The sequence below is a fragment of the Triticum aestivum genome, chromosome 3A (assembly GCF_018294505.1).
Source record: "Triticum aestivum cultivar Chinese Spring chromosome 3A, IWGSC CS RefSeq v2.1, whole genome shotgun sequence".
Classification (NCBI taxonomy): Eukaryota; Viridiplantae; Streptophyta; class Magnoliopsida; order Poales; family Poaceae; genus Triticum; species Triticum aestivum.
Genome location: NC_057800.1, coordinates 463,818,223 through 463,890,311, shown reverse-complemented (window position 1 = coordinate 463,890,311; position 72,089 = coordinate 463,818,223). Strand labels below are relative to the sequence as shown.

Sequence of the window (72,089 nt, the reverse complement as noted above, 5' to 3'; positions counted from 1 at the left end):
TCGCACGCTTAACGTTAGATGAAGATTTGTATTATGAGTTTCATGTTTTGATGAACCGAAGTTTGTTCGGAGTCCCGGATGAGATCACGGACATGACGAGGAGTCTCGAAATGGTCGAGACATAAAGATTCATATATTGGAAGGCTACATTCGGACACCGGAATGGTTCGGTCGTTTCGGATAAGTTTCGAAGTACCGGGGGTTACCGGAACCCCCCCCCCCTCGGGAGGTTAATGGGCCACCATGGGCCTTACTGGAGAAGAGAGAGGGCCGGCCAGGAGGTGGCGCGCGCCCCCCTTTCCCAGTCCGAATTGGACAAGGGGTGGGGGCGGAGCCCCCCTCCTTCCTTCTCTCCTCTTCCTCCTTCCCTTCTTCTTCTACTTGGAATAGGAAAGGGGGACCGAATCCTACTTGGACCATGAGTCCAAGTAGGACTCCCCCCATGGCGCACCCCCCTAGGGTCGGACACCTCTCCTCCCCCTTTATATACGTGGGAGGGGGCACCCCAAACACACACCAAGTCTTCTCTTAGCCGTGTGCGGTGCCCCCCTCCACAGTTACACACCTCGGTCATATCGTCGTAGTGCTTATGCAAAGCCTTGCGCCAGTAACTTCATCATCACCGTCATCACACCATCATGCTAACGGAACTCTCCCTCGTCCTCAACTGGATCAAGAGATCGAGGGACATCATCGAGCTGAACGTGTGCTGAACGCGGAGGTGTCGTACGTTCGCTGCTTGGATCGGTTGGATCGCGAAGAAGTTCGATTACATCAACCGCGTTACTAAACGCTTCCACTTTCGGTCTACGAGGTTACGTGGACACACTCTCCCCTCTCGTTTCTATGCATCTCCTAGATAGATCTTGCGTGATCGTAGGAATTTTTTTGAAATACTGCGTTCCCCAACAACGCTTGCGTTCCCTCTTTGGGATGTGTGTAACATATATCATGTTCACTATTTTCACCTCGGGGGGAAACTTCTTCTGTCCCCCTATGTTCGGAGGGCACGGCTCATCATCGTCCTTGCTTTGAGGCCCTTTCCCCTTGTGTTCGGTATTTAATTTACTGGCATGTTTAAAAACCCAGCAATTTTTGTTGGAGTGGTTGGCAGGCTTGTCAGGGGTGCCATGAATCTGGCAAGGCCTATCTAGTATTTTGTCCAAGTTAGATGGACCGTCTCTATTTACGTTGAATGGCTTCTTCCACTGACCGGGTTTGGAACCACTGAATCCAGCGTTTACCGCTGTATCCTCGGTTTCTTTGTTATTATTCCGACGCTTGTTTTTGTTATGTCGTGGCCTTCCATTGCCATCCCTGGCCTCAGAGGTGTCGGGGTCGCTGGTGCTATTGCTTCTACAAACCAACCAGTTGTCTTCACCCGTGCAAAAGCGGATCATAAGTTCAGTAAGAGCTGCCATAGGTTTTGGCTTTTCCTGACCGAGGTGTCGAGTGAGCTATTCATCTCGGACGATGTGCTTAAAGGCCTCTAAGGCTTCTGCATCCGAACAGTCAATAATTTGGTTCTTTCTAATTAAGAACCGAGTCCAGAGTTTGCAGGCTAACTCTCCGGGTTGCTGGACTATTTGACTGAGGTCGTAGCGTCCGGTGGCCGGACATAGGTGCCTTGAAAGTTATCTCGAAAAGCATCCTCCAAGTCCTCCAAACTACCAATGGAGTTCTCTGTGAGGCTATTCAGCCAGTGTCGTGCTGGTCCTTTTAATTTTAGGGGAAGGTATTTGATGGCGTGGAGATCATTACCACGAGCCATATGAATGTGGAGAAGAAAATCTTCAATCCATACGGCGGGATCTGTAGTTCCATCATATGCCTCGATGTTTACGGGTTTAAACCCTTCTGGGAATTGGTGCTGCATTACCTCATCAGTAAAGCACATGGGGTGTGCGGCGCCTCTATAGCGGGCCACATCACGATGGAGTTCGGATGATGTCTGTATTCGGTTCTCGGCCCGAACTTGGTTATGATTGTCGCGCCAGGCTTGATGGTCGTTGTCTCATGTCGGAGCACGTCCCCTTGATCTGTAGATTGATCTGGTATGGCCGGCTCTATTGTCCAGGTCCTGATGTAAGTCATATGTGTAACCCGGAGCCGATGCCTCTTTGCCTCTACGGCGGGGTGGCATGGGCTGGTATTCGGCATAATTAGCTGTTTTGTCCCGTCCACGTGGTGGTCGTCCTGGTTCATCTGCATTGTGGTATCGTGACGGATTTGGCTCAAGGGCCACGTTGTCGAATTGTGGTAGTAGCCTACGTTTTGGGTAGCTCTTTGCTGGGCGCTCAAGGTCGTATTCTTCGGCGGCTAGGACCTTGGTCCATCTGTCGTTGAGCGTACCCTGTTCGGCTTGAAGTTGTTGGTGTTTCTTTTTTAGGCTCCTTGAAGTGGTGATAAGTTGTCGCTTGAGGCATTCTTGTTTGAGGGGTTCCTCTGGCATGATGAAATCTTCGTTACCGAGGCTAACGTCCTCCTGGGAGGCCGGTAGATGATTGCTATCTTCTGAATCCTCATGATCAGCAAGTTTGTCGGGGTTAACTTGTCCCTCCTCCCACTCATCCTGCTCGGACGCAGGCTCGACGGGGTGGTCGGGGTGTTCGGCATCATCCGGGGTGTTGTTATCTCCGGTGCCAGTATTGCTATCCTTTTCACGACAAGATCGTGAGCAGCGCCGCTGACGTCGGTGTTTAGGTGGCGCCTCGACGGGCTTGTCCTTAATCGGATCTTGAGTGCCATCATCGTCCTTCTTTTCGGGCATATCCACCATGTACACATCGTAAGTAGAAGTGGCCGTCCAATGCCCGGTGATGGGCGGGTTTTGGCCTTGTTCGGCTCCAGCATTGTCGTCCATACCGTCAATGTCTTCGGAGGCGTAGTATAGCATGTCGGTTAGGTCCTCGACAGTGGCTATTAAGTGGGTGGTGGGTGGGACGTAAAATTCCCCGCTCTCAGCCCCTAGTTTAGGCTAGGCGTAGTTCGAAAGAGACGCCTCCGTAATGGTGAGAGATCGCATTAGGTCCAGAGCCTTGTTTAGGAGCGAAAGCTGGACAGGTGGTTGAGGATCTGCGGAGCTGGGTCCGGTAATCCCCTCTTGGCTGAGCTCGGTTGACGCAGACCTCAAGAGTTTGGAGTTGACATCCAGAGATGAGTCCGGCTTCCCGATGACAAGGAGAGTCATGTTGGACTCAGGGCCCGCTGACAGCATGATCACATCTAGGTCTCCGGCATGTAAGTCCATAAAAGGGGAGAGTCCGGCGGGGTCTATGCTCCCCTCTTCAGACAGGGTGGCCCGCTTTGGGTTTAAGGCCAGGGCGGGTATGATGGTCGATCCCTGAGCGGACTCTGATGGTGGATCTGATGGGCTTCCTTCATGTAGATGAGGAGCGGCGGCCGAGGATGAGAATCCTTCAAAGATCAAGTCTCCTTAGATATCAACGATGTAATTCAGGTTTCCAAACCTGAACTGGTGACCAGGGCGTAGCTGTCAATCTTCTCAAGGTGACCAGTTGAATTGGCACGCGGAGAGAAGCCGCCAAATATGAAAAGTTGACCAGGGAGAAAGGTCTCCCCGGAAACAACATCATTTCTAGTGACAGGATGAGCCCTCGATCCTTCTGTCGACGACGTAGTGGATCTCTCAATGAAAGCACCAATGTCAGTGTCAAAACCGGCCAATCTCGGGTAGGGGGTCCCGAACTATGCATCTGAAGATCGGGGGTAACAAAGGACAAGGGAGACACAATGGTTACCCAGGTTCGGGCCCTCTTAATGGAGGTAAACCCCTACGTCCTGCTTGATTGTATTTGATGAGTATATGGGTTACAAGAGTTGATCTGCCTTGAGATCATAATGGCTAAACCCTAGCTGTCTGGCCTATGAGGATTCTGATGGCCTCTATGGACTAAACCTCCAGTTTATATACACACCGGAGGGGCCTAGGGTTGTACAGACTCGGTTTGTGGGGGATGTAAATAACATATCCGGACACTAATCTTGCCATACACGCATAGGGGAGTCCTATGCACACATGGGCGAAAGTCTTCTGCTTGTATCTTCACGGCCCATCAGTCCGGCCCATATCCAATAGTCCGGGCACCCGAGGACCCCCTAATCCAGGACTCCCTCAATGATCTCTTTGTAGAAAGAGCAGGTTGGAGACCTTTCGAAGCTTTTTCCCCAATGGAGTCACCAAAAAGTGTGTCAGCACACAAACACGTCATCATGTACCCTCGACGCCGGGGGTCATGCACCACAGTGATACGTCTCCGTCGTATCTACTTTTCCAAACACTTTTTCCCTTGTTTTGGACTCTAACTTGCATGATTTGAATGGAACTAACCCGGACTGACGCTGTTTTCAGCAGAATTACCATGGTGTTATTTATGTGCAAAAACAAATGTTCTCGAAATGACCTGAAACTTCACGGAGCAACTTTTTGGAAAATATAAAAAATACCTGCAAAAGATGAAGGCCAGGGGGCCCACCACCTGTCCACGAGGGTGGGGGCGCTCCTGCCCCCCTAGGGCGCGCCTCTACCTCGTGGGCCCCCTGGAGCTCCTCCGACTCCAACTCCAACTATATATATTGTGTTTCGGGGAGAAAAAATCAGAGAGAAGAATTCATCACATTTTACGATACGGAGCCGCCGCCAAGCCCTAAAACCTCTTGGGAGGGCTGATCTGGAGTCCGTTCGGGGCTCCAAAGAGGGGAATTCGTCGCCATCGTCATCATCAACCATCCTCCATCACCAATTTTATGATGCTCACCGCCGTGCGCGAGTAATTCCATCGTAGGCTTGCTGGACGGTGATGGGTTGGATGGGATCTATCATGTAATCGAGTTAGTTTTGTTAGGGTTTGATCCCTAGTATCCACTATGTTCTGAGATTGATGTTGCTATGACTTTGCTATGCTTAATGCTTGTCACTAGGGCCCGAGTGCCATGATTTCAGATCTGAACCTATTATGTTTTCATCAATATATGAGAGTTCTTGATCCTATCTTGCAAGTCTATAGTCACCTATTATGTGTTATGATCCGTTAACCCCGAAGTGACAATAATCGGGATACTTACCGGTGATGACCGTAGTTTGAGGAGTTCATGTATTCACTATGTGTTAATGCTTTGTTCCGGTACTCTATTAAAAGGAGGCCTTAATATCCCTTAGTTTCCGTAAGGACCCCGCTGCCACGGGAGGGTAGGACAAAAGATGTCATGCAAGTTCTTTTCCATAAGCACGTATGACTATATTCGGAATACATGCCTACATTACATCAATGAACTGGAGCTAGTTCTGTGTCACCCTAGGTTATGACTGTTACATGATGAACCGCATCCGGCATAATTCTCCATCACTGATCCATTGCCTACGAGCTTTCCATATATTGTTCTTCGCTTATTTACTTTCCGTTGCTATTGCTATCATCACTACAAAATACCAAAAACATTACTTTTACTACTGTTACCTTTTGCTACCGTTACCACTACTATCATATTACTTTGCTACTAAACACTTTGCTGCAGATATTAAGTTTCCAGGTGTGGTTGAATTGACAACTCAGCTGCTAATACTTGAGAGTATTCCTTGGCTCCCCTTGTGTCGAATCAATAAATTTGGGTTGAATACTTTACCCTCGAAAACTGTTGCGATCCCCTATACTTGTGGGTTATCAAGACTATTTTCTGGCGCCGTTGCCGGGGAGCATAGCTCTATTCTTTGAGTCACTTGGGATTTATATCTGCTTATCATTATGAAGAACTTGAAAGATCCAAGAACCAAGATTTATCCCTCAACTACGAGGGGAGGTAAGGAACTGCCATCTAGCTCTGCACTTGATTCACCCTCTGTTTTGAGTAAGCTTGCGACACCTAAACCTGCTTATGCTATTCGTTCTGATATGTCGCATGTTATTGATGATGCCACTTCTGCTATACATGATACTTATGATGAAACTACTTCTATGCTTGATACTACTGTGCCACTTGGTGAATTTCTTGATGAACAACTTGCTAGGGCTAGAGAGATTGAAAATATTGAATCTGATAATACTGATGAAATTGATGATGAAGACTTGCCTGTTATTCCTGAGGGTTATGTTTTTGATAAAGAAGCTTCTTTAGCTATTTTAGCTTGCAAGGATAGACACGAACTTAAGAGGTTATTAGCTAAATGGAATAAGCAATCTCTAAATGCTAGGATGAAACCTGACCCTGCTTTTGCTACTTCGCCTATCTGTGTTACCGATAAGGATTATGAATTCTCTGTTGATCTTGATATAATTACTTTGGTTGAATCTGATCCTTTTCATGGCTATGAATCTGAATCTGTTGTGGCACATCTTACTAAATTAAATGATATAGCCACCCTGTTCACTATTGATGAGAGAACTCGTTACTTTTATATCCTTAAAATATTTCTGTTCTCATTAAAGGGTGATGCTAAGATATGGTTTAATTCTCTTGATCCTGATTGTGTGTGTAGTCCCCAGGATATGATTTATTACTTCTCTGCGTAAATATTTCCCTGCTCATAAGAAACAAGCTGCTTTAAGGGATATATATAATTTTGTGCAAATTGAAGAAGAGAGTCTCCCACAAGCTTGGGGGAGGCTTCTCCAATTACTTAATGCTTTGCCTGATCATCCTCTTAAGAAAAATGAAATACTTGATATCTTTTATAATGCACTAACCGATGCTTCCAGAGATTACCTGGATAGTTGTGTTGGTTCTGTTTTCAGGGAAAGAACACCGGATGAAGCTGAAATTCTATTGAATAATATGTTGACAAATGAAAATAATTGGACACCTCCAGAGCCAATTCCTGAGCCTATTCCTAAACCAACTCCGAAGAAGAGGGGTATTCTATTTCTCAGTCCTGAAGATATGCAAGAGGCAAAGAAATCTATGAAAGAAAAAGGTATTAAAGCTGAAGATGTTAAGAATTTACCTCCTATTGAAGAAATACATGGTCTTAATTTACCGCCTGTTGAAGAAACATATGATCTTAATCCATTACCTATTGAAGAAACTCATGGTCTTGATAACCCGACACAGGTAGTAAAGGTAAATTCTCTCTATAGATATGATAAAGCTGAAATCCCATTTACTAAGTTTGCTAGCCCATGCTTAGATGAGTTTGATAAATTTATGGCTAAGCAAGAAGATTTTAATGCTTATTTTGGTAGACAATTGAAATACAATTCAAATATGCTTGAACACTTGGGTGATTATATGGCTAATGTCAAAGGTGAACTTAAACTTATTAGTAAACATGCTTCTATGGTTACCACTCAAGTAGAACAAGTACTTAAAGCTCAAAATGATTTGCTCAATGAATTGAATAGTAAGAATAATGATAATGTTGTTAGAGTGGCTACTAGAACTGGTAGAATGACTCAGGAACCTTTGTATCCTGAAGGCCACCCTAAGAGAATTGAGCAAGATTCTCAGAGAAATAATGTAGATGCACCTAGTCCTTCTAAAAGGAAGAAAAAGAAAAATGATAGGACTTTGCATGCTTCTAGTGAACCTATTACTGAAACACCTGAGAATCCAAATGATATTTCTATCTCTGATGCTGAAACACAATCTGGTAATGAACCTGAAACTAGTGATAATGTTAATGATAATGTTCATGATGATGTTCAACCTAGTAATGATAATGATATAGAAATTGAACCTGCTGTTGATCTTGATAACCCACAATCAAAGAATCAACGTTATGATAAGAAAGACTTTGTTGCTAGGAAACATGGTAAAGAAAGAGAACCATGGGTTCAGAAACCCATGCCTTTTCCTCCCAAACCATCCAAGAAAAAGGATGATGAGGATTTTGAGCGCTTTGCTGAAATGATTAGACCTATCTTTTTGCGTATGCGATTAACTGATATGCTCAAAATGAATCCTTATGCTAAGTATATGAAAGATATTGTTACAAATAAAGAAAGATACCGGAAGCTGAAATTTCCACCATGCTTGCTAATTATACTTTTAAGGGTGGAATACCAAAGAAACTTGGAGATCCAGGAGTACCCACTATACCATGCTCCATTAAAAGAAACTATGTTAAAACTGCTTTATGTGATCTTGGAGCCGGTGTTAGTGTTATGCCTCTCTCTTTATATCGTAGACTTGATTTGAATAAGTTGACACCTACTGAAATATCTTTGCAAATGGCTGATAAATCAACTGCTATACCTGTCGGTATTTGTGAGGATGTGCCTGTTGTAGTTGCAAACGTTACTATTTTAACGGACTTTGTTATTCTTGATATTCCCGAGGACGATAGTATGTCTATTATTCTTGGAAGACCCTTTTTGAATACTGCAGGGGCTGTTATTGATTGCACTAAAGGCAATGTCACTTTTCATGTTAATGGTAATGAGCATACGGTACACTTTCCGAGGAAACAACCTCAAGTTCATAGTATCAACTCTATTGGAAAAATTCCATCGATTATATTTGGAGGTTTTGAATTTCCTCTTCCTACTGTCAAGAAGAAATATGATATTCTTATTATTGGGGATGTGCATATCCCCGTTGAGGTAACATAGTGTTATTCGAAATTTCTCCGGTTCCATGTTATTCGGAATGAGTTCGTTAACAAGACTTGATCAACCTTGTTAGTGGATTCCTTTTGATGATCATGAGATGGATGAAACTAGAAGGCACAACCTTCTGTACCCCACTTTTACTTTCTGTTATTTATATTAAATAAAATAAAAATAGTATTTTTCTTTCTGTTATCTGATTATCCGTGCAATATAAAAATACCCCGAAAATAAAAGTTCTCCAAATGCCCAGAAATTTAAATATGATTTTTTCTAGAATATTGAGAATATTTGGCACTGAAAACACAGCAGGGGGGTCATCCACCTGCCCACGAGGGTGGAGGGCGCGCCCTACCCCCTGGGCGCGCCCCCTGCCTCGTGGGCCCATGGTGGCCCTCCTCCACTTATCCTTTCACCCACACACTCCTTCTTCCTCCCCCAAACACGAATATCCAGCTCAAACCCGAGTCCAAGCTCATTTTGCTGCCATTTTCGATCTCCTTGCTCAAAGCACCTCTCACAAAACTGCTTGGGGAGATTGTTCCTTGGTATGTGACTCCTCCATTGGTCCAATTAGTTTTTGTTCTAGTGCTTTATTCATTGCAAATTTTTGCTGCTTAGGTGACCCTGTTCTTGAGCTTGCATGTCAAATTTATATGGTCAAAAGTAGTTTTGATGCATGATATAGGCCCTAGGCACTTGTAGGAGTAGTTGCTATCAATATTATTGAGTTTGGTTTACTTTTATTTTGAAGATACTAAAAATTTCAGAATTTTTCAGAAAATGATGAAGAGACTTTTGAGGGGCTCATCGAGTCGAAGCTCGAAGGAAAAGGCACCGAAGCCCAAGTATAATCTGCCTCGCACCACGGAGGTTCGGGCGTGTGAATGGCCTTCCAATGATTTCTTGAGAGCAGCCGGGATTTATGAAGATTTTCATGAATTGTCTAAGAATGCAGGCCTCGCCGCTTTCCTCCACGACCAATGCGATCAGTATCTCTTACTCACAAATATCTTTGTGCAAAACTTTCATTTCCATTCTAGGAGCTCACCACCTACGGTGGAGTTTTATTTATATGATGAGCATAAGGAGATGTCACTTTATGATTTTTTCGGGTTTGTTTGGTCCCTTTCGAGGGCAAGACAGAGGAACCACATCGCGAGGATGTGGACGGGTTTATTGATACTATCACTGTAGGGGAAACAAGGAAGGTTTCCGATGCACGAATCACTAGCATACATTTCCCTGTTTTACGCTATTTTGCATTATTTGCTAGTCGTTGTTTAATTGGTTGCGGAAACTGTGGAAACCTTAGTATCCCTGATATTATTATTTTGCTCCACGGTTTATACAGTGATAACTCTGTTAGTATGGGCGGCATTATTGCTAAACGGTTAAGTCTGAACCGCACCAAAGGCCCCATCTTTGGAGGCATCTATGCTTCACGCCTAGCTGCACATTTTAACATACCTATTAGGCATTATGAGAAGGAAGAAAAGGTGCTGCCTCGTGTTTATTTAGATTATAAAAGTATGGTAGCACATGATTTTATTGTTAAGAATAGGGAAGGAGAGCTTAAATACAAATTGTTCTTTGATAAACATCATCCTGAGACTATTACTCTGCCTGCTCCTTCTTTGTTTGATTTATCTACAGGCCAGTACCTTGTTCCGTTGAAGGCTATTCACGCCTACCAGAACCCTGCACCAGCCATGGAGCCAGAGCCGGAACCACAAGTTGATCCTTCATGACAGTCTAATTACCAGTGGGATCCGGAGATGATCGCCAGCCAGTGGCAATCGGAGTCTTCTTCTTCTTCTTCTCAGTATGACCCCAACTATTATTATGGATATCCGCCAGGCTAGCCGTGGCCATAGACCAACTTAGGCCAAAAGCCTAAGCTTGGGGAAGTACGTATTTCCCACCGACATTACATTTATGTTCACACACTCATTGCTAGATGTCGGTGCTCATACTTTTTCATTTGTATCATCCATGCTAGTTTATTTCCTTTTTATGCTTTCTTCTTGTGTGTTTAATAAACCTTAAGAAAAACCAAAAAAATTAGTTGTAGCTTTTAGCTAGTTTTAATTTCCATGCTTGTAGTAGTAATTAAAAAGAAAACCCAAAAATATTTCCTGTTCTTCTTTTGCTTGTTGGGAGCTTTCGCGTGTAAATAGTTTTATTTCTTTTCTTTCCTTTGGGGGTCGATAGGAGAAGACCATAATTAAATTGTTGAAGTGGCTCTTATATACATTATTGTTGATCTGACAAAAGAGCCCATATTGCCTTGTCTTCTCCTGTTTATTGAATGCTTGCAGATTCCAGCTTAGTCCAATGCACATGCACTATTATTATTATTCACATCGTTCGGTCGTGCAAGTGAAAGGAAATTATGACGATATATGATGGACTGACTGAGATGAGAAAAGCTGGTATGAACTCGACCTCTTTTGTTTTTGTAAATATGATTAGTTCATCGTTCCTGATTCAGCCTATTATGAATAAACATGTTTGCAATGACAACTAGAGATCATAGTTTCTTGTGCCATGCTTGATTAGCTATGAGTTATAATGGTTTACCTTGCGCGCCAACATGCTATTAAAATGGTTGTGATGTGGTATGATAGGGTGGTATCCTCCTCTGAATGATTTAAGTGACTTGACTTGGCGCATGTTCACGCATGTAGTTGAAACAAAATCAACATAGCCTTCATGATATTTATGTTCATGGTGGATTATGTCCTACTCATGCTTGCATTCGGTGTTGATTAATTTTAATGCATGTTCATGACTGTTGTCGCTCTCTATCTGGTCGCTTCCCAGTCTTTTGCTAGCCTTCACCTGTACTAAGCGGGAATACTGCTTGTGCATCCAATCCCTTAAACCCCAAAGTTATTCCATATGAGTCCACTATACCTACCCATATACGGTATCTACATGCCGTTCCAAGTAAATTTGTATGTGCCAAAATCTAAACCTTCAAATAAATATCCTATTTTGTATGCTCGAATAGCTCATGTATCAACTAGGGTTGTCTGTATGTTTCATGTTAGGCGGGTTATTCTCAAGAGGAGTGGACTCCGCTCCTCACTCACAAGAAAGTGGCTGGTCACCGGGATGCCCAGTCCCATGCTTTATGCAAACTAAATCAAAATAATTGCAAACAAAACTCCCCCTGGGACTCTTGTTAGTTGGAGGCACTCGTTGTTTCGAGCAAGCCATGGATTGATGCTTGTTGGTGGAAGGGAGAGCATAAACTTTACCATTCTGTTTGGGAACCGCCTATAATGTGTGTAGAATGGAAGATATCGCCATCTCTTGGTTGTTATGTTGACAATGAAAGTATACCGCTCAAGATATTATTCATCTCTATTTCAAAACCGAGCTCTGGCACCTCTACAAATCCCTGCTTCCCTCTGCGAAGGGCTTATCTATTTACTTTTATGCTGAGTCATCATCTTCTTATTAAAAAGCACCAGTTGGAGAGCACCGCTGTCATTTGCATTCATTACTGTTAGTTTACTGTAGCGACCTGACCCGAATGGATCAAGTCTCTGTGCTTAAGTGTCATCCCTGGATTGGTATGCTGACACACACAGTACTCGAAGGATTTATAACAGAGGTAAATCACATGTATAAAGTAACGTAAATACTATTACCTCAATCCATATAGCAGAAGCAACAAGGTTGTGGATTCCCATCAACACCAACGGCAAAGTTGAGTGTAGAAATCGTAACCCTAACGTATCACTTACTCGTCGTAAGATAATCCTGCAACATGAGACGTTGCAGCCCGAAAGGGGTCAGTACATTGAATGTACTGGCAAATTCACACCATAGAGAATGATGAATAAAGACTATCACTACATGCATATTTGGCTGGTGGAAAATCTCTATGGTTATAAGGTTTTTGCGTAAAGCCAATTTTTCCCTACTGCAAAGGAATACATTTTAATTAACTATCATGGTGGTTGTTGAACATTGAGAATGGTTGACAGCATTCTCAATCCCAATTATGTAACATCATTAAACCCAACAATATTCATTTAAAGTAACATGATGAGATCAACAGGATAATCCAAGAACTAGATACTCAAGATGTCCATAACCGAGGACACGGCTAATCATGATTAGTTTATACACTCTGCAGAGGTTTGCGCACTTTTCCCTACAAGACTCGATCGCCTCCGTTTGTTTCTCGCACTACATGGTGTTTGAGAAGACGGATGACCAAGACACAGTCTTTCAGAAGCGCTAGCACCTTACGATCGGGTAGACCGTACCACCTACATCCCCTACATCTGCTAGTCTACCACTGTAAGAGTTCGCACAACTTAGTCAACTATGCCAAAGCCCATAATGGCTTGTGGCTGCACACGGAAGTTTCTAGTATGAATAATCACATGATCCCTTTGGGCCTGGGTGGCGGTCCAAATAAAAACAGGCAAGTCCTGGTAACCCCAGGTGCCTCAATCCACCCAGATGTGTGTTAGGTTGCCACCTTAGATAAACCTTTAATTATAAAATCTCACATCTGTCATGGATATCACTCACCCAATCCACGTCTACTGGCATAGCATGGCATAATAAGCAAACGTAGAAGTAACTCCCAAAGGTTTGGTAATAAACAGGTAATAGGTACTACCTCATCTACTTCCCATCCCACGATTTAATTAGATTCTAGTCATGCAATGTGTGAGGATTGATCTAATGCAATAAAACTGGGTTGTAAAAAAGGTATGATCAAAGTGTGAACTTACCTGCAATGTTGATGAAGATGATTCGCACTCAAAACTCTTGATAGCTCTACTCGTCACACTCCGGTCAATCTATCGTAAGCAAGCAATAGTAACCACACATAAGCAATCACTCAAAAGATCAGAAAGAACGAAGAAAACAATTCGGAAAACATCGAAACCAAGCAAATGACTCTTGCAACATAAAACAATTTCTAACAGTACCAAAATTATGTGAATTTGGCCTTATCAGAATGTTTAGGTCAAGTGCTTTGATTTGCAAAAAGAATCAACTAAATCAGAGATACGAAACTCAAGTTATGATCAAACGAAGTTTGAATTCAAATCTGATCTAATTCAAGTTTTAAACTTTTGAAAAACATGTTTCAGTTGGATTACTGGATAGAGGAGATCATAACGAAGACGTGGGCGTTGGTTTCGTTGGATTTGGACTAACGAATAAAAAGTTATAGTCGTTTGAAGTACAGGGACTATTCTATAAATAAAGTATTCACATCTAGGTCCCTGACCGAAATTACTGAAATAGAAAAAAAACTAAAAGGTGAACGTTCGTTTTCTATACCTAACCAGCGAACGTTCTCTAAATAGATCAATCTAAAAAAACTAAACCTTTTTTTAAACGAAAACCGAAATAAAAGAAAATAAACCGGACCGGGGCGGTTTTATACCGGTTCGGGGCGGTTCTTCGGTGAGGAACCGGCGGCGGATCTCCGGCGAGGGTGGCGCGGCTCCGGCGAGGGCAGCGCGCTCCGGCGCGGCGGCGGCAGCGGCGCAGGGCGGCGGAGGCAGCAGCTACGCGGGGCGGCGAGGGGCTAGGCGAGGCGCGGCTGCGGCGGAGGGGCGGAGTGCGGTGCGCGGGGTGAAGGCGCGGTGGTGGCGGGGTGCGGCGGAGCAGCGGCTTCGACGGCGGCGTTCGTCGGCGGCGGCGGCGGCTTCGCGATGCGGGCGGCGACGCGAGAGGAGAGAGAGAGGGGCGGCGGGGCCGGCGCATTTATAGGAGGCGGGGCCTCGGGTGCGTGGAGGAGGGGGCAGGAGGAGCCCGGCCTCGGCACAGACGCCAAGGTCGGCGGTGGCATCATGGCGGCTCGGGACTGCGTCCCGAGCTCGGGGACGAGCGGTGGCTGGGCTGGCGCTGGCGCTGGGCTGGGTCGGCCCAGTTCGGCAGAAGGGAAAGAAGTTTTTTTTATAAAGATTTTTGAGACAGTAGAAAAATAAACAAAAGAAAATAAATAAAAATGTTATATAGGCATATAACATACCAAAAATTTCAGAAAAAGATTTTCTACACGGTGAACATTTTCCTAGCATTAAATAAAATTCACACAAATTCAGATAATTCAAAGAGTGCTTCTGCTCTAATAAAATCCAGTAAAAATCATTTTAAAAATACCAAAATGATTTCAAATTAATTTTTCTCCAATTTTCTGTTGTAGGGAATCATGTTACCCTAATTTTCGTATATTTTATTTTTGGAGAAAAATAATTTGAATAAAACTCAAATAAATCCAAATTGAAAATTAAATTCAAAAGAACTTTGAATTTAATTCTTTGAAACTCCCAACTCATATTTCATATAATTTGAAGAAGTCATTTTATCTTCTCTCATGAAAATCATTGAGTTGCATAAAGTTTTAGAATTGGAAATATTTTCAAATCAAATTCAAATATTTTCAACACCCCTTGTCATTTAAATAAATGGAAGAAGTCATGTCATCTTCTCTCCGGGGTTTTGTGTTTGAAAAGAATTTGAATTCATGGAAATCAGAAAGCAAATATGAAAGTTTGGGAAAGTCCTTTTATTCCCTCTCATTTAACTTTCAAAGAGTTTCGAATTCACTCACTTTCAGTCAATCAATCAAACAATCAATCAAATCTATCTATTTATTATAACATTCCAAAATTTAGAATTTTAGGATGTTACAAACCTACCACCCTTAAAATGAATCTCGTCCTCGAGATTCGGAGAGGCTAGCAAGAAAAAGTTAGGGTTTGGGGGTCTCCTCAAAATCCATCAATCACCACAGGGGTCTGGGGTGCTACCACCCTTAGAAGCATGGTTACAGCTCCATCGAAACTCATATACTTCATCCATATTGTTAACAGTGTCGGTCTTCTCAAATCCTCGGAAAATTCCTTCTCTGGCTCTTCCGGTAGTGGCATAACCTTTTCCTCAATTCTTCTGTCCTTTCCTCTTGGTAAGGTTATTCCGAGATTGGGTCTTCTTAGCTGATGGGTCGGGCGCCAAAACTAAACAACTATCGATATCTCATGGTGGTCAACAATTTATGGTTTCTCCTGCAGGAAATGGGTCTGGGTTGATCCTCACCGTATAACCTTTGGTTGGCAAAAGCTGCCGTGTACAAGGGAGAAATTCTTATACCATTCTAAGGTTTAACAAGGTTTAATATCATCGTCTCTCTACTATAGGCAAGTCACTCAGATTTACCATCCCATATAGCAAGGCGAATAATAAGAGTAAGTCGGTATGGTGATCAATCCATCCCGCACCCAAATCATTACCTTGTATATGGTTTAGCGAATCTCGCATTGTAACACTCGGTCATCCTCACAAGCATTGCAGAATTTCTCTCGTCGACGAACCAAGTTCGGAATAATCCATTGATTCTGCAAGCCAGACAAACATCTATCGTTCCTTCACAACTCTCAGGTTTTGCGTAAACTCCTATAAAATCGTCTGTCGACAAAGGTATATCCTCTTCCAGGGTTCTTCCATCAGCAAGAATGTGCTTGCTTCTTGGCAGGTCCTGGGGCCTGTGGGTTATGGCCCATCTCATCACTTGTAGTCCTTGAACTTATCATCGGGCAACTGATCATTGTTCCAACTTCCAACTTCCTAACATCCTTAAAATTCATCCAATTGTACTATCTTCCTTCCTTCTATTGGCACCAAACTAGGACATGATTACTCAGACTCATCATGGAGTTTCCATTGATCCATATTTCCGACATCATACCTCCTTTATATCCAATAGTAATTCATCTCTTCATCCTCGTGGGATATCCCTCATACCGAGATAAAAACTTATACTTATGAAGTCCATATTCCACTTCATGGAACATCATTATCCTTTTTGCGGTCAAGCGTCCTTACAGGGGAATATTGGCCATCTCTGCATGGCACTTCTTCAACTGGGAAACATGAAACACATCATGAACTCCTGACAGTCCTTCGGGTAACTCAAACTTGTAGGCCACTTCTCCCATACGCTCCAAAACTCAGTATTGTCCTACAAATCTCGGGGATAACTTTCCCTTAACTCCAATCCGTTTAACTCCTCGCATAGGGGACATGCGAAGACATGTTCTATCTCCAATTTCATAGACTACCTCCTTGCATTTTTCTTTTTGAGTCTGCATAACTCTTCTGCCTGGACTAAGCTACTTTTAGTCTATCTTGAATCAACTTAACATTCTCTTCCGACTCCTTGATCACATTTGGTCCAACAACTAACGATCTCCAACTTTATCCAACATACTCTTGGGGGATCACACATATCGAGACAAAACTCGTATTCATTTTGTCCGAAATCCACTCAGTGGAGTATCCTTATCTTTTCCAGGGGTCAACGGTTGTCTACAGGGTACTACCTGTTGGAAATATGCCCTAGAGGCAATAATAAAAGTATTATTATATTTCATTGTTCATGATAATTGTCTTTTATTCATGCTATAACTGTATTATCCGGAAATCGTAATACACGTGTGAATACTTAGACCACACTATGTCCCTGGTAAGCCTCTAGTTGACCAGCTCGTTGTGATCAACAGATAGTCATGGTTTCCTGACTATGGACATTGGATGTCGTTGATAACGGGATCACATCATTAGGAGAATGATGTGATGGACAAGACCCAATCCTAAGCATAGCATAAAAGATCGTGTAGTTCGTTTTGCTAGAGCTTTGCAAGTGTCAAGTATCTCTTCCTTCGACCATGAGATCGTGTAACTCCCGGATACCGTAAGAGTGCCTTGGGTGTATCAAACGTCACAACGTAACTGGGTGACTATAAAGGTGCATTACAGGTATCTCCGAAAGTAGCTGTTGGGTTGACACGGATCGAGACTGGGATTTGTCACTCCGTATGACGGAGAGGTATCTCTGGGCCCACTCGATAATGCATCATCATATTGAGCTCAATGTGACCAAGGTGTTGGACACGGGATCATGCATTACGGTACGAGTAAAGTGACTTGCCGGTAACGATACTGAACAAGGTATTGGGATACCGACGATCGAGTCTCGGGCAAGTAACGTACCGATTGACAAAGGGAATTGCATACAGGGTTTGATCGAATCCTCGACATAGTGGTTCATCCGATGACAACATCGAGGAGCATGTGGGAGCCATCATGGGTATCCAGATCCCCCTGATGGTTATTGACTAAGAGCGTCTCGGTCATGTCTGCATGTCTCCCGAACCCGTAGGGTCTACACACTTAAGGTTCGGTGACGCTAGGGTTGTGAAGATATGTATATGCAGAAACCCAAATGTTGTTCGGAGTCCCGGATGAGATCCCGGACGTCACAAGGAGTTCCGGAATGGTCCGGAGGTAAAGAATTATATATAGGAAGTGCTATTTCGGGCATCGGGACAAGTTTCGGGGTTATCGGTATTGTACCGGGACCACCGGAAGGGTCCCGGGGGTCCACCGGGTGGGGCCACCTGTCCCGGGGGGCCACATGGGCTGTAGGGGGTGCGCCTTGGCCATCATGGGCCAAGGGCACCAGCCCCTATAGGCCCATGCGCCTAGGGTTTCCCCCTAGGAGGAGTCCTAGTGGTGGAAGGCACCCCTACGTGCCTTGGGGGGGAGGGAAACCTCCCCTAGGCCGCCGCCCCCCTAGTAGATCTCATCTACTAGGGCCGGCGCCCCCCCTTGGCACCCCTATATATAGTGGGGGAGAGGAGGGACTTCATACACCAGCCCCTGGCGCCTCCACCTCCCCCCCGTTACGTCTCTCCCTCGTAGTCTCGGCGAAGCCCTGCTGCTGTGACGCCCTGCATCCACCACCACGCCGTCGTGCTGCTGGATCTTCATCAACCTCTCCTTTCCCCTTGCTGGATCAAGAAGGAGGAGACATCTCCCGTCCCGTACATGTGTTGAACACGAAGGTGCCGTCCGTTCGGCGCTGGTCATCGGTGATTTGGATCACGTCGAGTACGACTACATCATCACCTTGCAAGCTTCCGCACGCGATCTACAAGTGGTATGTAGATGCAAACTCTCTCCCTAGACTCGTTGCTTAGATGATCTCATAGATGGATCTTGGTGAAACCGTAGGAAAATTTTTAATTTTCTGCAACGTTCCCCAACAGTGGCATCATGAGCTAGGTCTATGCGTAGTTCTCTTTGCACGAGTAGAACACAACTTTGTTGTGGGCGTGGATTTTGTCATCTTACTTGCCTCTACTAGTCTTTTCTTGCTCAACGGTATTGTGGGATGAAGCGGCCCGAACCAACCTTACACGTACACTTACGTGAGACCGGTTCCACCGACTGACATGCACAAGTTGCATAAGGTGGCTGGCGGGTGTCTGTCTCTCCCACCTTAGTTGGAGCGGAATCGATGAACAGGGCCCTTATGAAGGGTAAATAGAAGTTGACAAAATCACGTTGTGGTGATTCGTAGGTAAGAAAACGTTCTTGCTAGAACCCAATTGCAGCCACGTAAAAGATGCAACAACAATTAGAGGACGTCTAACTTGTTTTTGCAGCGATTGATCATGTGATGTGATATGGCCAGAAGTTGTGATGAATGATGAATTGTGATGTATGAGATCATGTTCTTTGTAATAGGATTCACGACTTGCATGTCGATGAGTATGACAACCGGCAGGAGCCATAGGAGTTGTCATTATTTTTTGTATGACCTGCGTGTCATTGAATAACGTCATGTAAACTACTTTACTTTATTGCTAAACGTTAGTCATAGAAGTAGAAGTAGTCGTTGGCGTGACAACTTCATGAAGACACGATGATGGAGATCATGATGATGGAGATCATGGTGTCAAGCCGGTGACAAGATGATCATGGAGCCCCGAAGATGAAGATCAATGGAGCTATATGATATTGGCCATATCATGTCACAACTATATAATTGCATGTGATGTTTATTATGTATTATGCATCTTGTTTACTTAGGACGACGGTAGTAAATAAGATGATCCCTTATAAAATTTCAAGAAGTGTTCTCCCCTAACTGTGCACCGTTGCTACAGTTCGTCGTTTCTAAGCACCACGTGATGATCGGGTGTGATGGATTCTTACGTTCACATACAACGGGTGTAAGACAGTTTTACACAGCGAAAACACTTAGGGTTAACTTGACGAGCCTAGCATGTGCAGACATGGCCTCGGAACACGGAGACCGAAAGGTCGAACACGAGTCGTATGGAAGATACGATCAACATGAAAATGTTCACCGACGATGACTAGTCCGTCTCACGTGATGATCGGACACGGGCTAGTCGACTCGGATCGTGTAACACTTAGATGACTAAAGGGATGTCTAATCTAAGTGGGAGTTCATAATTTGATTAGAACTTTATTATCATGAACTTAGTCTAAAACCTTTGCAAATATGTCTTGTAGATCAATGGCCAACGCTAATGTCAACATGAACTTCAACGCGTTCCTAGAGAAAACCAAGCTGAAAGATGATGGCAGCAACTATACGGACTGGGTCCGGAACCTGAGGATCATCCTCATAGCTGCCAGGAAACAATATGTCCTAGAAGGACCGCTAGGTGACGCTCCCGTCCCAGAGAACCAAGACATTATGAATGCTTGGCAGTCTCGCGCTGATGATTACTCCCTCGTTCAGTGCGGCATGCTTTACAGCTTAGAACCGGGGCTCCAAAAGCGTTTTGAGCATCACGGAGCATATGAGATGTTCGAAGAGCTGAAACTAGTTTTTCAAGCTCATGCCCGGGTCGAGAGATATGATGTCTCCGACAAGTTCTACAGTTGTAAGATGGAGGAAAACAGTTCTGTCAGTGAGCACATCCTGAAGATGTCTGGATTGCACAACCGTATGACCCAGCTGAACATTAACCTCCTAGATGAGGCGGTCATTGACAGAATCCTCCAGTCGCTCCCACCAAGCTACAAGAGCTTTCTGATGAACTACAACATGCAGGGGATGGAAAAGACCATTCCTGAAGTGTTCTCGATGCTGAAGTCAGCAGAGGCTGAAATCAAGAAAGAACATCAAGTGTTGATGGTCAATAAGACCACTAAGTTCAAGAAGGGCAAGGGTAAGAAGAACTTCAAGAAGGACGGCAAAGATGTTGCCGCGCCTGGTAAGCCAGTTACCGGGAAGAAGTCAAAGAATGGACCCAAGCCTGAGACTGAGTGCTTTTATTGCAAGGGGAAGGGTCACTGGAAGCGGAACTGCCCCAAATACTTAGCGGATAAGAAGGCCGGCAACACCAAAGGTATATTTGATATACATGTGATTGATGTGTACCTTACCAGTACTCGTAGTAACTCCTGGGTATTTGATACCGGTGCCGTTGCTCATATTTGTAACTCACAGCAGGAGCTGCGGAATAAACGGAGACTGGCGAAGGACGAGGTGACGATGCGCGTCGGGAATGGTTCCAGAGTCGATGTGATCGCCGTCGGCACGCTGCCTCTACATTTACCTACGGGATTAGTTTTGAACCTTAATAATTGTTATTTAGTGCCAAGTTTGAGCATGAACATTGTATCTGGATCTCGTTTAATACGAGATGGCTACTCATTTAAGTCTGAGAATAATGGTTGTTCGATTTATATGAGAGATATGTTTTATGGTCATGCTCCGATGGTCAATGGTTTATTCTTAATGAATCTCGAGCGTAATATTACACATGTTCATAGTGTAGAAGCCAAAAGATTTAAAGTTGATAACGATAGTCCCACATACTTGTGGCACTGCCGCCTTGGTCACATTGGTGTCAAGCGCATGAAGAAGCTCCATGCTGATGGACTTTTAGAGTCTCTTGATTATGAATCGTTTGACACGTGCGAACCATGCCTCTTGGGCAAAATGACCAAGACTCCGTTCTCTGGAACAATGGAGCGAGCAACCAACTTGTTGGAAATCATACATACCGATGTGTGCGGTCCAATGAGCGTTGAGGCTCGCGGAGGATATCGTTATGTTCTCACTCTCACAGATGACTTGAGTAGATATGGGTATGTCTACTTAATGAAACACAAGTCTGAGACCTTTGAAAAGTTCAAGGAATTTTAGAATGAGGTGGAGAATCAACGTGACCGAAAGATAAAATTCTTACGATCAGATCGTGGAGGAGAATACTTAAGTCACGAATTTGGTACACACTTAAAGAAATGTGGAATCGTTTCACAGCTCACGCCGCCTGGAACACCTCAGCGAAACGGTGTGTCTGAACGTCGTAATTGCACTCTATTGGATATGGTGCGGTCTATGATGTCTCTTACCGATTTACCGCTATCATTTTGGGGATACGCTCTAGAGACAGCTACATTCACTTTAAATAGGGCACCGTCTAAATCTGTTGAGACGACACCGTATGAATTATGGTTTGGAAAGAAACCTAAGCTGTCGTTTCTAAAAGTTTGGGGATGCGAAGCTTATGTCAAGAAACTTCAACCTGAAAAGCTCGAACCCAAGTCGGAAAAATGCGTATTCATAGGATACCCTAAGTAAACTGTAGGGTATACCTTCTACTTAAGATCCGAAGGCAAGATCTTTGTTGCCAAGAACGGATGCTTTCTGGAAAAAGAGTTTCTCTCGAAAGAAGTAAGTGGGAGGAAAGTAGAACTCGATGAAGTACTACCTCTTGAGCGGGATAGTGACGCGGCACAGGAAACCGTTCCTGTGATGCCCACACCAACTGAAGAGGAAAACCATGATAATGATCAAGGTACTTCGGATCAAGTTACTACTGAACTTCGTAGGTCCACAAGGACACGTTCCGCACCAGAGTGGTACGGCAACCCTGTCCTGGAAATCATGTTGTTAGACAACAATGAACCTTCGAACTATGAAGAAGCAATGGCGGGCCCGGATTCCAACAAATGGCTTGAAGCCATGAAATCCAAGATAGAATCCATGTATGAAAACAAAGTATGGACTTTGACAGACTTGCCCGATGATCGGCGAGCGATAGAAAACAAATGGATCTTTAAGAAGAAGACGGACGCGGATGGTAATATTACCATCTATAAAGCTCGACTTGTCGCTAAGGGTTATCGACAGGTTCAAGGGATTGACTACGACGAGACATTCTCTCCCGTAGCGAAGCTAAAGTCCGTCCGAATCATGTTAGCAATGGCCGCATACTATGATTATGAGATATGGCAGATGGACGTCAAAACAGCATTCCTTAACGGGCATCTTAAGGAAGAACTGTATATGATGCAGCCGGAAGGTTTTGTCGATCCTCGGAACGCTAACAAAGTATGCAAGCTCCAGCGATCCATTTATGGACTGGTGCAAGCATCTCGGAGTTGGAACATTCGCTTTGATGAGATGATCAAAGCGTTTGGGTTTATGCAGACTTATGGAGAAGCCTGCGTTTACAAGAAAGTGAGTGGGAGCTCTGTAGCATTTCTCATATTATATGTAGATGACATACTCCTGATGGGAAATAATATAGAATTTCTGGACAGCATTAAGGCCTACTTGAATAAGTGTTTTTCAATGAAGGACCTTGGAGAAGCTGCTTATATATTAGGCATCAAGATCTATAGAGATAGATCGAGACGCCTCATAGGTCTTTCACAAAGCACATACCTTGATAAGATTTTGAAGAGATTCAGAATGGATCAGTCCAAGAAGGGGTTCTTGCCTATGTTACAAGGTATGAGACTGAGCTCAGCTCAGTCACCGACCACGGCAAAAGATAAAGAAGAGATGAGTGTCATCCCCTATGCTTCAGCCATAGGATCTATTATGTATGCCATGCTGTGTACCAGACCCGATGTAAACCTTGCCGTAAGTTTGGTAGCAAGATACCAAAGTAATCCCGGCAAGGAACACTGGACAGCGGTCAAGAATATCCTGAAGTACCTGAAAAGGACAAAGGACATGTTTCTCGTTTATGGAGGAGACGAAGAGCTCGTCGTAAAGGGTTACGTCGACGCTAGCTTCGACTCAGATCTGGATGACTCTAAGTCACAAACCGGATACGTGTATATGTTGAATGGTGGAGCAGTAAGCTGGTGCAGCTGCAAGCAGAGCGTCGTGGCGGGATCTACGTGTGAAGCGGAGTACATGGCAGCCTCGGAGGCAGCACATGAAGCGATTTGGGTGAAGGAGTTCATCACCGACCTAGGAGTCATACCCAATGCGTCGGGGCCGATCAAACTCTTCTGTGACAACACTGGAGCTATTGCCCTCGCAAAGGAGCCCGGGTTTCACAAGAAGACCAGGCACATCAAGCGTCGTTTCAACTCCATCCGTGAAAATGTTCAAGATGGAGACATAGAGATTTGCAAAGTGCACACGGATCTGAATGTCGCAGATCCGCTGACTAAACCTCTCTCGCGTGCAAAACATGATCAACACCAGAACTCTATGGGTGTTTGATTCATCACAATGTAACTAGATTAGTGACTCTAGTGCAAGTGGGAGACTGTTGGAAATATGCCCTAGAGGCAATAATAAAAGTATTATTATATTTCATTGTTCATGATAATTGTCTTTTATTCATGCTATAACTGTATTATCCGGAAATCGTAATACACGTGTGAATACTTAGACCACACTATGTCCCTGGTAAGCCTCTAGTTGACCAGCTCGTTGTGATCAACAGATAGTCATGGTTTCCTGACTATGGACATTGGATGTCGTTGATAACGGGATCACATCATTAGGAGAATGATGTGATGGACAAGACCCAATCCTAAGCATAGCATAAAAGATCGTGTAGTTCGTTTTGCTAGAGCTTTGCAAGTGTCAAGTATCTCTTCCTTCGACCATGAGATCGTGTAACTCCCGGATACCGTAAGAGTGCCTTGGGTGTATCAAACGTCACAACGTAACTGGGTGACTATAAAGGTGCATTACAGGTATCTCCGAAAGTAGCTGTTGGGTTGACACGGGTCGAGACTGGGATTTGTCACTCCGTATGACGGAGAGGTATCTCTGGGCCCACTCGGTAATGCATCATCATATTGAGCTCAATGTGACCAAGGTGTTGGACACGGGATCATGCATTACGGTACGAGTAAAGTGACTTGCCGGTAACGAGACTGAACAAGGTATTGGGATACCGACGATCGAGTCTCGGGCAAGTAACGTACCAATTGACAAAGGGAATTGCATACAGGGTTTGATCGAATCCTCGACATAGTGGTTCATCCGATGACAACATCGAGGAGCATGTGGGAGCCATCATGGGTATCCAGATCCCCCTGATGGTTATTGACTAAGAGCGTCTCGGTCATGTCTGCATGTCTCCCGAACCCGTAGGGTCTACACACTTAAGGTTCGGTGACGCTAGGGTTGTGAAGATATGTATATGCAGAAACCCGAATGTTGTTCGGAGTCCCGGATGAGATCCCGGACGTCACGAGGAGTTCCGGAATGGTCCGGAGGTAAAGAATTATATATAGGAAGTGCTATTTCGGGCATCGGGACAAGTTTCGGGGTTATCGGTATTGTACCGGGACCACCGGAAGGGTCCCGGGGGTCCACCGGGTGGGGCCACCTGTCCCGGGGGGCCACATGGGCTGTAGGGGGTGCGCCTTGGCCATCATGGGCCAAGGGCACCAGCCCCTATAGGCCCATGCGCCTAGGGTTTCCCCCTAGGAGGAGTCCTAGTGGTGGAAGGCACCCCTAGGTGCCTTGGGGGGAGGGAAACCTCCCCTAGGCCGCCACCCCCCCTAGTAGATCTCATCTACTAGGGCCGGCGCCCCCCCTTGGCACCCCTATATATAGTGGGGGAGAGGAGGGACTTCATACACCAGCCCCTGGCGCCTCCACCTCCCCCCCGTTACGTCTCTCCCTCGTAGTCTCGGCGAAGCCCTGCTGCTGTGACGCCCTGCATCCACCACCACGCCATCGTGCTGCTGGATCTTCATCAACCTCTCCTTTCCCCTTGCTGGATCAAGAAGGAGGAGACGTCTCCCGTCCCGTACGTGTGTTGAACGTGGAGGTGCCGTCCGTTCGGCGCTGGTCATCGGTGATTTGGATCACGTCGAGTACGACTACATCATCACCTTGCAAGCTTCCGCACGCGATCTACAAGTGGTATGTAGATGCAAACTCTCTCCCTAGACTCGTTGCTTAGATGAACTCATAGATGGATCTTGGTGAAACCGTAGGAAAAATTTTAATTTTCTGCAACGTTCCCCAACACTACCACCCTTAAAATGCACAAGTCTTCCATAGACCATATTTCTCATATCCTCAGAATGGCCAAAATTCTTCTTCATAGAGTAACAACTCATAAAACCCAAATCTTTACCAATGATGCTTAACTTTATTCATTCTCAAGTGATTACCATCTCTCGCTTTTCCATTACATGTCTCAACTCAACACCTCAATAGAAAAGAAAATGTTCTCACTTCTACTACTCCATTTTTTTTGCAAACTCAACTATCTAGCACAAGTTTCCTTCTCCTTGGGGCATTCTCTGGCAAAGAGCCCTGCTCCATTACAACTAAAACATATTACTTCTGACAAGTCTCGAGGTTTCCTTTTTGGGCAACTGTTGAGGTAGTGCCCTGACTCCTTGCACCTGTAACAGATGATATGACTCAGGTCCTTCCTGGAATCCAATCGGTTTCTCTTCCTGGACTTTTCCATTCCAATCAGGGCTTCTATTTCCTGTGGGTCATACTCTATTTCCTCCGTCGGGAATTCTACTAGATCCCCATTCATACACTTTTGGGAGATGTGTCCTTCTTCTCCACATGAATAGAAAGACTTGGTGTAGGGTTTAATTGGTTCTTCTTTGGGTGTGTCCTCCATCACAGCTTCTTCTAAAATTCCCATAAGGGCTCCTTTCTTTACTTCTTTCTTCTGTTGTATGGTTCTTCGTACCATGGGGTAAATGTGACACCGAGAGGGATAGTGGGTAGTCCCTTCACACAAGAAACAAGTAATCTGCCTAGTTGGGCATTCTTCAACTGGGTGACTTCCTTCACCATTAGTGCATTCATCCTTGTGTTCTTTATGGGTGTGTCCTAGTTCTCCACAAATCTTGCATGCACAAGGTTTCTTCATATCCTTTTCATAAGGCTTCAACTTCTGGGACACAAACCGAGGCTTTGGCAAAGTCAACTTAAATTCTTTCCAAGTGGTTACTCCTTGCCATCCATTGATGGTTTGGTACATCCTCCACCAAGTAGCAGCACCTCTTTCAAAGCATTGAAGAGCATGCTGGGCCATATCCTTTCCGGCTATAGGGTTGTTCTCCATGTGATCCTCCATGTTCTGAATCCATCGGTCCGTCTCCAATTGACTCATCGGTCCAGAAAATACAAGCTCATCTCCATTCATCCTCTATTGGGTCCATGGGTTTGGGGCAAGATAAGAGAGAGGGAGAGGGATACACACAATACAAACAAAGTTTTGAAAAGACAGATTTTATTGTGGCTGTCGGAAAAACATCAAACAAATGACAGCTCACAAACGTCACATCTAACGTAGGTGTATAACGGGGGTTTGGTCTTCTAAGGTCAACGTCGCCAAACTCTTCAAGTCTTGTTCATGCCTCCAATGGTTTCTTCCGGTCATACTTGTCCTTCTCAAGTCCTTTTGCCAGCTCATCTTTGCTGACGTAACATCCTTTAATATTCCGTAGTTGCATTTCAAACTTCTGGTTTCAACATCCTTCACATGAATCATGGTCATACTGTCCTTGTCAAAATACTTCTTCTTTTAGGTCCATCTTAACTTCTTAATGTAACACTTCAGATCCTGGTGATACACTAGCTAAGGTTAACTTCGCCTCTTGCTGATAGATGCTCCATCAACCTTCTACCATCCAATCCTTCCATGCATATACATGCTTAACTCAGCACGGTGACAATAGCATAAGCGGGAGATAACTTCATGGATAGCCGTGGTTGTTTTCTTGTCATTTCCATGAGCTATCTCTCCATAGTTGATATCTCCTGCCTTAGGGTTTTCCTTGACAAATCCTTGAGTTCTTAACTCTACATGCTCCGGTCTTTCTCCAACACACCTTGATCTCGGGTATTGACAACTTCCATAATCTGTTAAGTTCCATCAGGGTAGCCTTCCTAGGTCATACAAATCTGGAAATTCTACAGAGCCTCCAATTCTACTTGTCTTCGGTCTTCAACCATTGTAGTTTCCATTATTCAGATGCACAGAAAATACTCTTCATTCCGAAGTGGTCTTAGTTGTCTGATATCTTGTACTTCTTAGAGTGGTCTCATCAGTTGAATCTTCGTGTGGTCAAAAGGGGAAAGGGGTATGGTCTCACTAAAGGGAATTTTTGAATAAGCTCCAAAGAGAAGAGAGGTCAAAGATATTTTTGAAAGGGAAAGTTGTAGAGAAAAGTCTTTGCTATGGGCTTGCCAGTTTCTAGGGTCACATCCTACAGTCAACATGTGCTCTGATACCATCTTGTAGTGACCTGACCCGAATGGATCAAGTCTCTGTGCTTAAGTGTCATCCCTGGATCGGTATGCTGACACACACAGTACTCGAAGGATTTATAACAGAGGTAAATCACATGTATAAAGTAACGTAAATACTATTACCTCAATCCATATAGCGGAAGCAACAAGGTTGTGGATTCCCATCAACACCAACGGCAAAGTTGAGTGTAGAAATCGTAACCCTAACGTATCACTTACTCGTCGTAAGATAATCCTGCAACATGAGACGTTGCAGCCCGAAACGGGTCAGTACATTGAATGTACTAGCAAATTCACACCATAGAGAATGATGAATAAAGACTATCACTACATGCATATTTGGCTGGTGGAAAAGCTCTATGGTTATAAGGTTTTTGCGTAAAGCCAATTTTTCCCTACTGCAAAGGAATACATTTTAATTAACTATCATGGTGGTTGTTGAACATTGAGAATGGTTGACAGCATTCTCAATCCCAATTATGTAACATCATTAAACCCAACAATGTTCATTTAAAGTAACATGATGAGATCAACAGGATAATCCAAGAATTAGATACTCAAGATGTCCATAACCGAGGACACGGCTAATCATGATTAGTTTATACACTCTGCAGAGGTTTGCGCACTTTTCCCCACAAGACTCGATCGCCTCCGTTTGGTTTCTCGCACTACATGGTGTTTGAGAAGACGGATGACCGAGACACAGTCTTTCAGAAGCGCTAGCACCTTACGATCGGGTACACCGTACCACCTACATCCCCTACATCTGCTAGTCTACCACTGTAAGAGTTCGCACAACTTAGTCAACTATGCCAGAGCCCATAATGGCTTGTGGCTGCACACGGAAGTTTCTAGTATGAATAATCTCATGATCCCTTTGGGCCTGGGTGGCGGTCCAAATAAAAACAGGCAAGTCCTGGTAACCCCAGGTGCCTCAATCCATCCAAATGTGTGTTAGGTTGCCACCTTAGATAAACCTTTAATTATAAAATCTCACATCTGTCATGGATATCACTCACCCAATCCACGTCTACTGGCATAGCATGGCATAATAAGAAAACATAGAAGTAACTCCCAAAGGTTTGGTAATAAACAGGTAATAGGTACTACCTCATCTACTTCCCATCCCACAATTTAATTAGATCCTAGTCATGCAATGTGTGAGGATTGATCTAATGCAATAAAACTGGGTTGTAGAAAAGGTATGATCAAAGTGTGAACTTGCCTGCAATGTTGATGAAGATGATTCGCACTCAAAACTCTTGATAGCTCACTCGTCACACTCCGGTCAATCTATCGTAAGCAAGCAATAGTAACCACACATAAGCAATCACTCAAAAGATCAGAAAGAACAAAGAAAACAATTCGGAAAACATCGAAACCAAGCAAATAACTCTTGCAACATAAAAAAATTTCTAACAGTACCAAAATTATGTGAATTTGGCCTTATCAGAATGTTTAGGTCAAGAGCTTCGATTTGCAAAAAGAATCAACTAAATCGCAGTTACGAAACTCAAGTTATGATCAAACGAAGTTTGAATTCAAATCTGATCTAATTCAAATTTTAAACTTTTCAAAAACATGTTTGAGTTGGATTACTGGATAGAGGAGATCATAACGAAGATGTGGGCGTTGGTTTCGTTGGATTTGGACTAACGAGTAAAAAGTTATAGTCGTTTGAAGTACAGGGACTATTTTATAAATAAAGTATTCACATCTAGGTCCCTGGCCGAAATTACTGAAATAGAAAAAAAAACTAAAAGGTGAACGTTCATTTTCTATACCTAACCAGCGAACGTTCTCTAAATAGATCAATCTAAAAAAACTAAACCGTTTTTTTAAATGAAAACCGAAATAAAAGAAAATAAACCGGACCGGGGCGGTTTTATACCGGATCGGGGCGGTTCTTCGGTGAGGAACCGGCGGCGGATCTCCGGCGAGGGCGGCGCGGCTCCAGCGAGGGCAGCGCGCTCCGGCGCGGTGGCGGCAGCGGCGTAGGGCGGCGGAGGCAGCAGCAACGCGGGGCGGCGAGGGGCTAGGCGAGGCGCGGCTGCGGCGGAGGGGCGGAGTGCGGCGCGCGGGGTGAAGGCGCGGTGGTGGCGGGGTGCGGCGGAGCAGCGGCTTCGACGGCGGCGTTCATCATCGGCGACGACGGCTTCGCGATGCGGGCGGCGACGCGAGAGGAGAGAGAGAGGGGCGGCGGGGCCGGCGCATTTATAGGAGGCGGGGCCTCGGGTGCGTGGAGGAGGGGGCAGGAGAAGCCCGGCCTCGGCACGGACGCCAAGGTCGGCGGCGGCATCGTGGCGGCTCGGGACTGCGTCCCGAGCTCGGGGACGAGCGGTGGCTGGGCTGGCGCTGGCGCTGGGCTAGGTCGGCCCAGTTCGGTAGAAGGGAAAGAAGTTTTTTTTATAAAGATTTTCCAGACAGCAGAAAAATAAACAAAACAAAATAAATAAAAATTTTATATAGGCATATAACATATCAAAATTTTCAGAAAAACATTTTCTACACGATGAACATTTTCCTAGCATTAAATAAAATTCACACAAATTCAAATAATTCAAGGAGTGCTTCTGCTCTAATAAAATCTAGTAAAAATCATTTTAAAAATACCAAAATGATTTCAAATTAATTTTTCTCCAATTTTCTGTTGTAGGGAATCATGTTACCCTAATTTCCATATATTTTATTTTTGGAGAAAAATAATTTAAATAAAACTCAAATAAATCCAAATTGAAAATTAAATTCAAAAGAACTTTGAATTTAATTCTTTGAAACTCCCAACTCATATTTCATATAATTTGAAGAAGTCATTTTATCTTCTCCCATGAAAATCATTGAGTTGCATAAAGTTTCAGAATTGGAAATATTTTCAAATGAAATTCAAATATTTTCAACACCCCTTGTCATTTAAATAAATGGAAGAAGTCATGTCATCTTCTCTCCGGGGTTTTGTGTTTGAAAAGAATTTGAATTCATGGAGATCAGAAAGCAAATATGAAAGTTTGGGAAAGTCCTTTTATTCCCTCTCATTTAACTTTCAAAGAGTTTCGAATTCACTCACTTTCAGTCAATCAATCAAACAATCAATCAAATCTATCTATTTATTATAACATTCCAAAATTTAGAATTTTGGGATGTTACATTTACATTCAGTATGACTTGACTGGATCTCTTTTACCATGAATTACAATGTCTAGTCAGTCCTTGGTCTTTAAAGGTGCTCTGCATTTATGTTTTGCGGTCTTAGAAAGGGCTAGAGAGATACCATCTTGTTATATCATATTATGATTGTTTTGAGAAAGTGTTGTCATCCGAGATTTTATTATTATTGCTCGCTGGTTGATTATGCTATTGATATGAGTAAACTTGAGACATGAGCGTTATTGCGAATATGGTTAGTTATAATCTTTGCTGAAAACTTGAATGCTAGATTTACATATTTACAACAACAAGAGCAAACAGAGTTTGTAAAAGTTTTTCTTTATCACTTTCAGTTTGTCAACTGAATTGCTTGAGGACAAGCAAAGGTTTAAGCTTGGGGGAGTTGATACGTCTCCGTCGTATCTACTTTTCCAAACACTTTTACCCTTGTTTTGGACTCTAACTTGCATGATTTGAATGGAACTAACCCGGACTGACGCTGTTTTCAGCAGAATTACCATGGTGTTATTTATGTGCAAAAACAAACGTTCTCAGAATGACCTGAAACTTCACGGAGCAACTTTTTGGAAAATATAAAAAATACCTGCAAAAGATGAAGGCCAGGGGGCCCACCACCTGTCCACGAGGGTGGGGGGCGCGCCCCCCTACCTCGTGGGCCCCCTGGAGCTCCTCCGACTCCAACTCCAACTCTATATATTGTGTTTCGGGGAGAAAAAAACAGAGAGAAGAATTCATCGCATTTTACGATACGGAGTCGCCGCCAAGCCCTAAAACCTCTCGGGAGGGCTGATCTAGAGTCCGTTCGGGGCTCCGGAGAGGGGAATCCGTCGCCATCGTCATCATCAACCATCCTCCATCACCAATTTCATGATGCTCACCGCCGTGCGTGAGTAATTCCATCGTAGGCTTGCTGGACAGTGATGGGTTGGATGGGATCTATCATGTAATTGAGTTAGTTTTGTTAGGGTTTGATCCCTAGTGTCCACTATGTTCTGAGATTGATGTTGCTATGACTTTGCTATGCTTAATGCTTGTCACTAGGGCCCGAGTGCCATGATTTCAGGTTTGAACCTATTATGTTTTCATCAATATATGAGAGTTCTTGATCTATCTTGCAAGTCTATAGTCACCTATTATGTGTTATGATCCGTTAACCCCGAAGTGACGATAATCGGGATACTTACCGGTGATGACCGTAGTTTGAGGAGTTCATGTATTCACTATGTGTTAATGCTTTGTTCCGGTACTCTATTAAAAGGAGACCTTAATATCCCTTAGTTTCCGTAAGGACCCCGCTGCCACAGGAGGGTAGGACAAAAGATGGCATGCAAGTTCTTTTCCTTAAGCACGTATGACTATATTCGGAATACATGCCTACATTACATCAATGAACTGGAGCTAGTTCTGTGTCACCCTAGGTTATGACTATTACATGATGAACCGCATCTGGCATAATTCTCCATAATTGATCCATTGCCTACGAGCTTTCCACATATTGTTCTTCGCTTATTTACTTTCCTGTTGCTATTGCTATCATCACTACAAAATACCAAAAACATTACTTTTACTACTATTACCTTTTGCTACCGTTACCGCTACTATCATATTACTTTGCTACTAAACACTTTGCTGCAGATATTAAGTTTCCAGGTGTGGTTGAATTGACAACTCAGCTGCTAATACTTGAGAGTATTCTTTGGCTCCCCTTGTGTCGAATCAATTAATTTGGGTTGAATACTTTACCCTCGAAAACTATTGCGATCCCATATACTTGTGGGTTATCACACAGCTCACGTCTAAGCAGACTCGACCTGAAGTGCGGTACGCAAGCATTTCCCGCGGGCGCTTTGTAGACCCGAAACCCCACACGCCCCGGTGGGACCCCGTCAAGGCACGCGGTGGCTATGGGCTACCCTAGGACGACCTGATCGCCCCTAGGGCCTTGTTGATCGCTTCCCTTCAACACGAAGAATGAACAAATAACGATGAAGAAGAAGAAGAAGGGAGAAGAAAAAATAAAGGTAAAAGTGGTAGATTGATTTGTTCAATTGTGTGTTGTTCAATTCGCCATCACCTCTCATCTATTTATAAGGCAGCTAGACTCTCTGTACAAGAAAAGACTCCAAATCCCATCCAAATCCTTCCAAAATTTACCAAACTCGGATTTAAGTAAGTCTGAGATAATAGTTCGATTTTTGGGACTCATAGGACATAAACTACCTCAGATGGAGACGAGCCCAAAAGAAAATTTAACCGTTTCGACAAGATAAGAAACTTTCATGTTGAATATTTTTCGATTCGAGGCCATCTTCATGTCCTAATCGCCCCGCAATCATTATATTCGTGGAGATGCGTGATTTCGGTTTGGACCGGACTATACGCAATAGGAGGTTTTGACGTTTTTCTCGGTCCGGATCGGACAGTCTGGTTCAAATTCCAGACAGTCTAGTCATCCAATTTTTTCTGCACTTTTTCGACTATAACTTTTGCATCCGACCTTCGTTTTGGACCATCTTTATATCTATTTTGATCTTCTTAGAAGGGGGCATCCAATGGTGACTTCCGCCCACTTCACCAATCAACTCCATCGATGTTGAGTCTGCCTTTCAGCTCGACAAAACTAGCTCCTCCCACACTACCTCGACAAAAACAACTCCTCTCACACCACTCTTTGTTCCTCGTCAGCCGCTCCACCTAGCCGCGCTAAGCTCCATGCCCCACAACTTCTGGCAGCAAGAAGAAAGACTCTTACTAGAGTCACTAGCTTCAACCTCAACCCCTCCAACCCATGACTTCGAGCCAAGAGAAGGGTGATACCGGTTGCGTAGATGGCTAAAAGGTTACCCTGTCAGCTCATCGGTATAGTTGACGAGGGCCAATGGATCACAGAGGAGGCAACTGGTAAGTTCGTGGACATGTCCCAGAAAAGGCTGCTAGGCATGGTGATCACGACACTCCGTTTGCTCTTGAAGTTGGACTGCGACCTGGCGATTACAGTCGAAAATGCTTTGATCAAGCATGGTGGTGAAGTTGGGCCTTAGATTCAGGCTTTTGGCAGCGATGTCGTTTTGGCATTGGAGTGACTAAGCTCTTGTGGGTTCCATTGACGTAGCTATGTTCTTCAGGGAATGTATCTGGTGCACCAGGGCAATTGGTGCTACCGGTGCACCGATCCCCTGTTACACATTCAAAAATGTTCAAAAAAATCCGTAAAAAATTTAGTGCATTGGCACAACATCAATGTATGTTGTCATAAAAATTCAAACCAAAATTTGAAACATTGCTCGAGATACAAAAATCATAAATTTGACACTGAATAGTACAGAACACAGGTTGGGCTTCAGTTTTGGCCCATTAGCACATTGATGTCAAATTTGTCATTTTGTTATCTTTAGCAATGTTTTGAATTTTGATTCAATTTTTTGTGACAACTTACATTGATGTTGTGTCAATACACTAATTTTTTCGGTTTTTTAACATTTTTTTAGTATGCAACGGAGTCCGGTGCACTGGTAGCACCATTTGCCCCGGTGCACCAGATACATTCCCATGTTCTTCATGTTAGCTTCCATCTTGATATGTAATAAATGACTCGTTTCGCCATTGGTGCAAAGACTAACTGCAGCCTGGAAGATGAGTGAACTATTTGAGATATTTTTTCAAATTGTCTACAAATGATTATGTTCGTACTGCGTTTGTATTTGCCCTGACGATATTTTACGAATGATCCGCAAAGGGAAGAAAAAAAAATTAAAGCATAATTCTTATGTAAATGACACATTTGAGCTTTTGAAGTTGTTTCAAACATGATCTGGAAAACTAGATGTACTATATTGACTCAATTGACGTGGTATTTGTACATGTGCGGTCAAATGCGCGAACAAATACAAAGTATACGTGCATTATTTTCGTGCCAGTATGATGTCACCTATAAGTGGTTGCTGGGCCGGCCCAGTAACCATGAGGCTGCGTTATGTTGATGTCACCTATGTATTTTCTCACATATTTGTTTTCATTTTTTTCTTTACCTTTTTTACCATTGCTTATATTTCAAAAAATCTAATATATACATGCATTTGAAAAAGTGAAATGTGTATAAAAACATAAATCATGCATACCAAAAAAAGTTGTGCCATTAAAAAATTTTCACACGTTCAAAAATGTACGTGATATTTAAAATAATGTTTATACAATGTCAAAATGTTTGTGTAATTCAGAAAAAATGTATGTTACATTAAACAATATGTTCACAACTTTCAAAAATGTGTTTGTGACATTTGCAAAAAAGTGTATACAATGTGAAAAATGTTTACATAATGTAAGAAATTTTTAGTACCATTAAAAAAATATGTGACCTTTTAAATAAAAATTTCCAGTGATTAAAAATTATTTGTGGGTTTAAATGTTTATACAATGTAAAATAATGTTCCCGTAGGTTAAAACATATTTATTACCATTGAAGAAATGTATGGGACTTTTTAAAGAAATATTCACATGTTTCCACAAAATGTCCATGAACTTTTAAAAATTTCTAAACAATGTAGAAATGTTGTTTAGTTTTATGGATTTTTTTATTACCATTAAAAAATTACAACGTGCATTTAAAAAATGTTACCATGTATTCAAAAGAGTGTTCAAAACATGTATTAAAAATGCACATCATGTATTTGATAATGTACAAAGTGTATCAAAAAACTATTCATGTGTGCGCTAAAACTGTACTTCATGTACTAAAAAAAGTAATCATGTGTTAAAAAGAAAGCGAATAAAACCGACAAAGAACAAAAATAAAAATGTAAAACAAAGAAATTAATTAAAAAAAAGTATAATGAAGAAAGAGAAAACCGAACAAAACCAGTGAAAGCCCAAGAAAAACAAGTATAACAAACAAAAAAAATTAGAAACCAAGGAAACCCATTAAGAACAAAGAAAAACCTAAGGAAAAAAAGGAGCGGTCGAGCGAACCTACAGTGACGCATGATGACAGCAAGCGATTGCGCTGGTAGGCCGGCCCGGTGACTCATGACATGTAAAATATTCAAGAAATTTAATCATCTTCCTACCATTAAAAATAATATTCATGATATTTAAAACATATTCACCGATTTAAATTTATTCATGACATGTAAAAAACATATTCACATCGTTAAAAATGTATTAGTGTAATTTTTAAAAAGCATATGTTAGCATTAAAAAAGCTTGATAATTCAATAATATTCACTTGTCATGAAAATGCAAAAATTATTCACACAATTCTAACTAAATGTTCATGAAGTATAAAAAAGCGTCCGTCATTTCATAGTTGAAAAATATCAACATGTATTTATGAAAAGAAAAGCAACAAATGAAAAAGAAATAACAAACCAGAAAAGGAAAAGCGAAAGATAATAGATACAGAAAGGTGAAGAAAAACCATAAAAGACAATAAAAACAAAAGACGAACAGGAAAAACAAGAAATAGAAAAACCAAAAAGTAGACCAAAACACATTAAAAGCTTAAAATTAATTAAACAGCCGAAAGGTTTGTAAAACCACTGTTGCACTTCCTAAAACCACATGTTGGGATGGCCACACGATCCGTCTATCTAGCAATAAGTGAGACATAACAATTAGGGGAAATGCCGCGTCGAGCGAGGAAGAAGCGGGGGCTATATTTCACTTTATTGTCAGATGTAGCCCTACATTGCCTCTAGCACCCCACTAAATAGGCCGACACAACACCGTAGCCCCTCGAGCGATTTTGGGAAGGTTCCAGGAACCGGTTCGGACCGGTTTTAACAACACCCTGTTTGGTCTTCCTTCTTTATTATTTATTTATATGTGTTATTATCGGTTTTCTTGGTTATTTCAGGTCTTTTTTTTCTTTCGGCATTTCCTTTTGTTTCCTTTTATTTACAAATACGGGTTAAATTATTCAATGCGTGTCCAACTTTTTTTGTATAAACGCGTAACAAATTTGATACACGTTGAACATTTCTCAGATATGACGAACATCTTTTTACATTATAAAATATGTCCCGCACATATTCACATTTTTTTTGAGTGGTCTGCATCATTTTCAAATGTATGCAGACAAAATTTTTCATTGTAAAATCATATTAAATAAATGCCCTGAACATATTTTGAAATGTCTGACCCTTTTTGAAATGCCACGGACATTTTCTTGAAAGGTAAAAATTATTATCTAAAATTATGCTAACATTTTTACATTGTACATACTTCTTATGAAAATACTAGAAACAATTTTGTGAAACACGTGACCATATTTTTAATGTCAAAAACACTTTCTGGATGATACAAGCCTCTTTTGAAAATGGCACGAACATTTTTTATAGTGCATACATTTTTCAAATGCAGGATGGATGCTTTTAAACTTTTTGAACCGAACGCACCCATGTCAGCCGGTGCTAACTCGTGGGGGGCAGCGGCGTCCATCTTCCTCCTCCTCAAACGACAGTGCGCAACGGGTTGGCGGTGGCCAGGAGATCCCCGGCGGCCGTTTGACGGATGAGATTTGGCTGTGATGAGATCTGATTTGGGCCCGAGGGGTTTAGATTAAGATCCACTCAGGTTGCTGTTGGGCTCTACGGTAGGGTGCGTCGACTGCAAATTAAAATTTTCCTATGCGTAGAACAACCAAGAACATGCTACAGGAGATGGATCACAGATCGTTACCAGTAGATGCGTAGTGCCGTGCAGTGAAAGAAGAGTTGGGACAGCGCGTCCACGTGGACCGTCTCCTCCTCGTCCGATCTCCCTCGAATAGCCGGTCGTCGGTTCCCACGTACAGGTTCGCCGAAGCGGCGCAAGTGCACCGCCTCTAATGGTATCCGTGCGTGCAGGAGGAACGTCGTGCGGCGGACTGCTAGGTCCGATCACACAACCGGTGGCGAGTGGAGGTGTCTATTCGCAACACATGCAAACCCTAGTGACAACACCGAAGCGATCAACATGATTGTGCCGCACCCCCATTTTATATAGGCGTCCGTTGCGGGCTCAACACTTGGGCCTCGCACGGACCCTAAAGCCCATAGGTCTACTCGGCCACAATCCGAATACAGCTTGGATCACATCCGACCAGTGACCTCGGATCCGACCTCATAGGTTCCTTCCCTTAAGCGCGCGACCCCTTAGGTTCAAGCCGGCTTGGCCGCAGTTCGGATCACCTCTGAACTGCATGGTTGGCAGCGGCCCCTAGCAAGGCATGCCGAACACCAAGCAGACTATGAAGCTGGTTAGGCGAACCTGTACATCATACTTCCATTCCTTTTGCCACACAATATATGTTGTCGAGCTCAAGGCGAGTTTGTCATCCTTGTTCTAGCCCGACTTCTTTCTCGTTCCAGTGATGCCGACCACAAACCAGATTCTCTCATAATTCTTGTCGCATGGCCATGCTTATCCTGTTCGGATCACACGAGGGGTCCAGAGTATGTCTCTCCTGATCGGAGGGGCAAATCCCATCTTGCTCGGCCATATCTCGCAGCATGGGTCTGGACAAGCCCGAAACCTACCTTTGTAACTACCCAGTCACGGAGTAGCGTTTGGTTGGCCCAAAGCAAGTCTGTCACCATCCCGAGTACATGCGCCAGCGCAGGTCTTAGGACATAGAACGTATGTTGTACTAGAGACTCACAGATGACATATCGCTGCGTCTCATAGTTGGGTCTGTCCGTCTCGAACCTTATCTCAATTCGGATCCGACTACGTCGAATCCGACCAGATCCTTCCGAGTCCATATTATCCGGTTAGCATCCAATGCTCCATGGCTAGTGAGACCAAGCCATCGACCGTGTCATATGCTAGTCTAGTCGGCTGCGCGTCCACACAATCCTTTCGACTAGGGACCTTTTAGGACAGTCATCATACAATGCATAGTCCCACAAACAAGTCACGTACTTACTGATACACATCATTGATAATGTCCAAGGACTATCTTTATTCATAAACACATAGGAAATATCATCATACATGATTGCCTCTAGGGCATATCTCCAACAGCTGCGCCTCATCTCGACAACGGCAAGAGGAGATCCCCCTGGGTAATCTTCGCGGCACGAGAACGTCCGGGTATCTTGGCCCGGGCATGGTGGCGTTTGTTGCCTTCTCCACCGAAGGCGGCTGGCCAGACTGGTAGTGACGGATCTTGGATCCCACTATTAGCACTGGCGGCGAGTTGGGGAGACATGGTCACCGGTGAAAACCGAGCCGACTCCGGTCATGGGGGGCGACGGCGGTGTCAACGTCATTACCTTGATGAAGGCATCGTCAAGCAACTATCGTCAACCTGCTTGTGCCGCTCCGGGAGAAATCCTAAGATCTCCGGATCGGATGATGGCGGCGTTGCGGTGTCGTGTTCCCTATTGGGGGCATCGTTTGTGGAGCATCGCCGGATGGAAGAGGCGTGAGGTGGTGTGACGTGCCTTCTCTCACGTCGACGATGGCGGGTCTCGGCGGCATGAAGCAGCGGGGTCTTATCGGTGGGCATGTGATGATGGACGAGCGTAGGATGGTGGCGTTGTCTGGCGTCGTGGTGGCGTCGACGGCAGCTAGAGCGGGCAAGGTAGATCCAACAGTACATCACTAAAGATGGATTGGTGGCAGGTGGCTGCGGTGGCCTCATACTCGGCAGGCGAACTGGTTGAGGAGTGCGTCCGACTGGTGGGTGCCTCATACCCGGCAGGCGTCCTGCTTGGGATCTCAGGTCTTAAATGTTAGGTTTGGCTACGGGATCTGATTGGTATTAGGCCCAGACTATCAACATCCCTACATCAACTAGATAGGAGTAGCGACAGATGTTGCATAAATGATAGCTTTAATCTTACTGTTATATGACTTTGTAAGGTTTTATGTAAATAATTAATAAAATGACTGCATGTGGCCAAAGTTCCTCTTTCATTTCTAAAAAAACACAATGTCAACAGTCTCGTTATAAGTGGGACAAAGCCAACAATCCCTTAACCAGCACCATAAGTGCCGGTTAAGGACATTTTTGAAGAGCTCTTATTGGACGCTCGCGGGAGTCAACAGTCGAGCGTTTGATGAAAGCTCGCGCAAACGGCCCGGCTCATAACTAAACGAAAGAAACAATAAGACGTATAATAGAAACGAAAGCAACTAATTGAGAAGTCTCGGGTGGCCTGACAGCGTGTCACGCTTTCATCCACCGCCATGTGTCGCACTCGGGTGCTTTCTTCAGATTTTTTTGTATTTTTCCGCAAGTGTTTTTGGCATTTTAGATGATTTTTTCCAATTTTTTGGCTTTTTGTTTTTTCACTGGTCTTTCTTAGCTTTTTAACAAAAATAAAAACAAAAAAATTACGCGAAAAACATGTTTTTCTCTTTCGCAAGAGGCACGGATTTGCTTTCGCAAAGAGGCACGGCCGTGCCTCTCGAAAACGAAAAAACATACGTCTTTTTGCTTCGGCGAGAGACACGATGGGGTCTCTCGGAAACGAAAAAAACGTGTTTTCTTTCCTTCCGTGAGAGGCATGATTTTGCTTTCGCGAGAGGCACGGTTTTGCTTCTCGAAAGTGAAAAAAAACGTGTTTTATCTTTTTTTCCTTTTGTGAGAGGCACGATTTTACTTCCGCGAGAGGCATGATTTTGCTTCTGCAAGATGCACGGCCGTGCCTCTTAAAAACGGAAAAAATGTCTCTTCCATTCCATAAAAGGCACGGTTTGCTTCCACGAAAGGCATGGATTTGCTTCCGTGAGAGGCAAGGTCGTGCCTCTCGGAAAGGAAAAGACGTGCTCGCGGTTCGGTATTTTCGTCCTTTTTTTGCCCGGTTTTCTCGTGAAAAAAAAGTTTCTCAAAACCTATCAACATATTATCTAGTTTTGAAGGTTTCGACACGAGTAATCCAACGGTAAAAATGGTTTAACATTTAGACGCACGATTTAAGAGATAAAACATTTTGAATAAATGAATCTACGAAAAAAAATGAAAACTCTCCGGTTAAAGACAAATGACGCATGTGCATCACTTGTAGTAACCTGAGAAAATGAGAATAATCTTTGTAAAAAGTACTCCTCAATTAGTGATTTCAAACCAAAGCGTATGAGTCGACCACCCCGACCTTATGCTGAGTAGCAGCGACGCCAACCACTGGAGCGCACCTGAGTACGGCCTAATTGCAGCACCAATGTTAAAGTACATGTACATTGATAGATCTGTTTTTTTCTCTCCAAATTTAGAACAATTCTTGGAAAAAATGTGAACGATTTTCCTTAAAATATTTGTATAATGTTTGAAAATTATGAATAAATTTTGAAATTTGAACAAAATTTTAAACCTAGGGAATTATTGAAATGGTGATTTATTTGAAATTCCAAACATTTATTGAATTTTTGTATATATGATTAATTTTTATGAATATACATTAACCTTTTTTTACTAGTTGAACCATATAAAAATAAAAAATTAACATGTTTTGATATACACTGAACAATATTTAAATACACGGTGAACAGTTTTTAATATATATTTAACATTTTTATAATATATCTTTACCTCTTTACCTACTAATAAACCAGCTATCGCTTCTGGTGGTACGTCGTCGTCAGTTTTGTAAAAAAGCCCCTATAGTTTTGGGTATTCAACCCGCAATCCTCATAGTAAGTCAACCTGAATCGGTACGTGGGAAAAAAAAGGAAAAAACACTCGCACGAGCCTGCCTGCCGATCCGCCGATCCCATCTCGCCCATCGTCACCACCTCCCACCCTCTACCATGCCTCACTGCGCGCCGCCGGCCGCCGCCGCGTCGGCCGCCGGTGCCTCCGCCGCGTGGCCCCGGCCCGCCGCGCCGAGCCACCGCGCGCCGCCGCCGCCACCCCACCGGTGAGCCTACCCCTACCCCTGCCCCTAATAAAAATAAAGTCGGCTCTCCCTATCAGATCGTGGCTCGGTCGCTGGAGCAGGATCCAGCGCGGGCGAGGATGGCTTGGAGCGAGTAATTCTGCAGGGAGAGGCGAAAGTCAAAGGAGAGAATCGAGAGAGAATAGAGAAGAGGGGAAAAAGAGAGGAGGCGGCTGAGGGGCAGTGGGTTGTTCCGGCGGCGGTCAGCAAGAGAAGAAGGCGATGTGTGGGGATGAGCTTGCCCCAACGGAGACGTGCCAGCCGCCAAAACCGCCGGATCCGCCAGTACATCCCCCAGTGGAAAAGAAGACCTATGGTGACGACGGTGTGGCCGTACATGGAGTACATCCGTAGTGGGAGCGGCAGTTGGAGTGGCGGCAGGTGTTCCTTCGGAGCTACCACTTCTCCCGTGATGCCGAACACTCGCCATGCGCGCGCCACCAAGGGGCTCCGATGCCTCCGGGCGCGCATCCACCTATGCTTTGACTGGGCCGCGCCTCCTCTCCTATGATGCTCCTTCACACGCCAGGCGTCCACCTGTTCTGCTACGGCTGCATCGCCCAAAAAGCGCTGCCGGCCGCAAATGCTACTTCTGTCTGCTTTTGGTAGCCGCCAGGTCACGAGCGGAGGCGTGGAGCTAGAAAGCCAACTGCCAAGACGGCAGCATTTGTTGGCTTGCTTATAAGTAGTAAGCTTTGATTACTTAGATAGAACAGTTAGCGTGTGAATACTAGCTAGCAGTGGCTTCTACTCCAGCTTCATGGAGTCCTCGTCGTTGCTTGGTGTGCTCACTGCTTGACTTGAGAGAGAGGATATTTAAACAGGGCGCCTGTTGCTCAATGGGATTGGTTGTGTCGATGTTTTTCCCTTCTTTTACTGTTTCATTCAGTTACTCCGAGTGAATCAACCGTGTATTTATCTGAAACCATCTCCGAGTTGTCTCTGTTTTTGCTGTAGACTTTCCTTCAGATGCGATTGAAAATTACCGTGTCTATATATCAAAAATAGAGTATCTGTATCATGCAAGCAGAAATGCAGTTCATCCTGAATCTAAACCAGACTTTTTTTGATGTAAAGAGACCAAATGACACATTTTTTTATTAAAAGAACAGAGTGTAATATTGGAAGATCTACTTTCAATACCTCTGGTGCAACCTTAGAATATACCACATATGTTTACTACAGTACTTTGGAATCTAAGTCCCTATCTACATCATTCCAGTGCTTCTCAAAAAGTTTGCTGGAGAGAAAGATAAGAAAAGGTTGATATCCAAAAACTATTTTATTTTCTCGGACTTTTCAGTCTTCATCTTCCCTGGTTGCTTGGTAAGATTTTTGTTTCTACAATGTTCTTTGCTTAATAGCATTCAAATTTCAAATATGCATTGATATGTATACCAAGTAAAGAACACAAACTACTATTGACATACGAGCCATACAATGTCAGATATGATTCTTACATAAAGTTAGGGAACGGATGTATTAACTTACTCATGATCCAAAATGTTATATACGTTGTTCTTGTCAATATTTATTTTGTATTCTGCTCTAACTGGCTGACAATAGTTACTCTGTCGAGGTTCTTCTGTAGTATACTTCAATCACATGTACTTTTCATGTATTTATTGTTGGAATTGGCAAGGGTTCTTGGTCTGAACATACACATATATGCTAAAGTACTTCTATCTTTTGAGGCTGGCCATTAAAAACACTGGGCATTGTGCCAACGTATACAGTGCCCCATTCAGCTGAAGTGGCTGAAGTTTTGCTGGCACATGGGCTTACTGGAAATGTACAAGTAGACTGACAATGAAGTTTAAAGCTGAAAACTCGATATAATTGCAGGCAAACATCAATCTTTTGTTTCTGAAAACTAGACATGTAAAAATATTCAAGCTTGCAAATCTTAGAATTTAAAGTTGCTTTAATAATATAAAGTTCCAATTGACATGTATGGGCATACAGATGAATCAAATGTTTAGATTTTGAACTTCGAGGGTGGGTTGGGGAGGGGGTGGTAGTTGATTTTTCTTAAACTCCCATTGCAATGCACATAGCATAACTTAAATTTCTGTTTGTGTTGTTTACAGCGGAAACATAGTCTGATACAACAACTTCTGAATCAAAGACCAGAAGGAAACAATTGACTTAAAGAGTTGCAACGAGTTGATCACATCCACATGTCTTTGCAATGGAGGTAGTATACATTCTTTGAACCCAAAAAATGCCTGAGTTGGATAGCAAAACTTATTTCCTGTTACTTACCTTGGAACAAAATGGCAGCCCTTGCACAAAAGTAAATTATGGCCACAAACGGTGCACTAGCCACATGAGATGTACTGATGCACCATATGCCTCAAGAACAAGAGTAACACCGTGTCTCAAGTTCTGCTGCAGCTGTCTTGCCTGCGAATGTTTATTCTTTATTCAAAGTGGTTCAGTTCCAGTCCAAACAAATTAGTCATATTATGAGTTGCAGGAACCTTTCTTTATTTTTAGTATATGTCCAGTTATGTTTTCTTGCGATGTGAACACTAATTAACAGAATAACATTATGGTGTATTATTTTTTACAAGCATGCAATCTGTAAAGTTAGTTTTCTGTTACAAAATCATTCATCAGCGACTGAATCGGAGGGAGATTTATGAAAAGTGAACGAGCAGACAAACTGACAGAAGGAAGGTCTACTTGAGATTAAGCAAACTAACAGTTTTCAGGTACTTTCCTTTACACAAACAAGCCCTCCTTGGTCATTCAAACAAAAAATTACCTCAAAAAGTTTCAGGCCAGTAAAAGATGTAGGGTCTTCTGAAGTTAGAATTATATAAAAATTTACATATTTGGTAACAAAAGGACTGGCATGCTTAGGTGGTCTGTATATTTTTCAGAGCAACTGTGGCAAATCCGACACTTTGTTCTTTTGAAACAGGCTGATGTCGAGATAGATTTTGAAATGACATCAATCGACAGCGCCAATCCTTTCGATCCTGCCTGACTTTTGGACGTGAAGAAGCATTGCCGGGAAGCGGGTGCATCGGTTCATGGCAGCATAGGGCCATTTGGACTTATTGTCCTAGCCTCTGACAACATATAGGAGCACACTGCTATTCACTTACATGATACTCATGTGCTCTGATCTAAGAAGGTTAATGCTTATGGTTTTTGCCTTCATGAGTAAAAGGAATTTTTCTTTTTCTTTGCACAGTTCTTCATTGAGACAAGGACTATGCACACCAGCCTATGGAGGCTTCTTTGAATTTGATCTTCAAAAGGAAAAGAAGATATCTCTGAGAACTCTGGTGAGTTTGGGAAGCTATTTCATTTCACCTGGTGTTCACTTCACGCACTACTGAACATGAATAATGTGTCATGCAGATTGATCCGTCAGCGGTGAAGAGCTTTGGCGGTGGTGGCAGGGTCTGCATCATGGCCAGAGTTTATCCCATAGCGGTTGTCGAGAGTGGAGCCCACATGTGTGCCTTCAACAACGGCAGTACCACGATCAGAGCACGTAAACATGGAAAAAAAAGCTGCTCATTTCCTTGACCTCTAGGATTCATATATTGTAGTTTACTGTCAGCGTTAGTAGGGAACTGTCAGCGTTACCCTCCTGCCGAGTATTGCATATTTAGTACGTGCAAGTCTGCTAAGGGCCTTCGAGTTATGCTTACTGATGGTGCTAAGTTTCTTTTTCTCCTGTTGCCACACACGGGCCTTTTTCTTGATTTTTGAATTTGCGAAAGGTACCATTTTCATCTTTTTGTACCAGTTTGCTTTCAGCAACCGTTTGTTCACCTTCCTCCAAATTTATTACTGTTGCATTCATGGCAAACTCCAATCAGAGCAATGGCGTTGCCATTGGAGTAGATCTATGTGTAATGTTATCTTCTGCCATTTGTGATGTTTGTTAGAGTTGGATACAAAAAGTGGCGCGTACTAGCACGCCGGAATAGGTTTTTGATATTTTTTGCCCGTTGCAACGCACGGGCATTTGTACTAGTCTTTATCTTTACCTACTAATAAACCACGCAGTGCTTCTGGTGGTACGTCGCCGGCATTTTTGCACAAAAGTCCCTGTGCTTTTGATAATTAAACCTGCAGTCCTCGTCATAAGTCAGCCCCGAACCGGTCAGAGGAGAGAAAATAAGAAAGAAAATCCCAGCGCCCCGCACGACCCTGCCTCTTCGATCCCATCTCCACCTCCATCCCGCCGCCACCTCCTGCCCTGCGCCGCCCGCCCCACACCGCGTCAACCGGGACCGCGTCCCTCCCTAAACGGCGGCGATGATGGAGGGCGCCGCCCAACTCCTGACCGACGGATTCGCCGGCTTCCCGCTCCTCAGGGCCAGCCCCTCCCCCGTGCCGGGCCTAGCATCGGCTTGGAGGCCCCAAGGGGCTGCCGCCGGTGCGGGCGCGGCCGTGGGGCTGGGGCGGTGGAGGCTCCGTTGAGCCGCCGGCAGGCAGGGAGACGGGCTCCTGTTGAGGCGGCGGGGCTTGGTGCGGGCTGGTCTTCCGGATTGAGCCCGTCCTCATCTTCCTCTCGTTCGCTTGGCTCCTTCCCTCACAATTGGTGCCCAGGCGTCGCCATCACCATGGATGTGCTGAACAACGCGGACGCCTGCTTCTCCCCCGGGAGGGCCATGTTGCCTCAGGTGCACCCGAGGGGAGGTGGAGGCGGGTGGAGCGCCTGCATCAGCGTGTCGTGAAACCCCTTCATGATTTTGAACATCTCAGGCAAAAGAAGATGATTGGGTTTCCGTGGTTAGGGCTGCTGTCGTCGTGCTTCATCAGCATCGTCATTGCAGGATTCATTTTCTACAAGTACTGTCTTGGGAGTAAGGAAGCAGAGATACCTCTTCAATCCCAAAATTTATATTGTTCCGGGAATTACCATGAGAAGCAAGCACTGAATCTTTCTTGGCTATCAATAAAATCTGTTGCGGCAGTACATGGCTTCTGAAGTGACGAGTAACAGTAATCATGCCAGGTTAATCCAAGCTCAGTCCGTTGGTATGCCCCATGGCTGGATTTGCTTGCTTTGCTGTGTACTGGAGGTGCTCAATGAAATCCGTCAGTTTGCTCTTGGTCTTGGAGGATTACGGAAGAGGATATGTAGATCCTTCCAATCCCTACTCCCTAGCAATGTACTAGAAGTTATAAATGGTGGTCAGTATCAGGTATCATTTTTTTTTCTGAATCTAGGCAATCAAATATATCCTCTTGTATATATCCAATAAAATTGACAGAGGAAGGCTTAGCTGCTAACTGTTAGGTGAAGTAAGGTTTGTTTCCTATCTTATGTGGTTTGTCGAAAAGAAAGGGCTTTCACCACCATGAGTGTTCCACAAAAATCAGACTTCATGCTTCGTAATACATGAAGTTGTAGTCTTTATAGATATCCTTTATAGATCAAGGATATACATTATCATCTGCATTCATCTGGTGTTTTTTTATGACACATGGTTGTGGCTGAGACCAGACATCTTCACTGAGATTTAGATGGACAGGATAAGAGTGTCGAGAAAGCATTGGAATTCAGATCATAAGCCTTTTTCTACAATAATGGACTAACAAAAAACAAAGAAAAACATGGACCTGAATGTCTAGACATGAAGTAATCAAATAATTCTATACCATGGCTTACTGATGCAAATATGTTGTCTACTAGGTAGTTATGCAAACATCTGTTCCACCTAGGTTCTTACTTATACACACTTGTACTTTCTGTTGTTGTAGTTAATTAAAAATGTTTGTTATTTAATTTGGTTTCTGAAGATGCTATCATTGTAGTGTTAATTAGTATCAATCTTTTAACGTAAAATACTCTTAACTAATGGTTTGCCATATAGCCATGGAATGTATATAGTCTGGTTCGGGCACCCTGAAATAAAGTAAATGTTTCCTTTGTTTGTTTTTTTCTTCCATAGCAAGGATTAAATCATTAGAACCCAAAAGGGAGTTTCATGGAATGTATATTCTATTTGCTGGGTGGGCGGCCTCACTGAATTGGTTGTCTCTGTTTTTCTGTGCCCTCCTGTGCCATTGGATTGGATGGCGTCATTGTCGCCGCAGCCACTACATGTCGGAGCTGTTGCGGGAGCACCAGAAGCTTGTCCTGTTTCACGCAGGTGCTACCAATCTACATCAAGCTGTTGGGCCACGGTGAGAGCCTCGATTCGCTCCCTCGCCGCCGCCCCGTCTACCATTATTGGCCTAGATGGGAATTTGTCCTTGCTGATTTTCCATGGCCTGATTGCTTATGTTTCTCTCTTGTTGATGCAAACATGCTCTGCTTGACTCTGTTTTGGCCTCAAGGTGCAGGCTGTGTGTGTGTGTGTGTACCTTGATTCATATGATTCTTCAGCGACAGAAAGTTTTTCATGGAGCACCTTTTCGTGCTAATGTTGGCTTCTAATGTTTGTTGTTGTACTTATGCTACCAGAGATAATGCGGGTGTCCTCCTTGCTTAAGCAACATCATGGTGGGGACCTTCAGAGGTTGCCGTCAGTGGCGAGTCCAAACCAGATGCATCATCATCCGCCGCCACCAATGCCTAATTTCTGTGGAAATGGTTTTGGCCCGTGGAACCACGGTGCGCATCTAGAGGTAATTACGTTACTTATCTGACATGAGGGCGGCAATATTCACTCATCCATCATATCTGATCGCATCCGCTGGTTATTAATCTTTAAAAGAACAGAGAATGATACACAAGATCCTCTCTTGGTGGTTTCAAGGTTGCATTGTACCTTTTGCATAACTTAATGGTAGAATAAATCAGGTAAAATAAATCCTGGTATTGTTTTTCTTCTTGCATAACTTATCTTATCTCCCAACAGATTTGTTGGGTTGGTGTGGTTGTTAGTCTTAGTTTTAGCCGTGGCTATGAAATTTTGTTGAGAAGTAGGCAAACATAGAAGCTGTTGTTTGTTGAATGAATTTGCATATGCATCTCTTTTATTCCTAAAACAGTTAGTCAGAAAAATGTTTCACACTGGTGTGATACTATTATTTCTACCCAAGCTCTAATATTTTTAGTGCCAAGAAAAATTGATGCACCGAACTATGACACATCTCTCTATACTGAAATTGTGGTTGTATTGTTTGTCATCTGAAAACCACACTCAAGTATACATTATGGGACATAATGCCCAGAAAATAATCACCAGGCATGGATATCACTGACCTACATAGTACAACATTGCATAATTTTCTGGTTTTCTGAAGTTACAACTCAGTATTATTTTTTATCATACATAGATAGAACAAAGGCCACAAGAGCTGATTTTGTGCACCTTGCTGCATGGGCACCCACTTGATTAAGATATTCTAAGTGTGAGCTTTTAGATTTCGAAATAACAAATTAGATTCTAATTATTAACCTGTGTTCAAATTATAATGTTATCTAACTCTGACAGATTGTCTTTGAGAATAATTTGATGAACCACCATGTCGCTCTTCAATCTGGTTCCATGGGAAAGTAAATTACATCGCTCGAGCGGGTCAACATAGCCTACAGGTTAAGTGGATGCTATCACTTTATGACATCTTTTATTTATTCCCATTCATTCTACCATTGCTTAACTTTGTTTCATAAACTGTTGTTGCTATGTATGCAGATGCAGGATACATTTCTAGAGCTGAAATTTCAGGGCATCAAGAAGTAATTAACTATGCTTCAAGCAAGGAAGTTATTTTGGTATAACTTTTTTGAGGACTAATTTACTAGCTTAATGTTTGGAAGTTAATGAGCTGCAGATATGGCATGTGCGTACACGAAGACCTGATGCATCAAAGCTCGGTGTGGACACCTCTTCTTACATGACATGTTTGTCTACAACTTATCCGAGCTTCAATTTCCAGAATAAAACACATGTTTTTATTTATTATGGTTTCTTCTCTTAGATAACCAAACATTTTGCAGATGTTGATTTTTCATTTCCTTCCAACGCCATTAAATCCCAGTGTTTTCTAATTTGAAATGGCTCCCCTCAGTATCACTCCCCTCAGTTTTTGGAGGAACATGGTGCTATTTGGTGTTTTTGGTTGTGGAAAAAATGTCATTAGTCAGGCACTTTCTAAGGTGGTCAGCTGACTGCTCTGTTGTCATGGATGTGGGAAAATCTTTGTCTATATTTTTTTCTTGGTACCATCTCTATACCGTCTATTGAGTTTGAAAATGTCCGCGGTACTCCAATTCTGAAGCTCTGGTTTATGTGGGATGTGGGGAAAGAGGAAATGAGATGTCTGATGTTCTCATATATGGATTTTCCCCAATTGACAATGACATTGCCTGACATGATGTGAACAATGGAGCCGCTTAAATTCCATGGCAAGCTCATCATGGTCGCTTTCTTACTCCAGATGGGTGGGAGGGGACAGGGAGGAAGAGGGAGCCGCCCAAGGACATGATGGTGCGGCCACTGGAAGCGCTATTCTTCCTGCCCTCGTCCTCCGAGAACGACGGGGACAACGTAGGTGGCGTCGGCACTATCCTAACAGGGGGGGGAGAAGAATGGGAAACGGGAAGAAAGATCGCGTTCATGCGTGTTGTCCGTGTGTGTGTCGGTCAAGTTTTTAATGGGCCAAGCCCAAAAAATAGTGCAAAACAAATTACAAATGAAATATTATATTGCAAAAAAATGTTCGTCACCATAAAAATGATTCCATTTTAAAAAATATTGTTGAAATTAATAAAAAAACACCTTCTCAAAACAAAAGAAATATTCATGTTTTTCCGAACAACAAAAAATAAAATTGATTGAAAGACTATTTCATACCAAAAAGAAATACCTGGTGTAACCTTATTTCTGACGTTTGCAATAATTGGGTTAAAAATGTTTTTCACAATTGCACGTGGAGCAAGTTATATTTAATATTTCGCCCGGTGCAACGCACGGGCATTTGTACTAGTCTCTACCTACTAATAAACCAGGGATTGCTTCTGGTCGTACGTCGCCGGCCGTTTTGCAAAAAAGTCCCTCTGTTTCTGAGAAATTAACGCGCAGTCCTACTTAAAGTGTGGATAACGTTTCGTTTTTTGCAAAAAAAAAACACCGGATCGCGCCGCCGCTCGCAGCTCCCTCCTGCGCGAGCTCCTCTCGCGCCCGCAAGATGCCTCGCCGGCGACCCCACACCTCCGCCACGCCCCGCCGCCGGCGACCTTCCCCGCTGGATCTCCGTTCGCTCCGCCACCTCGCCCCTCTCCCTTCTCCTCCTTCTTCTCGATCTCCTCTCACCTCTCTTCCTCTTTCTCGTTGGACAGGACCTCCATGGTGTCGTTGGCCTTCAATCTCGCTGGATCCGGCCGCCTCCATGCCAAATCCACCGGAAATGGATCCACCCCGGCCAGATCCGCCCGGATCCAACCGGGCCCCGCCGTCGTCGCCACCGGAGCGCCGCCCCGAAATTTTGGTTCAGACTGCTCTTCAATCCTTGCTGATTTGTGGTTTTGAGACCCACCCAAGCAGGGCTGCGCTCAGGAGAAGAACCTGCTGTTCCTGGAGGCCTGACAGACAGCCGATCCCGCTATTATCACAAGTCCGCTTTGTGACGAGCTGGTCAACACGCGGGAGGAGACATATATGATTCCACTTGTGCAAAGTCTGCCTGTACTACTATCCATATTGCCCCATAGCAATACAATTTATCTACTGCCTCAATAGCTCACTTCTGCAAGTCATAACGTTCCACTTTAATACTTTAGAATGTACAGCCGAGTTTAATAAGTGGATCAAATGCAGTTGTCATACACCTCCTTTGGTTGAATCTGAATTCTGTTAGAAACATGACAAACCACCTAAATATGCCATTGATCTGTACAAAACTGAGAGATTTTGTGTTTTCATAGTTCTTTTGCGCTCTGACCGAATTTGCTTATCTGTCATTTTTTTCAGATGTTGCAACCTTGGGCGATCGGTTCATTGGATTCTTGAAACCAGTGCCTTTTCTGAAGTAAGTCTGGCATGCAAGGTACCCTCACGGTTTATTTTCAAGAGATGGCGTTGGGGTCTCGGGGACGTGCCGGACGGCGTCGCGTTCCTGCACCTTGGGGATGGCTTTGGGTTGAATTCCCCTCCATGCAATCTTGTGCTCCTTTGGTATGTGTGGCTTCGCCCATCTTCCTCATATTTTCTTCTACTGACTGCTGTAGCCTTACTATGCATCCTAGAGCGACACCATGTATTCCAGAGCTGCTACATGAACACAATGAAACACCTGACCTTCAAAGAAAATGCTACAGCTGGCCAATTTGGTTTGGAGTTTGCAGGAGGCTTTCAGATGTTTTTCTATGTTATTACATACCCCGCGTTAGCCAACAAAATAAGTCGATATTCTGTATGGATATAGGATTTGCATATTTTCTACTGTTTCTAGCGAATACAGACTAAGTCTCTGATTATCTGCAGGGTGTTTCTAATCTTTCTGCCTTCTAGCGTAAATAGAGGTATGGTGCCTAGACTTCAACTATTTATCCTATGTAGTATAATTGACATTTAAGTTATACAATCTTTCCAGATTTCTCAATATCATTCCTAGAGCTTATAATCCTTTCTTTGAAGATCCATAGCCAGACTTTGAAACTGTTGCACATACAGAAATTAAACTAGCTGCCTGTAGTACGAGTATTATATAGATTTGTATGTATGTGGTTACTTTGTTCTGTGGCAAAAGGGTTCAAGGCTAGAATTTTTTTAAAATATAGCACATTCATTTAAATTTTCTTGCAATTCTAACTATGAAATCCACATTCATTCGGTAGTTTTTCTGTAACAATATAATTGATCTTTCAGTCACAATGCCAGTATTTAGAAGTAAATCTGATGGGCCTAAATTCCCCTTGGACCCCCCAACCCCCTCATTATATTCCTATATCTCCAATCTCCTTTCTCCACCGGCTATCAGAGAATAGAGATCACATCATGAATTTGTTTTTTGTCAGAGATGTTCTCCCATCGCTATTGGCTGTCAAATTAGCGATGCAATCCATCCCTATGTCGGCACAATCAGCAGAACAAAGCAGCTACCATGATTTGCCCATTGATCTCTTGGAGTGATTCAAACCTGCAAGCACCAGGGTAAGAAGTTTCGGTTTTCTTACTAATACAACTGATTTTGTAAGGCTAGAACAATGTTAGTTTGCTTTTATGTTGGTTTTCTAATTTCTGCATATTCCTTTCTTACGGATTCTGCCTTCAAGGAAATCTAATTATCTAGGTAGTATGGAAAAGCACGCAAATTATATAACTATTTGGGTATACTCATGCTCTGCTTTGTCAGATTGAGGAGAAATAATTATTTTGTTCACCCATCCTATTTTTTCCCAGGTAATGACTCATGCTCTACTACGTCAGATTGAGTGACTCCTGCATATGATGACTGAAGAATTTTTCATCAATTTTCCAACCTGAATTAGCTACAGAAGGGAAAAGAGGAGTCCAGGCTCTGATGAACACATCGTCTTTCCCAGGTAACTAATAGTTGGCACCTCTACATTTACATTATATCAGGCCAGCGCCACAAAGTCCCTGTATGCGTTTGCCTGCCTACATCGATGGGCGATCCGGTCGCAAAAAATGGATAAAAAATATACATCAGTTTGTCAAAATACATATTGGTTATCTTACGAACGATTATAGCTATTACCAGAGTACAAGCAAATATGTTACAATTTTTCCTTGAAGGAAACTTGTATTATGATTATTACATTTTGATCTTGGAGCTATGGTCGACTTTAGTTGATGGTTACTTCAGTCTGCACCAGTCAAATATTTTCTAATTACATGTCTGAGCACCATCGGGATAACCTGATTACTGTGTCACAAGCTTGCTATTTCTATTTGTGCAAATTCTGTAGTTATTTCAGTGTTTTGCATGATGCATAAGTTTTTTCACAACAGAAAGAAGTGGATGTACAACTTGATTCTGCTTTATTATTTAGTACCAGTTGAGTTTGTAAATTCCAGTTTCTCCAGTATTGTAACTGTCAAATCGTCAAGTTAACCTGATTTTTCTCTTTGGACAGCTTGCAATTTGTAATATTATGAATTTCCTTTTTGCAGAAACCACTTCAACTAGCCCAGGACTGTGTCTATTAGTCCTCCAGTATTTGTTGAGATGAGATAACACATTGTATGACAGGTAACAAGCAACTGAAGCAAGAAGATTTTTTAAATTTCTTGGAAAGTATAACCACCTTAACCCAGGATGCATGATGAAGGATCCAATATGTCAGGACCAACGAGGGAATTGCAGTATGTCAGAACCAATGAGAGAATTGTAGAGCTTCATACTAAGTTTATTTTAGCTGCTTGCCCGCTTCAAGTGTCTAGATTACAGGAAACATGTTTCCTTAAGTGACAAACCTGGATACCAATTTATTCAAACTATTATATTTCTTATAGAAGTAATGCAATATATTCTCTCTCTTCTGCCTATTTGAAATACTGTTGTGGGTCTATACTTTGCATCTCATATTGCAAGGATAACACATTGTATGCATACTCTCATAACTGTAGCAAGGATGGAGCAGGAAAGAGTGATGAACCTTCTAACATGGATATTGTACATGTATGAGCTACGGGTCACTATTGTTTATCATATGGATTGTAGATGTAGCAACACTGAAATTTATAACATATCCTCAAATTTCTTCATTTTAGTATTTATGATATACTAGAGCCAGCAAAAAAATAGAATAAAAAGGTTCTTTAGAGAAATATTGTAATCGACGATTGTATGTCAAATGGCAGCGATTTTATATCTAGGTGTGGGAGCTTGATGAAAGATTACATGCAGAGTATAGAAGTGAAAACCATCATTTTTCTAATGAGCTATTACTAGAGGAGATATATATTTCTAGCTAAAGTTAACATTGCTAAAATATTCCACGGGGTGGCAACTCCAGGGCAAGAAGCATACATGTAAGCCTATTCGGAAATGTCTAGAAATGTTGAAGCTTCAGCGCCACGCTCCAGCTTTCGTGGAACTTCCACACCGTTTGGGATGTGATGGTCAGCTTTTGTTGGTTGAGGGGTTCGTCATGAACATAGCATAGTCCGACGATGGGGAGGTAATCTATACCAGGGAAGATGGCGGTGCCGGGGTTTCGAAAATGTCTAGAAATGTTGACGCTTCAGTGCCGCGCTCCAGCTTCTGTGGAAGGGCCACACCGTTTGGGACGTGATGGTCAACTTCTGTTGGTTGAGGGGTTCGTCGTGGACATAGCATAGGCCGATGATGGGGAGGTTGTCTATACGGGGGAAGATGGCGATGTTGGGGAGGTTGTCTATACCGGGGAAGATGGCGATGTTGGGGAGGAGGCCAATGGTGTGGAAGACTGAGACGGCATGGAGGAAGTCGACGACATGCAATGGCGGGGCAGCAGATGAATAGAATGAGCTGGAGGGATGGCGGTCGGCCCTGGCGGGCTCGTGAGAAGGGAACAATGGCGACGTCATGGCTAGCGCTTCGACCAGGTTCGTTTCGCAACTAAGTGTTACACAACTTGGTGATGGTATTGTCGTCAAAAATATAATAAGCTCTGTGATTTCGACTTCACCAAATTGTATGAGAGGCCTCTGATCCGCGTAGTTGGTGAAGCATGGAGTTGAAGGAGATCCGAACAATCCCTAAACTAAAAATCTGCTCCATACCAAATTAAAACACGACTGATTGATGCACCTACCCTATCAATGGTTGAATAATTTTTTGTAGGTTTTAGTGTCACCTCATGATACTATCCATGCATTATCAATGGTTGAATAATATTTTGTAGGTTTTAGTGTCATCTCATGATACTATCCATGCATTCCATCCTCAAGAAGTTATCCATGTAACTTAACCATTGTTTGATTCGTTCAACTGCATTGTCACCCGTGGCAACGCACGGGCACATTTATTTACTAGTATATATATATATATAAGCACATATAGCGTCTGGTCGTACGTCGCCGCCGTTTTTGCAGAAAAGTCCCTATAGTTTTTCGTATTCAACCCGCACTCCTTTTTTAAGTGAAAAAACGTTTCGTTCGACAACTTTGCAAATAAATCCCTATACTCAACCCGCGGACCAGGACGGGCTCTCCTCTCTCTCCCTCGCCTCCCGATTCCAGCCGCAAGGAGGCACCCACCCCGACGCTCATCCGGTGCCGCGCCGGCCGACGCTGGCGAGCGCAGCACCCTGCACCACCGTTAAGCCTCAGATCCTCCTCTCCTCCGCGCGCCCGAGCTCCTCGCTGTGCGCCGCCCGGGAGGGCTCGCCGCTCGACCAGAGCCTCCGCCAATCGGTCGTCGTTGTACTTGCCGGCGACCTCGCCGTCCCCTCTGCGCCGCCGTCCATCTCAACTGAAGGATAACGTGGCTCGACTGGGCCTAGCTGGGGCGGCTGGGTATCTCCTGTTCGAACAGAGAGAGAGAGAGAGAGAGATAGATAAGAGAGAGCACGGGATGGAGGAAGGGGAAAACGAGAGGAAGGAGAGGAAGGAAGGGTGGCGCCTGTGAAGCTGGTTTTGGCAGGGCTCGCCGACGTCGAGGTGGCGAGGCGAGGCAGGGATCGAGCGCTGGCTCTCCCGATCCCGATCCGGAGGGGATCGAGGCTGGGCGTGGGCGGCTGTGGCTGAGGGCCGCCTCTCCCTTGTCCCTTTCTCTCCATCTTCCAATCTCCTCTGTTATGAAGTTCTAATAGTACATCAACACAAGCAACTCTTTTCAGATTAATTAAGGAATCAATCTCCCATGGTGGATGCTTGATGCAGCAGAGGGGGCCAGCTACGGCAGGACATGAGGTCTTTGGCTCCAAGTTCAGCGTGAGGAAGAGGAATAAACTAAATACAGATGACAAATACTGCAAGTCGTGAATTTTTACAATATCTAACAAATTGCATAAACATCTATTCATGTATCCGTAGGCCAAATACTGCAGGCCCGAATGAGACAACTTCCAGCTTGCACAGACTACCAACACAGCTGCTGCTTCAGCTGATGTAGTGATTCGTTTTACTGATATTTATATATTTACTTGTCATCTAATCTACTTCAGACTTAGTGGTTCTAACATTTACAATGTTTCCTTTCATCATATACCATCACTCTGCAGTTATGCAGAAAGCCAAACACCTTTTTTTCAAGAACAAAAGCCAAACACATTGAATAGTGTTGGCACGCCACAAACTGTTTGAGATTTTCCTTTTTGCTTCTGGTTTGGAAATACCTCTTAGAGGCATTAGGTGTTTCTGTGATACTACACTACACTGTGAGACTCCTACAAAGACAAATTTTATTTCAGTTTCGTAATCTACAAGACACAACTTCTAGCATGCTATGAGTATCTATCCAAACTGCTATGCTTAAAGCACCACCAAGAACTATTGCGTTCTGTGGTTCATTACTTCAATCTGCTATGCCTATGTGGATGATTACTTCAGTCATAACGAACCATTAGAGGATGCAGTACAAAAGCGTGTAGAATATGCAATGTAAGTGCTTTTGTTTTACTAATAATGTAAGTGCATTTCTATTGGCAGCAGACTAAAATCTTACAAACAAACTCTTTTCTTTAATTTTCTTTGCATGCAAACAGTACCAATGCTCACATTAGATACTTGAAATGATTTTAGAAGTACATCCGAATATGACCTAAGAAGATATGTCTATCACCAAACAGTGTTGTGTACATTGTAAGGACAGGTTATGGAAGCAACAAAAGAAAGAGTGCATTTGACTTTCATACCACATGAGCATGAATTCGCTCTGTCACTTTGTTTCCTCCAAGATCATAAATACATATTGACTCATTGCTGTTTCCAACAACAAGTTCACGGCCATCTTTTGAAAACTTTATTTAAAAGATTCCAAAGGAGGATTCATCATCAGCAGAGAAAAATTGAAACCCTCATGAATGTCCTGCAATATGATAAATAAAATAAATACTTGTAAGGAAAACAAGATATTGTGAAAAAAACTGGTCAAAATAATTGGTATAAGCATTATTTTTTTGCCAAGATAAAGCACATTCATTTGGTAATCATGCAAATGGCAGGCAAGATGTGTTGAGTTTCTTCTTCATTTACATTGGTAAAATGATACCAGAAAGGCATAAATTGAGAAATGCCTTCGAACATTAAGTTTTAGCTATCCAAAGTACTACAGAAAGTACGGAATATGGTACAATTTAACAAAAAATACTTTTCATCAAACAATTTCCCTCAGTGCAACTCGACGGCTAGCTGTTTGAAAAGGGAGGGACAGATGTTATGTGGGGCCAGACCTACAAGTGGGCCACGGCTGTAACTTAAGGGGTAAGTATGTTCACGTTTTCTATTGCTACAATACAATTTCAATCATCCAACTCCATACCAGTGCTTTGGAATGATTTTTTATGGATTTTACACCTTCAGCAGGTTGAGCATTTTTCTGAGACTTCTATGCACAGGGAAGACTAGCCTTATTCTGAAACTGTGAGGAGCAAGTGAATTAAACTGTACTGAAACATGATCATCTCTCTGTACAGAGGTGAATCTAAATCCGGCCATCTCCCTGCACAAACGTATAGTAGAACTTTCTTTCTCTCTCTCATCTACCCGCAGCTCAAGGCCAGCAGCAGCAAGCCACGAAGGCAAGCAGCAGCGGCAAACAAAACAACCACCAGCAGCAGGCCGCAAAGCAAGCAGCCAGCAGCGGCAACAACAGCAAACAGCAAAGCAAGCCAGTAGCGAACAATAGCAGCAAGCAGCCAGCAGCAGGCAGAGACGACTCCTCACCTTGTTGTTCATGGCGGCCTGGTCGGACGGATCAGGGAGGCGAGAGGACGGATGGCAGGGAGTTCCGGACGACGTCAATGGCGGTCAGTGGTCGAGGAAGAAGTAGGAGGGACCCGCGGCTTCGAGTCCGTTGTCCAGACGCAGAGCCCCTCACGGTCCCTGTAGTTGCTCGGGGAGGAGGATGACCGCCGCGGCGTCGCAACGGCGGCTGATGGAATCGAGAAAGGCAGCCTTGGTTCAAGAGGTTCTTGCACGCCGGCGCCGGGAATCACCATTAATGGGATGGCAGGAGCAACAATGGAGCTAGGGAAACTACCGAGGAGCAAAAACTCACCGGAGAAACGAGGTGGTTCACGGCGGTGTCTAGCAGGCGTGCATGCCAGAGCCGGAGGCGTGGACGTCGATCCGGACCGACGGCTGGCGGATCCCGCTGGTCCCTGCGGCTGGCGTTGCAACGGCGAGCTTGACGAGAGAGGGGATCCAGGGAGGGAGGAAAAGAATGAGGAGTGAGGTAGCGGAGGGGGGAGGAGAAAGATCAAGAGACAGCCGGGCAGGAGGCAGGCGCGTGTCCCTTGCGGTGCTGGACTGATCCAGACCCACTGGTCAGTGGCAAAGGAGGAGTTGAAAGAAAATCAAAATAAAGTTTCCTAGAGTTTTCGGAGAGTATTTGACTGCCCATTTTTGAATTCGAATTCAAATCTGCCCCAACTTTGAATTTGAACTATAAATAGGTGATATAAAATTCCAATGGTCATGAAATGTTTACTAGAGCTTGTAAATAACATATGACCTCCATTTATAAGTTTTCATGAACTTTGAATAAGGGAATCATCACCGAACAAATATATTGCAGTTCTGCTGTTTTCTTGAATTTGAACAAAAGCACCTGATTCAAATACCATAACTAATTCAAAAAAATCAGGATATAAGATATGGGTGAAATATGACATGTAGGAGCTAAGATAACATCCAGGTTAAAAATTTCGGTGACTAGGCATGTACTCATTCAATTAGGATCAGATTTGAGCATAAAGGCATCTCCAACCACAACCTACAAAATTTCTTTCGCATCCGTCCGCAGACAGGGGAGACCAGTCCGCGGACACAGATGCCGGAGGCCGACATCCAACGCTAACCGCATACATCCGACCAACAATACGAACCAACTTCACGAAATTCGATTAAGCCGAGCGGATTTCACTCAAATTCGAATATAATTTACATAAACGGGCGATATTTGGACCGTTCTACTAAAAATATATTAAAAACACTAAACCCTATATCAGATGAGCACCTCCTAAGCTTGGCCGCCCTGTCCTGCCGCACCGCCATCGGCATACGTGCCATCGGCGGCGGCGGCGTCGTCGTGACTGATGCTCGCGGAGGAGCTCCTCCTGTTGCGCAATGTGAAGGGTCGCCTTGGCCACTACCGAAGGCGCTGGCGGCCCCCTGCCGGCAGCCTTGCCCCTGCCGGCGTTGGCGGAGCAGTCGCTAAGCGACCACTCCTTGCCAATCTTAGCAAGCTCGCCGTCAACATGGCGGTGGCGCCTGGCGGCTGTCTTTGTGGTGGTGATGGAGTGGTCGAGCGCCCACGCCGCGGTGAAATCTGTGTCATTACTGACCCATCCTGGCGCCACGTTCGTCTTGACAAGCGCAGGGTGGCGACCGACATTGCGCCGGTTGTACCTCGCCTGCTGTCGCGCCGCGCACTCGACCTCGGACACCATGGCTTGAGAGTCGGAGGCACCGCCGTAACCACCGCCTCTCAATTAGTGGAGGATGTGGCCACTCGCCTTGGAGGATGTAATTTGATTAAGCTTTCGAAAAAGATTGCCAATGAGAGAAAATTCCAAGGTTTAGAAAATAATAATCATCTTTCAATTCTCGGTCAGGGAATCTGTCACAACAATTAACCTAATGAACCTCGGGTCCTTCTCTCACACACTACATATGTTTCACATTAAGTATGGACAATTAGTACACCTTTATGGGTGTATAGCACCTGAAACAGTGGAAGTTGGAATAAAACTATGGAGGTTACAAACCAGATAATGCATACATTTCTTACCCATTTGCAAAGATGGTTTGGCTTAAATTATATTTATTTTTCATGTTGGATAATTGAGGTGGGTTGCTAATCAAATCATCACATCTGTGTTTTAGGCCATTATTATTCGGTAGGAGTATCATTGAGTTTTTCTTCTTCCGTTGCTACGCACGGGCATGTTTACTAGTGCTGACTAATTTTTAAATACAAATTGAACATTCTTGTGATATGCGTTGAACCGTAGTTAAATTTACATTGAAAATTTTGGTGATATATGCTGAATAATAACGTTTTCTGGAATTCAGATCTAAATTTTAATTTGAGCACAAGTATTTGAAAACGGAAAAGGAAAAGAAACAATAAAGGAAAGAGAATAAAAGAAACAGAGAAAACAGCGACGTCTACGTGTGCCAGCCCAACTCGGAGGGCCTGCAGCAAAGCCCGGACGTTTGGACGCCCCATTAATAGGATCCACCGCGGGGACCTCCTATACAGCGCTGCCGGCGCCGGTTGCTGCAGCTCGCAGCAGCGTCTCGGTGGGCCAGCCCACGAGCGCGCAGCGCCAAAAAAACCCCGCAAAAAATGCCTACGGACCAGGATTAGAATTCGTGTCAGCGCCTTTGGTACAGCGAGCTAACCAATCGACCAACTAAACTGCACGTGGATATTTACAGTGCGAAACCTTAAAGAACAGAAAGGAAGACGCATTATTTATTGCGTGATACACTGTAAAATTAAATTTTCCAATTATTTGAAAAGACGTTCAGAAATTTCAAATGACGTTCACGAAATGCAAAAAAAGTTCGTGTATTGAAAAAAAGTTCACCAAAAATAAAAAATGTTCATGTAATCAAAAAAAGTTCACCAATCCAAAAGAAGTCTATTGCTTAAAAAAAGTTCAATATATTTCTAAAAAAATTGCAAACTAGAAACGAGTTTATGAATTTGAAAAGAGTACAACATAGAAAAAAGATTGTGAGTTTGAAAAAAAGTTCATCAACTTGGAAAAAAAGTTCATCAACTTTGAAAAAAAAGTTCATCAAATATGAAAAACGTTCATGAGATTTGAGAAAAGTTCATCGAATTGGAAACAAGTTCATAAAATTTGAAAAAAGTTCATCAAATTGGAAACTAGTTCATTGATTTAAAAAAAGTTCATCGAATTTAGAAAAAGCTCATCCAAATTGAAAACAAAATCATCAAATTTTTAAAAAAATTCATCGAATTAGAAAAATAGTTCATGATTTTCAAAAACAGTTCATCGAATAATATGAAAATAGTTCATCAATTTGAAGAAAAACGTTCACAATTTGGAAAAAAATTTAATTGAAATTGAAAAAAAAATCATTCATTTTGAAAAATAATAATCTAGTTTGAAAAATTCATCGATTTAAAAAAATCATCTATTTGAAGAAAATGTTCACATATTTGCAAATAATTCATCTACCTGGAAGAAAAAATAAAAAGGGAAAACAGAAAATGAAAAGGGAAGGGAAAATAAAAAAGGAAAAGGGAAAAGAAAGAATTAAAGAAGGAAAAACTTAAATTTACCACATCCCGCGTGGAGGCTCGCTGGTTCTACCATCGGTACTGTGTGAGCCAGGTTCGAACCACGGGATGTTTTAGTTAACACGCACACTTTTTGCGGATTGTGCAGCGCCGGTTTGCAGAAACACTATAGTAACCAAACAGCCGCGCGACGCACGCATGGAATCCCTGACTAGGCCGGCCCAAATAGTGGGCGCGCCTGCTTGTACAGTAACGCTGCGATGTTAGTATGAAAAAAAAGCAAGCCTGCAAGGATTCGATATCTGGGGTCGCACGCACGGAATCCCCGATTGGGCCGGCCCAAATAGTGTTCTGGGTCAAACAGCCGCGCGACGCACGCACGGAATCCCGACTGGGCCGGGCCAAATAGTGGGTGCGCCTGCTTGTACAGTAGCGCTGCGATGTTAGTATGAAAAAAAAGCAAGCCTGCAAGGATTCAATATCTGGGGTCGCACGCACGGAATCCCCGACTAGGCCAGCCCAAATAGTGGGCGCGCCTGCTTGTATAGTAGCGCTGCGATGTTAGTATGAAAAAAAAGCAAGCCTGCTAGGATTCGATATCTGGACCTTCATGTTAGTTAACACGCACACTTTTTGCGGATTCTGCAGCGCCGGTTTGCAGAAACACTAGTACCCGGTGCTCACGCACGGAATCCCCGACTGGGCCGGCCCAAATAGTGGGCGCGCCTGCTTGTACAGTAGCACTGCGATGTTAGTATAAAAAAACAAGCCTGCAAGGATTCGATATCTGTACCTCCATGTTGCGTAAGAGGAGCTAACCAATAGACCTAACAAGCCTTGGTGCTAAATATGAAGCGTGCTGGTATAAGAACTAATACCAATGAAGAATTCGGACAGTTTTTTCAATTTTTTTGAACTTTTCTTTGAAATTGTGATCTTTTTTCAACAAACGAGCAATGTATCAAAATATGATAATTTTTTTTAACAACTTGAACATATTTTCAAATTCCGAAAAATTAAACAAAAGATGTGAACATTTTTTGACAGATTTAGTTTTGAAATTCGTGAACATTTTCCAAAAGCCCGAACATTTATGGAATTTTGAGAACAAAATTTTCATAATGGGAACAATTTTTCTTAAACACAAATAGTTTTTGTGAATAAAAAAGGAACAAAATTGAATACAAGAACATTATTTGAAATTGTGAACAATATTTGAAAAATGTGATTACTTTCAAATTTGTGATTCAAAAAAATGGAACATTAGTGGAATGTAAAAAAAGTAAATATAAAAAGAAAATGATAACATTTTTAAAATTTGTGAACAAAATGTTTTGAATCTGTGAACAATTTTTGAAACATGAGAACATTTTTTAAACATGAAAAATCTTTGGAAAGTTGGAACACTTTTTGAAATACCCGAACATTTTTGGACTTTGTGAAAAAAATTCGTTATGGGAACATTTTTCGAAATTCAAAAAGAAATTGGGATTTGTGAACAAAATTTTGAAATGAGAACATTTTTTGAAATTCCATAACAATTTTTTGGATTTTATGGACAAACTGTTTGAAAATGCAAACATTTTCTTACTTTCGGTTTTTTTTTGGATTTGTGAACGATTTTTGTAAATCCGAACGTTTTTTGGAAAATAGAAAAATGAAAACAAAGAAAAAAGAAACGAAAAAAGGAAGATAAAAGAAACAAAAAGGGAAACAGAAAAGTAGAGAAAAAACCATATGAAGAACTTTCTAGACGTTTCCCAAAACCAGAAAAACCACTGGGAACCTTCTAGGAGTTTCGCAAAATCGGAACTGCAAGCGATACGAACAGTAGTTGATGGGCCGGCCCAACGGTTGCCCAACTCTTTGACGCAGTAAGCGTCAAATAGGGTATTCTGGGCTCCGCCGCCCCATGTACGCTAGTTATTAGCGGGGCGGCCAAGATGCTTTTGATTTGATTTTTCGAAATCACTAATTGAGTAGTACTCCTTTTAAAGATAAATCTCACCTTCTTAGATTGTGACAAGTGGCGCGTTGCATGTGCACCACTTGTCGCAACCTGAGAGTTTTTTCCTTTTTCGTAGATCCGTTTTATCTCTTAAACTATGCGTTCAAATCTCGAACCATTTTTACATTGGATTTCTCGGGTCGAGATCTTCAAAACAAAATCCCACATTGATAGATTTTGACGAACTTTTGTTCATAAAAAAACTAGATGAGAAAACCGAACCTGGAGCATGTTTTTTTCCTTTCCAAAAGTCATTTCCGAGAGGCACGGCCGTGCCTCTCGCGGAAGCAAATTCATGCCTCTCGGCAAAACAAAACCGTGCCTCTCACGAAAAAAGAAAGAGAAAACGTGATTTTTTTTCGTTTCCGAGAGGCACGAACATGCCTCTAGCGGAAGCAAAACCATGCCTCTCACGGAAGAAGAAAAAAATGAACATATTTTTTCCCATTTCCGAGACCGTGCCTCTCACGAAAGAAAAAAAAGGGAAACACATAATTTCTTCCGTTTCACATAGGCACGGTCGTGCCTCTTGCGGAAGTAAAACGATGTCTCTCACAGAAAAAAATGTGTTTTCGCGAAAAAAATTACATTTTTTTGTCGAAAAGCTAAGAAAGACCGATGGAAAACCGAAAAGTTGAAAACCCCTGAAAAACCCATTTAAAAAGCCAAAAATGTGTGTGGAATAATAAATAACAAGATCCGGAGGGACCGCCAAGAGCGCGACACGTGGTGGCGGCAGCATGCTCTCAGCCAATCCCATGTGCTCTCTTAATTTTTCGACTTTTTTCATGCTGGGTTTTCTGTTTGGGCTTTTTATTCTTCCTTCTTTTGTTTATTTTCGATTTTTGTTTTCTTACATTTTTGGAAAAAATCAAGGATTTCCCCCCCAAAATTGTCAACCTTTTCTAACCTACGAACATTTTGCAAATTCATGAATGTTTTAGCCCATGAGCTCTTTTCAAATGATGAATTTATCTCATAAATATTTTTTAGTTTTTATTTTTAAAACAATTTTCTGAACTATTTAGAAATTTCATGAATTTTCCCAACTCATGAACTTTTTCAAATTCACAAACTTATATCTCGTGATTTGTTTGAAATTTAGAAATTCGTATTTTTTCAAAATTTTGTGAACTTTTATTAAAATTCTTGAAGTTTTTTCAAATTGAGAACTTTTTCCAAATTGTCATACTTTTCTCAAATTCGTGATTTTTTTCTTTTTCGCAAACTTTTAAAGTTTGTACGAACCTTTTTCAGATCTTCAATTTTTCTCAAATTGATGAACTTTTTTCATTTTTGCAAAGTTTTTTCATTTTGTACGAGCCTTTTTTGATTTCGTGATTTTTTTCAATTTTTTTTGAATTCTTTTTTCAAATAATTTATAATGGGTATATAATACCAGTTAATGTGGTGGGTTCTGGCGCACATACCTCCGCCGCTGCTCCCGGCGGACATCGACGTCATCACTAGCATCTGCACGTAGCCACACGTCATCGACGACATCATCACCTCGGCATCGGAGAAGAACAGTATCTTAATCGTTCGGTCTGCCTACCGCCTTGCCATGGACGAGCGCGAGCGTCCGTCGGCTACCACACGAGCAGGGCACCGGATGGTTGTCGCGCCATCTGGAAAATCATATGGGGGTGCCCTGCTCCCCTAAGATACGCGTGTTTACATGGAGAGTTGTGACTAATTCACTCACTACTTGGGCCAACAAAGCCTTACGGCGCCTCGAGCTTACTGACGCATGTCCCCTCTATGTTGTGGAACGTGACGACGGATTCCATGCGCTTTGCAGGTGCTCATTGGCTAAAGAGTTATGGCGGGTCATGGACGTGGACTGGAACGTTCCCAACGTGGAGTCTATCCGCAACATAGGGTCAGAGTGGTTATTCAAACTACTGGAACCCCTGGATGAAACGGCGAGGCTAGTCGTGATCATGATCATGTGGAGAATCTGGCATGTGCGTAACGAGATCACACATGACAAACCTCCACCCCCTACTGAGGTGTCTCGACGCTTCTTGCATGGCTACATCACTTCACTCCTGTGCATACAATAATGCCCAGGTGATAATCTAGAGAAGGGGAAGATGGTGGTCAGTTCTACTCAGCCAAGTGTGAGGCCGAGTCTGGTAGAAAAGGTGCGGCCACGCTGGACCCCCCTAGCCGGGGTTGGGATAAGCTTAACACGGACGGGAGTTTTGCCGCGCCCGCAGGTTCGGCCGAGGAGGGATGGTCCTATGGGATGATAGAGGTGATATCATCTATAGCGTATGCAGGGAGCTCCATACATGTGATAATGTGCTGGAGGTTGAGCTCTTAGCTTGCAGAGAGGGCCTGGATCTGACCTTAATTAGACCGGACCACATTGCCTATCATCATTGAGATGGATAGTGTGGATGCAGTGTCAATGCTCAGAGCACCCACGACAAACATGTCACATCATCGTACACTTGTAGAGGAAATAAACAGATTAGTTGAGCTAGATGCCAGGGAGATTTTGTTCACCCATTGTAGTCCCTGGCAGAATAATGTTAGCCATCGAGGCGCTATCCGAGGCCCTGGCGGCCGAGGAACTGACTACTCTGCGCTCTAAAGTGGACAAGGACGATGTAATCCTCGACAAGAGGCTCAAATCCACTTCCTTTAAACCAGCAGACGAAATAGTAAAATTTCAAGTGCACCCAACGGATCCTAATAAAACTGCAGCCATTGGAGCACAGCTGGATCCAACAATTGACATCGCCTTAAGAGTGTTTTTGCACGAAAATTGGGACATCTTTGCCTGACATACTTCGGATATGCCAGGAATCCCACACGGACTGGCCGAACACAACCTCAATTCAATTAAGGGCTTTAAACTAGTCAAGCAAACGTTGTGGCGCTTTTTCGAACCCAAGCGACAAGCCATGGGGGAATAGCTAGCCAAACCACTTGAAGCCGGATTCATTAGAGAGATCAAACACCCGGACTGGCTAGCAAACCTGGTCATGGTGCCAAAGAAGGATAAGTCCCGGCGCCTCTATGTCGATTTCAAAGACCTAAACAAGGCTTGCCCTAAGGACCCCTTCCCACTTCCCTGCATTGACCAAATCATTGATGCAACCACAGGGCATGACTCACCGTGCTTCCTCGACGCATACTCCGGTTACCAGCAAATTAAGATGAAGGAATCCGATCAGGCCGCGACGACATTCATCACTCCATATGGGCCTTTTTGCTTTAACACTATGCCTTTCGGGCTCAAAAACGCGGGTGCCACCTACCAACGCATGATCCAAACATGCCTGAAAAAACAAATTGGCAAGACGGTGGAGGCATATGTAGATGATGTAGTCATCAAAACCAAACATGTCGAATCATTGGTGGACGACTTGCGCCTCACATTCGACAACCTCCGAACATATGACATACGGCTCAATCCAGAAAAAATGTATTTTCGGTGTCCCGGCCGGAAAACTGCTCGGGTTTATTGTTTCCAATAGAGGAATCGAAGCAAATCCGGCCAAAATCTGAGCCTTGTCGCAATTGGTGACACCAACAGACCTAAAGCAGGTCCAAAAACTAGCTGGGTGCGTGGTAGCCCTGAGCCGCTTTATCTCCAGACTGGGAGAAAAGGCACTACCACTTTATCGCCTGCTCCGACGTACCGATCACTTCAAGTGGACGGACGCGGCGACGGCCGGTTTGGAAGAAATAAAAAATTTGTTAGCAAACAACATAATCCTGGCCGCACCAAACGTTAGCGAACCCATGCTTCTGTACATATCAGCAACTCACCAAGTAGTGAGCACTGTGCTCGTTGTCGAACGAGAGGAAGAGTGACACAAATTCCCACTCCAAAAACCAGTATATTAAGTATCAGAGGTCCTTACACCATGAAAATCTCGATACCCGCACTATCAAAAGATATCATATGCGGTCTTCATGGCATCTCGAAAGTTGCGGCACTACTTTCAAGAGTGCTCGATCACGATGGCCTCTGAAGTACCACTCAATGATATCATAAACAACCGAGACGCCACCGGCCACATTGCCAAATGGGCTATAGAGCTCTTACCATTCGAAATAACATACAAGCCACGCCAAGCTATTAAATCTCAGGTGTTGGCTGACTTTGTCGCCGAATGGACAGAAGCCGAACTCCCTAAAGAGTACATCACATACTCTAACTGGGTGATGTACTTCGACGGCTCCAAAATGTTAGCCGGACTGGGGGCTAGTGTCATCCTAATATCCCCTACAGGGGACACAGTCTATTATGTATTACAAATCATGTATACGGATTCCGATAATGCAGCCGAATATGAAGCGCTCCTGCATGGACTCCGGGTGGCCGTTTCTATGGGCATATAACGCGTCAAAGTGCGTGGGGATTCGAACCTCGCGATACCCCAAATAAATGGAGAATTTGACGCAAAGGATCCAAAGATGGCGGCCTACCGCAATGCCATACTTAGAATAACCGCTCGATTTGAGGGGCTCGAGTTTCATCATGTGGCTCGAGATAGTAATCAGGAAGCGGACATCCTTGCCCGTCTGGGTGCTAAACGCGACCCCGTCCCGCCTAACACCTTTCTGGAGAGGCTTTTCAAACCATCCGTTGTATGGAAGGACAAGAGCGGAAATAACAGTCTGGCGCCGATTATACCCCCGGACGCCGAACATGATTTGGATATCATCATGATCTCGAGCACCGAGCCAACACCTTCTGCTCATGTAATCATGGCGGTTATTGCTCCATGGACCGAACCTTTCTTGGCCTACCTTAATAGGCAGGAGCTCCCTAATGATCAGAACGAGGCCCGTCGCATAGTCCGACGCTCTAAGGCCTATAAAGTCCACGAGGGAGAGCTCTACAAGAAAAGCACCACCGGAGTCCTTCAAAGATGTATCTCTGAAGAGGAGGGGCGACGGCTCTTGGCCGAAATACATCCTAGCCTCGGTGGCCATCACGCCGCAGCCCGGGCCCTAGTAAGTAAAGCCTTCCATACAAGATTCTTCTAGACCACGGCCCGAGCAGATGCACAGGACCTTGTTCGGCGCTGTCTAGGATGCCAGCTCTTCGCTAATCAAAGCCATATGCCGCCCACTGCCCTAAGAACTATCCCCATTACCTGGCCTTTTGCGGTCTGGGGGTTAGATATGGTCGGACCCCTTAAAGGGGGAAGCCATAAGAAAAAATACCTGCTGGTCATGGTGGATAAATTCACTAAATGGATAGAGGCCAAACTAGTAAAAACAACTGAATCTGGACCAGCGATAGATTTCATATACGGCGTCGTACACCGTTATGGTGTCCCACACAACATTATCACTGACAACGGTTCTAACTTTACAGCCGAAGAGGTAAAAAATTGGTGTGCTAACCTGGGCATCAAGCTCGATTATGCCTCCGTATATCATCCTCAAACAAACGGTCAAGTCGAGCGGGCCAATGGCCTGATAATGAGTGGCATCAAACCCAGACTAGTATGATCCCTAAAGGAGTCGGATAAACACTGGGTCGAGGAACTCGATTTCATACTCTGGGGGCTGCGGACCACGCCCAACCGCACGACTGGATACACGCCATTCTTCATGGTGTACGGGGCAGAGGCTGTCTTACCCTGCGATACTATTCATGATTCACCTCGAGTGCGCATGTATGAAGAGAGAGAGGCCGAGCTCGATCGGTAGGATAATTTGGATGGCCTAAAGGAGGAGTGCGATGTCGCCAAAGCTCGTTCCGCATTCTATCAACAACAAGCTTGAAGATACCAAAGCAGAGAAGTGCGGGCAAAGACTTATAACATCAGTGATCTTGTTTTACGCCTCCCATAGAAGAAAAAGGACAAGATCAAACCAAAATGGGAAGGTCCCTTCATTATAGATGAAGTTCTGACGGGAGGAGCCTACCACCTTCCCAATGCATCGGATAATCACTTAGAACCAAACCCTTGGAATGCTGCTCGGCTTTGAAGATTCTACTCATAAGCATGGCCATGCTTCTTGTTCGTTCTCCTATCTCCTTTAAAAAAATCATTTTTTCTATATATACATTTCCGATGATGTGTTCAGATATGTCGAACACTCGAGGGGTACACATCCTTAAATGTATACACTCCGCCAAGACTGGGGGCTTATGTAAATAGAAGCTTATTATTATATGAAGCCTAGAGCTCAAAATACATGTGTCGTTTGTGGATATACATCCTTTCTTGCCATTATATGCACCTCTATGACTTAAGTTTTTGCCAAGCTGGGTTGCCTAGCTCCTATGCTTATGCCCTACGTTCCCGCTTGTTCGGCTAGGGCATAAAGGGAGCACCTCTGCGATTGGTACAACCGGGTTATCCGGACATGTACCTCAGACGGGTGAAGCCGAAAGCTAGCGTTCTTAAGAGAATAATTGGTTGGTGAACAAACGACGAACTGCCTTCGTTGCAATATAAAACTCCCAAAATATAAAGCTTCCTGTGATTTTTTAGCGTCACAGCTTAGGCATGCATAAATAACACATGATGACCCAGGGAGAGGAACCCTTAATGGAACTATTCTCTCTGGAAGATGTTTCTTACGTTAAAGAGTAATATAACATAACTCCCCGAATACAGTTTGTCTGTTCAAGCACCATGACCGGATTGCCTGGTTTCTGAACTTACTTGGTGTTTACCACGGGTATAGTATTCGGAAACACTCCAACCCTTGGGTTTCGGAAGTTGAAGCGGAAGGTCTGCCATGACAATCTTTTCAAGTTCGGCCGGAGATAAGTTTGGTGATAAAGTGCATTGTTACATGGAATCAAATGCCTACTCTTCATCTATGCCATCTATAAGGCTTTCTACTTTACAGTCCTGTTGTGAAAATTTGGCGCCTGTCTTTACTTGGTCGTACACCAAACTAACCAGAATTTCTTGTCCGTCTGGCCCCCGAGGTCCGACCCGGGCCATATGATTCGAATCAAGTCTAGTATACTGCGTTTTCACCATGGCTCAGGCTTCTCGTGCACCTTCTTGACATGTTGATGCCTTCCATAGTTCAAAGTGGCGTCGAGCTCCCTTGAATAAATTCACGAGCTCCTCCATAATTTCTGGAGAGGAATCGGATGGCCACAAAGCCTTAACCATGCTCCTCATGGCTTTCTGAGCTCGCTCGTGCAGTTGGGATAGCTCTTGCAGCAAGTCGCCTTGAAATCTGGACACTTCTCCCTCGGGCCGCCCGGTTAACAAACCTACATGAACAATTTTGTAAAACTTTCCATCAGGGGACCGTATGAAAGTCAGGATAAAGGACATACCGAATATGCCGCCTTTCAGTTTTCTGTTCTCCTTCAAGGCATCCGACAGTTGGGCTCGTACGTCCTTTAACTCTTCGACTTACTTGATGTTTGCATCCTGTAATTTGTTCTTCTCATCAATGGTCCATGTTAATATACGTTGACCAGCAGCTTCTTGCCCTTAGGCATGTTGTTTGTCCGCCTGAGCAATCCTTAGCCTCTCCTCCAACTGCTGTGCCGATCTTGCCGCTGAAAACAAAACAATGCATATTTAAAAAACATTGTTGACACAGAATCGTATTTTCCAGAGACTATTGTGCTTACCATCAGGTGCCTTCTTGGAATTCTTCAAATTTTCCAGTTCGGCGATGACAACAGTTAGCTTGGTCCGATATTCTTCAAGCTCCCTGGACAATGTGTTATTTTTCTCCATGAGTACCTGATGATATAACGACCCTTAAATCTGTTGGGCCAACTGATTCAAGTCTCGTGGGCTACTGGCATACGACCATGCAATATTGTGTCAAACTTTACCTATATTTTC

The 72,089-nt window shown here is 43.5% G+C and overlaps 2 long non-coding RNA genes across 14 annotated transcripts; one reads left to right on the top strand and one right to left on the bottom strand.

The window, feature by feature from the left end:
* The first annotated feature begins 45,989 nt into the window (after window positions 1-45,989).
* On the top strand, window positions 45,990-54,401 carry LOC123061657 (uncharacterized). 12 transcript variants are annotated; one of them, XR_006429207.1, is made up of 12 exons: window positions 45,992-47,134; window positions 48,030-48,119; window positions 48,400-48,563; window positions 49,376-49,476; window positions 49,577-49,620; window positions 49,716-49,785; window positions 49,882-51,138; window positions 51,223-52,057; window positions 52,367-52,404; window positions 52,900-53,035; window positions 53,285-53,427; window positions 54,020-54,401. It is a non-coding gene; the product is annotated as an uncharacterized lncRNA (long non-coding RNA). The 12 variants fall into 12 exon arrangements; XR_006429206.1 differs by having other exon boundaries at window positions 49,702-49,785; XR_006429201.1 differs by having other exon boundaries at window positions 45,990-46,792; window positions 46,945-47,134; window positions 49,577-51,138.
* A 1,537-nt stretch (window positions 54,402-55,938) lies between these two features.
* LOC123061658 (uncharacterized) lies at window positions 55,939-59,472 on the bottom strand. Of its 2 annotated transcripts, XR_006429211.1 has the most exons (4): window positions 59,052-59,472; window positions 58,718-58,964; window positions 57,688-57,860; window positions 55,939-56,636 (listed from the first exon to the last, which is right to left on the bottom strand). It is a non-coding gene; the product is annotated as an uncharacterized lncRNA (long non-coding RNA). The 2 variants fall into 2 exon arrangements; XR_006429210.1 differs by having other exon boundaries at window positions 55,939-57,860; window positions 59,052-59,452.
* Window positions 59,473-72,089: the final 12,617 nt, after the last annotated feature.